Source organism: Oncorhynchus gorbuscha, linkage group LG09, assembly GCF_021184085.1.
Source record: "Oncorhynchus gorbuscha isolate QuinsamMale2020 ecotype Even-year linkage group LG09, OgorEven_v1.0, whole genome shotgun sequence".
Lineage (NCBI taxonomy): Eukaryota > Metazoa > Chordata > Actinopteri > Salmoniformes > Salmonidae > Oncorhynchus > Oncorhynchus gorbuscha.
The window spans coordinates 84,149,315-84,220,740 of NC_060181.1; the positions used below are offsets into that span (position 1 = coordinate 84,149,315).

General features: G+C 44.3%; 3 protein-coding genes and 1 long non-coding RNA gene across 7 annotated transcripts in view; 2 read left to right on the forward strand and 2 right to left on the reverse strand.

The window, feature by feature from the left end:
• The first annotated feature begins 8,067 nt into the window (after nucleotides 1-8,067).
• LOC124044181 (importin subunit alpha-4-like) lies at nucleotides 8,068-34,778 on the forward strand. Its single transcript, XM_046363698.1, has 17 exons — nucleotides 8,068-8,258; nucleotides 10,656-10,700; nucleotides 18,373-18,462; nucleotides 20,588-20,617; nucleotides 20,714-20,766; nucleotides 21,073-21,168; nucleotides 21,552-21,637; nucleotides 22,288-22,374; nucleotides 23,353-23,522; nucleotides 23,701-23,745; nucleotides 23,863-23,994; nucleotides 24,390-24,518; nucleotides 24,683-24,787; nucleotides 27,973-28,044; nucleotides 28,267-28,429; nucleotides 28,829-28,923; nucleotides 31,766-34,778. The coding sequence occupies exons 1-17, from the start codon at nucleotides 8,091-8,093 to the stop codon at nucleotides 31,859-31,861; spliced, it is 1,662 nt and encodes a 553-aa protein (XP_046219654.1). The 5' UTR covers nucleotides 8,068-8,090; the 3' UTR covers nucleotides 31,862-34,778.
• Nucleotides 34,779-37,333: 2,555 nt separating this feature from the next.
• Nucleotides 37,334-38,054, reverse strand: LOC124044460 (ADP-ribosylation factor-like protein 11). The gene is made up of 2 exons (XM_046364093.1): nucleotides 37,592-38,054; nucleotides 37,334-37,467 (listed from the first exon to the last, which is right to left on the reverse strand). Exons 1-2 carry the CDS (start codon nucleotides 38,052-38,054, stop codon nucleotides 37,334-37,336), a joined length of 597 nt encoding a protein of 198 aa, XP_046220049.1.
• A 9,773-nt stretch (nucleotides 38,055-47,827) lies between these two features.
• LOC124042995 lies at nucleotides 47,828-51,397 on the forward strand. The gene is made up of 3 exons (XR_006840237.1): nucleotides 47,828-49,342; nucleotides 50,387-50,535; nucleotides 50,897-51,397. It is a non-coding gene; the product is annotated as an uncharacterized LOC124042995 (long non-coding RNA).
• Nucleotides 51,398-62,692: 11,295 nt separating this feature from the next.
• LOC124044182 (PHD finger protein 11-like) overlaps nucleotides 62,693-71,426 on the reverse strand; it is a 12,665-nt gene continuing 3,931 nt past the window's right edge. Inside the window, exons 2-16 of one of the 4 annotated variants that reach the window (XM_046363702.1) lie at nucleotides 69,236-69,340; nucleotides 68,955-69,088; nucleotides 68,452-68,486; nucleotides 68,109-68,194; nucleotides 67,683-67,704; nucleotides 67,481-67,563; nucleotides 67,334-67,356; nucleotides 67,056-67,126; nucleotides 65,923-66,001; nucleotides 65,684-65,709; nucleotides 65,531-65,592; nucleotides 64,668-64,734; nucleotides 64,171-64,566; nucleotides 64,005-64,076; nucleotides 62,693-63,888 (exon numbers count right to left, since the gene is read on the reverse strand). In XM_046363702.1, coding sequence (XP_046219658.1) covers nucleotides 63,812-63,888; nucleotides 64,005-64,076; nucleotides 64,171-64,566; nucleotides 64,668-64,734; nucleotides 65,531-65,592; nucleotides 65,684-65,709; nucleotides 65,923-66,001; nucleotides 67,056-67,126; nucleotides 67,334-67,356; nucleotides 67,481-67,563; nucleotides 67,683-67,704; nucleotides 68,109-68,194; nucleotides 68,452-68,486; nucleotides 68,955-69,088; nucleotides 69,236-69,340 — 1,338 coding nt within the window. In that variant the 3' untranslated portion in view covers nucleotides 62,693-63,811. Of the gene's footprint in view, nucleotides 63,889-64,004; nucleotides 64,077-64,170; nucleotides 64,567-64,667; nucleotides 64,750-65,530; nucleotides 65,593-65,683; nucleotides 65,710-65,922; nucleotides 66,002-67,055; nucleotides 67,127-67,333; nucleotides 67,357-67,480; nucleotides 67,564-67,682; nucleotides 67,705-68,108; nucleotides 68,195-68,451; nucleotides 68,487-68,954; nucleotides 69,089-69,235; nucleotides 69,341-71,426 lie in introns of all 4 variants that reach the window. The other 3 variants (XM_046363701.1, XM_046363700.1, XM_046363699.1) reach the window with 3 other exon arrangements.

The following is a 71,426-nucleotide window of genomic DNA, read 5'->3' on the forward strand; positions in this document are numbered from 1 at the left end:
CCTAGACTACTGCAACACCATTACCCCTGACACCCTAGACTACTGCAACACCATTACCCCTGACACACTATACTACAACACCATTCCCCCTGCCATAAACCCTGACACACTAGACTACTGCAACACCATTCCCCCTGCCATAAACCCTGACACACTAGACTACTGCAACACCATTCCCCTGCCAAATACCCTGACACACTAGACTACTGCAACCCTGTTCCCCCTGCCATAAACCCTCACATTGTTGCCACAAAAGAGAAGCTGATGTGCTGTTTTGTGGAGAAAAAAAATGTGCTTTTTTTGGGGATATTGATTAGTGATTGTTAAGGATGTTTTTAGTTCAGATTATTTGTTTGCAATATGTGATATAAAGGCTAAGAGAGCTTTAAGCTATGAATTGATTGTGGGGTTTGAATAGTGTGAATAGACAACAGATTTGGTGAGAATCACAACAGGGCACAAAATCTATTCTAGCTCTTAAAGGGACAGTAGCCTACCTTGGGTGTACAATTTTCAATTACAGCATTATTTATTGTGCAGTTATTCTATTTGTTACAGAATAAATAGCAATCAAATGTTAATAGTAACTACGGATTACAATCGTCTCATATTTTAACTAAATGCAGTCTATTAGCTTCTAAAATGTAAGTAGGTATATCTAGTTGTCCGCTAATGCATTTTGATTGAATGGCTTGTCCTACACTTTGTTAAAAACCCAGAGTGGATGTTGGAAAAGGATATTGGTTCCTTTCTAAATAGTTGAAGTGAACTGGCAAAGTAGTTGATTCCTCATTTAAAGGCAAGGGCTGTATGAATACAAAGTGAACTGAGTTATTTAGCTTTTTCTGTACCCCAGAGTTCACTTTAAAGAGGACTGACTAAATGTGAAAACACAATAAGTCATGCTTTAATAAAGGAGTCATACAAACCTTGCCATGCATTTCATAATGGAGATGGATTTTTATAGAAACTACATATAGTAGACAAATATTTTCTATTGTTTTCCCCTTTCCACAATTTGATGTGAATAGTAAGCACACAAACAAACACTGTTTTGCTAGCACAGACTGGAATATGTTCCGGGATTCATCCAATGTCATTGAGGGGTATACCATCTCAGTCATCTGCTTCATAAATAAGTGCGTCGACGATGTCATTCTCACAGTGACTATACGTACATATCCCAACCAGAAGCTATGGATTACAGGCAACATCCGCATCAAGCTAAAGGCTAGAGCTGCCGCTTTTAAAGAGCGGGACACTAATCGGGACTCTTATAAGAAATCCCGCTATGCCCTCAGACGAACCATCAAACAAGTAAAGTGTCAATACAGGATTAAGATTCAATCCTACTACACCAGCTCTGGCGCTCGTTGGATGTGGCAGGGCTTGAAAACTACTAGGGACTACAAAGGGAAACCCAGACGTGAGCTGCCCAGTGACGCAAACCTACCAGACGGGCTAAATGCCTTTTATGCTTGCTTCGAGGTAAGCAACACTGAAGCATGCATGAGAGCACCCACTGTTCTGGATGACTGTGTGATAACGCTCTCGGTAGCCGATGTGAGCAAGACCTTATACAGGTCAGCATTCACAAAGCAGATTACCAGGATGTGTACTCAAAGCATGCGCGGACCAACTGGCAAGTGTCTTCACTGACATTTTCAACCTGTTTCAACATGTTTCAAGCAGACCACCATAGTCCCTGTGCCCAAGGAAGCGAAGGTAACCTGCCAAAATTATTACCGCCCCGTAGCACTCACGTCGGTAGCCATGAAGTGCTTTAAAAGGCTGGTCATGGCTGACATCAACAGCATCCTCCCAAATACCCTAGACCCACTCCAATTCACATACCGCCCCAACAGATCCACAGATGATGTAATCTCAATCACACTCCACACTGCCCTTTCCCTCCTGGACAAAAGGAACACCTATGTGAGAATGTTGTTCATTGACTACAACTCATCGTTCAACACCATAGTGCCGATGAGGCTCATCACTAACCTCAGGACCCTGGGACTAATCATCTTCCTCTGAAACTAGATCCTGGACTTTGCCCCCAAGTGGTCAGGGTAGGCAACAACATGTCTGCCACGCTGCTCCTCAATGAGGCTCATCACTAAGCTCAGGACCCTGGGACTAATCACCTTCCTCTGCAACTGGATCCTGGACTTCCGCTCCCAGGTGGTCAGGGTAGGCAACAACATGTCTGCCACGCTGCTCCTCAAAAGTGGGGCTCCTTAGGGGTGTGTACTTAGTCCACTCCTGTACTCCCTGTTCACCCACGGCTGCGTGGCCTAACACGACTCCAACACCATCATTACGTTTGCTGACGACACAACAGTGGTAGGTCTGATCACCGACAACGATGAGACAGCCTATAGGGAGGAACTCAGAGAACCAGCAGTGTGGTGTCAGGACAACAACCTCTCCCTCAATGTGAGCAAGACAAATTAGCTGATTGTGGACTACAGGAAAAGGCGGGTCAAACAGGCCTCATTAACATTGACTGGGCCGTAGTGGTGCAGGTCGAGATTTTCAAGTTCCTTGGTGTCCATATCACTAACAAACTATCATGGTCCAAACACAGTGTACCCCGCACACTGACTCGGTACTGGTACCCCCTGTATATACAGTAGCCTCGTTATTTTAATTTTATTGTGCATCACCACACTGGATGGTTCCGACCTTGAATATGTGGACACCTATAAGTACCTAGGTGTCTGGCTTCCGGGTTGGAGCGAGTGGTCGCATCGGCACTTCGCTCCCGCAGGTAGTATAACTTTTTCATTACATTTCATTACATTTCATTATATCTCATTATAGCACAACGGTTTGATTTGTCTAATCTTAGCAATTTCTTCTCAGCTAGCTACATAGCCGTCTTTGTATCAAAGATAATTGCGTAATTATCGTATTTCGCCGTCCTAACGTAGTCTTCACTAGCCAGCTAGCTAACGTCCACTGATTAGCTGCACTGGAGAAACTATTACACTCAACTGAACAACTTGATTAGTGTAGTGTTAGCTAGCTACATAGCTGTCTTTGCTGTCTTCGTATCTTCGTATCCAAGATAATTGTGTTGTTTAGGTTTAGAGTGTGTAGTCTTAGAGTGATTATCTTAATTTACCGAGGTTAGCTAGCCAGCTATTTGTCGTCCTTAACGTAGGAGACTCTGCTAGCTAGCCAACAGCTAGCCAACGTCTTCTGAATAGAACTCAACAACTCGGTCGCATTCACAGGTAGTATCACATTTTCACTTCATTTCATTACAGTACAACGGTTTGATTTGTTTGATCGTAGCTAGCTACATAGCTAGCTACATAGCCGTCTTTGTATCAAAGATAATTGTGTAGTCTAGAGCGATTTTCTAGGTTAGCTAGCCAGCTATTGTCGTTCTTTTAACGCAACGTAACGTAAACAACACTACTAGCTAGCCAGCTAGCCCCCGAATAGCAGCACTGCAGAAACTATTACACTCAACGGAACGACTTGATTAGTGTAGTGTCAACAACGCAGCCACTGCCAGCTAGCCTACTTCAGCAGTACTGTATCATTTTAATCATTTTAGTCAATAAGATTCTTGCTACGTAGCTTAACTTTCTGAACATTCGAGACGTGTAGTCCACTTGTCATTCCAATCTCCTTTGCATTAGCGTAGCCTCTTCTGTAGCCTGTCAACTATGTGTCTGTTTATCCCTGTTCTCTCCTCTCTGCACAGACCATACAAACGCTCCACACCGCGTGGCCGCGGCCACCCTAATCTGGTGGTCCCAGCGCGCACGACCCACGTGGAGTTCCAGGTCTCCGGTAGCCTCTGGAACTGCCAATCTGCGGTCAACAAGGCAGAGTTCATCTCAGCCTATGCCTCCCTCCAGTCCCTCGACTTCTTGGCACTGACGGAAACATGGATCACCACAGACAACACTGCTACTCCTACTGCTCTCTCTTCGTCCGCCCATGTGTTCTCGCACACCCCGAGAGCTTCTGGTCAGCGGGGTGGTGGCACCGGGATCCTCATCTCTCCCAAGTGGTCATTCTCTCTTTCTCCCCTTACCCATCTGTCTATCGCCTCCTTTGAATTCCATGCTGTCACAGTTACCAGCCCTTTCAAGCTTAACATCCTTATCATTTATCGCCCTCCAGGTTCCCTCGGAGAGTTCATCAATGAGCTTGATGCCTTGATAAGCTCCTTTCCTGAGGACGGCTCACCTCTCACAGTTCTGGGCGACTTTAACCTCCCCACGTCTACCTTTGACTCTTTCCTCTCTGCCTCCTTCTTTCCACTCCTCTCCTCTTTTGACCTCACCCTCTCACCTTCCCCCCTACTCACAAGGCAGGCAATACGCTCGACCTCATCTTTACTAGATGCTGTTCTTCCACTAACCTCATTGCAACTCCCCTCCAAGTCTCCGACCACTACCTTGTATCCTTTTCCCTCTCGCTCTCATCCAACACCTCCCACACTGCCCCTACTCGGATGGTATCGCGCCGTCCCAACCTTCGCTCTCTCTCCCCCGCTACTCTCTCCTCTTCCATCCTATCATCTCTTCCCTCCGCTCAAACCTTCTCCAACCTATCTCCTGATTCTGCCTCCTCAACCCTCCTCTCCTCCCTCTCTGCATCCTTTGACTCTCTATGTCCCCTATCCTCCAGGCCGGCTCGGTCCTCCCCTCCCGCTCCGTGGCTCGATGACTCATTGCGAGCTCACAGAACAGGGCTCCGGGCAGCCGAGCAGAAATGGAGGAAAACTCGCCTCCCTGCGGACCTGGCATCCTTTCACTCCCTCCTCTCTACATTTTCCTCCTCTGTCTCTGCTGCTAAAGCCACTTTCTACCACGCTAAATTCCAAGCATCTGCCTCTAACCCTAGGAAGCTCTTTGCCACCTTCTCCTCCCTCCTGAATCCTCCTCCCCCCCTCCCTCTCTGCAGATGACTTCGTCAACCATTTTGAAAAGAAGGTCGACGACATCCGATCCTCGTTTGCTACGTCAAACGACACCGCTGGTTCTGCTCACACTGCCCTACCCTGTGCTCTGACCTCTTTCTCCCCTCTCTCTCCAGATGAAATCTCGCGTCTTGTGACGGCCGGCCGCCCAACAACCTGCCCGCTTGACCCTATCCCCTCCTCTCTTCTCCAGACCATTTCCGGAGACCTTCTCCCTTACCTCACCTCGCTCATCAACTCATCCCTGACCGCTGGCTACGTCCCTTCCGTCTTGAAGAGAGCGAGAGTTGCACCCCTTCTGAAAAAACCTACACTCGATCCCTCCGATGTCAACAATTACAGACCAGTATCCCTTCTTTCTTTTCTCTCCAAAACTCTTGAACGTGCCGTCCTTGGCCAGCTCTCCCGCTATCTCTCTCTGAATGACCTTCTTGATCCAAATCAGTCAGGTTTCAAGACTAGTCATTCAACTGAGACTGCTCTCCTCTGTATCACGGAGGCGCTCCGCACTGCTAAAGCTAACTCTCTCTCCTCTGCTCTCATCCTTCTAGATCTATCGGCTGCCTTCGATACTGTGAACCATCAGATCCTCCTCTCCACCCTCTCCGAGTTGGGCATCTCCGGCGCGGCCCACGCTTGGATTGCGTCCTACCTGACAGGTCGCTCCTACCAGGTGGCGTGGCGAGAATCTGTCTCCTCACCACGCACTCTCACCACTGGTGTCCCCCAGGGCTCTGTTCTAGGCCCTCTCCTATTCTCGCTATACACCAAGTCACTTGGCTCTGTCATAACCTCACATGGTCTCTCCTATCATTGCTATGCAGACGACACACAACTAATCTTCTCCTTTCCCCCTTCTGATGACCAGGTGGCGAATCGCATCTCTGCATGTCTGGCAGACATATCAGTGTGGATGACGGATCACCACCTCAAGCTGAACCTCGGCAAGACGGAGCTGCTCTTCCTCCCGGGGAAGGACTGCCCGTTCCATGATCTCGCCATCACGGTTGACAACTCCATTGTGTCCTCCTCCCAGAGCGCTAAGAACCTTGGCGTGATCCTGGACAACACCCTGTCGTTCTCAACCAACATCAAGGCGGTGGCCCGTTCCTGTAGGTTCATGCTCTACAACATCCGCAGAGTACGACCCTGCCTCACACAGGAAGCGGCGCAGGTCCTAATCCAGGCACTTGTCATCTCCCGTCTGGATTACTGCAACTCGCTGTTGGCTGGGCTCCCTGCCTGTGCCATTAAACCCCTTCAACTCATCCAGAACGCCGCAGCCCGTCTGGTGTTCAACCTTCCCAAGTTCTCTCACGTCACCCCGCTCCTCCGTTCTCTCCACTGGCTTCCAGTTGAAGCTCGCATCCGCTACAAGACCATGGTGCTTGCCTACGGAGCTGTGAGGGGAACGGCACCTCAGTACCTCCAGGCTCTGATCAGGCCCTACACCCAAACAAGGGCACTGCGTTCATCCACCTCTGGCCTGCTCGCCTCCCTACCACTGAGGAAGTACAGCTCCCGCTCAGCCCAGTCAAAACTGTTCGCTGCTCTGGCCCCCCAATGGTGGAACAAACACCCTCACGACGCCAGGACAGCGGAGTCAATCACCACCTTCCGGAGACACCTGAAACCCCACCTCTTTAAGGAATACCTAGGATAGGATAAGTAATCCCTCTCACCCCCCCCTTTAAGATTTAGATGCACTATTGTAAAGTGACTGTTCCACTGGATGTCATAAGGTGAATGCACCAATTTGTAAGTCGCTCTGGATAAGAGCGTCTGCTAAATGACTTAAATGTTTAAAAAAATATATAAAAAAATGTCTAGACTGCAAACTCTACTTCCAGACCCATATCAAACATCTCCAATCGAAAATCAAATCAAGAGTCGGCTTTCTATTCCGCAACAAAGCCTCCTTCACTCACGCTGCCAAGCTTACCCTAGTAAAACTGACTATCCTACCGATCCTCGACTTCGGCGATGTCATCTACAAAATCGCTTCCAACACTCTACTCAGCAAACTGGATGCAGTTTATCACAGTGCCATCCGTTTTGTCACTAAAGCACCTTATACTTACCCACCACTGCGACCTGTATGCTCTAGTCGGCTGGCCCTCGCTACATATTCGTCGCCAGACCCACTGGCTCCAGGTCATCTACAAGGCCATGCTAGGTAAAGCTCCGCCTTATCTCAGTTCACTGGTCACGATGGCAACACCCATCCGTAGCACGCGCTCCAGCAGGTGTATCTCACTGATCATCCCTAAAGCCAGCACCTCATTTGGCCGCCTTTCGTTCCAGTACTCTGCTGCCTGTGACTGGAACGAATTGCAAAAATCGCTGAAGTTGGAGACTTTTATCTCCCTCACCAACTTCAAACATCAGCTATCTGAGCAGCTAACCGATCGCTGCAGCTGTACATAATCTATTGGTAAATAGCCCACACATTTTCACCTACCACATCCCCACAGTTTTTATTTATTTACTTTTCTGCTCTTTTGCACACCAATATCTCTACCTGTACATGATCATCTGATAATTTATCACTCCAGTGTTAATCTGCAATATTGTAATTATTCGCCTACCTCCTCATGCCTTTTGCACACATTGTATATAGACTCCACTTTTTTTCTACTGTGTTATTGACTTGTTAATTGTTTACTCCATGTGTAACTCTGTGTTGTCTGTTCACACTGCTATGCTTTATCTTGGCCAGGTCCGCAGTTGCAAATGAGAACTTGTTCTCAACCAGCCTACCTGGTTAAATAAAGGTGAAATAAATACATAATAATAATTTGGTAAATATGTTCTTAGTTCTTGAACTGCGCTGTTGGTTAAGGGCTTGTGGTAAGGTCTACACTTGTTGTATTCGGCAAATAAAGTGAAACAAAGTTTGATTTGATTTTGATTTGATTCAAAGGCCTCTCTTACTGATGCCTTTATGACACCGTGTACCATGTAGTGAATAGGACAATTTCCTGATGGGAAAATCTTTTTTGGCTAAGCCAAGGTACATGACTTACTGATTTTTTAAATGAATGATATTTAAAAATGAATCATGATGCGAGCCATTGCTAAAACATCCCATCAAAAATAGGATGGCCCGTCACCGAGCTCCTCCCTCATACTACCCATCTGAATGACGTCTAGTCGCCTCTGTGCTCAGCAGTATATTTACCGTGCTCTGCCTTTCACTGGAGATCAAACGCCGGAGAACTCACGAAACAAGCAAGCAGACATGGCAGAAAACGCCGACTTGGATAACCACCGTATCAAGAGCTTCAAAAACAAGGGACGCGATGTCGAGGTGGGATGCCTCGCATTTGGATAGAGCGGGTTACCAGTGATTCGTGTTGGATTTTTACTTTAGACACCGGATATCTTCACCGGCCTTGTCTGACAAGCTTTTGATGAAGCCGTGTTAGTTAGTTAGCTAGCTAGCTTGAAAGCAAAGATTGTAACGTAAACTAGCAATGTGCTCAGCCGGCTTCGCTAACGACGAACTATTACCTAACTGATTACCTAAGAAGCTAACTTAGCTACCACCTGTTTTGAAAGCAGAATATAGTTGACAGCCCAACTGGTCAAATCCAAAGACTGTAGTTAGCAGAAGCATGTATTAGCTACATAGACTCTCTAACTACCTGAACCCTGTTCAGAACTGACAGTAGCTCGATATCTTTTTGGTTTAGTACCCTTGCCTTGTCCAACAATAATGAGCTAGCTAACTGGCCAGCTAAAATAGGCATTTTTGAACGACTGCCTGTGCTGTAAATGATATTCTAGTTAGCTGTTTATATATAAGCCAGTTAGCTCGCTCGGTTAATATGTCGATTGAATTATGTTAGGACTGCATGCTGACGTTAACTTGAATCGGTTTACTTGCTAGTTCCACCACACACCGACTTTTTATCCGCATAACGTTAGGTCGGTATCTTATGGCCGAGCTGTCAATGTTAAACTATGGCATACTGACTTCACGTATTTATATTGGTTAGCTGTGGTATCTTTGACAATAACGCACACACTCTGTTTTATGTCTTTTACAGAGTTATACAAAGATTAATCTTTAAGATATCCCCAGTGTAGGAAGGCTCCCATTGGAATGAGTTTTATAAATGGTAGATGAAGATGGTAGTTGATTTGTCTTTTGGAGCCATCTAAAACCATGGGATGTGGACTAGTCCCATAAGTGGTTGTTTTGAAACCGCAAGCTAACGTTACAAACACATGGCTACTATGATGGACAGGCAGACATTGCAAAGTGCATCACTAGGGCTATTTCTGGCATCCTGGATGTCTAGCTTGGGTTCTCCCAGGAGGTACTACCTGATCTGGGGCCTAGTGGAGGGTCCATGAGGTAGATTAAGCCCTAAGAAGTACTGATCTGGGACCAGAGAGTTGTGTGTTCCCCGCAATGGTTGATTATTGAAACAATTATAGTATTGGGGTGTGCAGTGGGAAAATCATATATTGGGGTTTGGTTGAGGTTAAAGTTTCCCATAGCCACAGATCTAGGATGAGTTTGGTTAACCCAAATCCTGACCTTAACCACTAGGATGATCTGACCCTGCTCCAGCAGAAGGGGCAACTTTGGCCAATTCCTCCCAGTTCAACTGTCTCTCACTAAACAGCCTTATGGGACATCATGTGAGATGCAGCCAGCATTACTTATCAAATATCTGCTTTGCTCTGTAAAGTCGTAAGTATATAGTATATGCCATTTAGCAGACGCTTTTATCCAAAGCGACTTACAGTCATGTGTGCATACATTCTACGTATGGGTGGTCCCGGGGATCGAACCCACTACCCTGGCGTTACAAGCGCCATGCTCTACCAACTGAGCTACAGAAGGACCACATGTTTGGACTTGCTCCGTCAGTGTTGTGGCCTTGGACTTAATTGTTCATCCCAGGTCACTGTATCCAGGGGGCGACACTCACTGTTGACTCAGGACACTGCCTACTGGTCAAGCTATGTTTAGGCTACAGCCTAATATATGTATAAACTAATCATTGTCTTTAATCTGAATCCAGATTAGATGAATCAGATGTGTTAGTGCTTGGCTAGAATAAAAGCCTGCATCGACCCACACTGGCCCTCTGCTGATCTAGTCAGTGCTCACACCGATGCTCTTGACTGGGACACTGTCTGGTTGTTAGAGAGAGGAGAAGGTGTCTCACTCAGGTTCTCTGCACCTCAGCCTCCCTAGACAGGGGTAAGACCAGACCAAGGCTGTGTATGATGTTACTGACCCACGTGACATATGGGGCTATTTAGGATGGCAATATGAACTGCAGCAACAGTCACAAGATCTGAGACCAGCTCACAGCAATGAGTGGTCTACGAACACACCGGTTAGGGCTCAGAATTGCCAGGGACCTCATGATACGATATTATCATGATACTTAAGTGCAGATACGATTCTATTCCGATTCAATGTTTCAAACACATTTCTCACCATATCTCTGCTGCAGAGGGACACGCTCACTAATACTGGTACACAAACACATTGATTAACCTGAACCGTAACCCCATCCAGTGATGTTACTGTTATGCTGTTAGACTATAGTTTACATATTAGTCCCCTCAATTCCTATGTTCTGACCTGAGTCCAGAGAGATGTTGTTATAAATAACTCTCCTTAAAAATGTTTTTATAAATGAAGGATTTTCTTTCTCATATTGCTTTGTTTGTGTTCCAGACTATGAGAAGACATCGAAATGACGTGACAGTGGAACTGAGAAAGGTGAGTGAAGAAGCCTCATTTTAATATTCTTGTTGACGCATGACTTTATAGCGGTGCTTCTACTGCTCCCTATATTTATGTGTCAGTATTCACCTCTCTGCTTACACAGACCTTTAAACAGGCTGTTTCTTTCTCAGACAGGCTGGGTATTCCTCTTTGTCCATACAGAATGATCCCCTTCTCTATTGAGGCACTAACCCCAGTCTAACACTCTGTCTCCAACCATGACCTTTCACCTCTCTGGATTTACCTCTGACCCATGTAAACTGCCTCCTCACCGTGACCTCATAGGTATCTTTGTTTGACCTACTGCAGTCATATGCTGCAGGTAGAAATTGCTCTTGGGCACAGATCTAGGATCAGTTTATCCTCCCTAGATCCCAACCAAAATTCGGAAAAAAGCCAAACTGACTGTAAAAGCAATTTAACCCTACTTCCAGTAGGGCTGGGAATTGCCAGGGACCTAACGATACGATATTATCACGATACAATATGTATTTAGATTCTCATGTTTACATATGTATTGATTCCATACTGTGATTTTATTGATATTCGATGTTGTGAACATATTGCTCACCATATGTCTGCTGCAGAGTGATGAGAGGGAGCCACGAGTCATGGAAATAAAAGTGCCCCCCCCCCCATCACTAACTCCCAGGACCAGGGATCTCATGGGAATCCCAGTTTGGATGGAGCCCTTGACCACAACTGACCCCTGAAACTGTTTGGCCAATTGTTATTTACCTCAGTCATTCAGCAACTCCCTCTACACCCTTCACCTTGATCTGCAGACCTGTGTACTTTTTCTGTATACTCTACTATCAGACTTAGTGATGATCTCTAACAGACTACATCCTAGTGATTAACAGAGATTTAAAAGTATATTCAGATATAATCTATGCTTGGTGTGCTTGTCTGCTAAAAGGTGCTACATGGTCAATCTGATGCCTGTGTTGGCCTTGCAGCATTTACAGTGATACAGCCTCTGCAGAAGTCAGGCCATTCATACACTACATGACCAAAAGTAAAGTATGTGGACACCTGTATGTGGACACCTGCTCTTTGAACATCTCATTCCAAAATCACAGGTATTAGTATGGAGTTTGTCCCCCCCCTTTGCTGCTATAACAGCCTCTACTCTTCTGGGAAGGCTTTCCACTAGATGTTGGAGCATTGCTGCAGGGACATCAGCCACAAGTATTAGTGAGGTCGAGCACAGATGTTGTGCGATTAGGCCTGGCTCACAGTCGGTGTTCCAATTCATCCCAAAGGTATTCGATGTGATTGAGGTCAGGGCTCTGTGCAGACCAGTCAAGTTCTTCCACACTGATCTCAACAAACCATTTCATGCTGAAACAGGAAAGGGCCTTCCCCAAACTGTTGCCACAAAGTTGGAAGCACAGAATCGTCTAGAATGTCATTGTATGCTGTAGCATTAAGATTTCCCTTCACTGGAACTAAGGAGCTTAGCCCTAACCATGGAAAACAGCCCCAGACCATTGTTCCTCCTCCACCAAACTTTACAGTTGGCACTATGCATTCGGGTAGGTAAACGCTCTCCTGGCATCCGCCAAACCCAAATTCTTCCATCAGACTGCCAGATGGTGAAGTGTGATTCATCACTCCAGATAACGTGTTTCCACTGCTCCAGAGTCCAATGGCGGTGATCGATACACCGCTCCGCCCGATGCTTGGTATTGCACTTGGTGATCTTAGGCTTGTGTGCAGCTGCTCGGCCATGGAAACCCATTTCATGAAGCTTCCGATGAACAGTTCTTGTGCTGACGTTGCTTCCAGAGGCAGTTTGGAACTCAGTAGTCAGTGTTACAACAGAGGACAGACAATTTTTACCCGCTTCAGCACTCTGCGGTCCTGTTCTGAGCTTGTGTGGCCTACCACTTAGAGGCTGAGCCATTGTTGCTCCTAGACGTTTCCAATTCACAATAACAACACTTACAGTTGACCGAGACAGCTCTAGCAGGGCAGAAATTTGACAAACTGACTTGTTGGAAAGGTAGCATCCTATAACACTGCCACATTGAAAGTCACTGAGCTCTTCAGTAAAGCCGTTCTACTACCAATGTTTGTCTATGGAGGTTGCTTGGCTCTGTGCACGATTTTTATATACCTGTCAGCAACGGGTGTGGCTGAAGTAGCCCAATCCACTAAGGGGTGTTCACATACTTTTGTATATACAGTACCAGTCAAAAGTTTGGACACCTACTCATTGAAGGGTTTTTCTTTATCTTTACTATTTGTAGAATGGAATAATAGTGAAGACGTCATCTGATGCAGCACTTCATCACTCTCCTTCTTGGTCAAATAGCCCTTACACAGCCTGGAAGTGTTTTGGGTCATTGTCCTGTTGAGAAATAAATGATAGTCCCACTAAGCTCAAACCACATGGGATGGTGTATTGCTGCAGAATGCTGTGGTAGCCATGCTGGGTAAGTGTGCCTTGCATTCTAAATAAATCACCTACAGTGTCACCAGTGATCTGTAGTGATTTTTATATATTCTATAAATACTGATTTTATTTATCACACCACTTCCTCCATGCTTCACGATGGGAACCACGCATGCAGAGATCATCCGTTCACCTACTCTGCATCTCACAAAGACACGGCAGATGGAACCAAAAATGTCACATTTGGACTCATCAGATCAAAGAACAGACATCCACCGGTCTAATGTCCATTGCTCATGTTTCTTGACCCAAGCAAGTCTCTTCTTCAAATTGGTGTCCTTTAGTAGTGGTTTCTTTTCAGCAATTTGACCACGAAGGCCTGATTCATGCAGTCTCCTCTGAACAGTTGATGTTGAGATGTGTCTGTTACTTGAACTATGAAGCATTTATTTGGCCTGCAATCTTGGGTGCAGTTAACTCTAATGAACTGCAGCGGAGGTAATTCTGTATCCTCTTCTGTGGCTGTCCTCATGAGAGCCAGTTTCATCATAGCGCTCAATGGTTTTTGTGACTGCACTTGAAGAAACTTTCAATGTTCTGCACTTGAAGAATCTTGTATTAAAGTAATGATGGACTGTCATTTCTCTTTGCTTATTTGAGCTGTTCTTGCCATAATATGGACTTGGTCTTTTACCAAATAGGGCAATCTTCTTGTCACAACACCACTGATTGGCTCAAACACATTCATTTGTGGAATTTCTTTATTTATTTTATCAAGGCATACCTGTTAATTGAATTGCATTCCAGGTGACTACCTCATGAAGATGGTTGAGAGAATGCCAAGAGTGTGCAAAGCTGTCATCAAAGCAAAGGGTGGCTACTTTGAAGAATCTCAAATATAAAATATATTTTGTTTTGGTTACTCCATGATTCCATATGTGTTTTTTCATAGTTTTGATGTCTTCACTATTCTTCCATGTAGAAACAAATTAAGAAAACCCCTTGAATGGGTAGGTGTGTCCACTTTTGACTGGTACTGTCTATAGTGAACTTGCGTTTTGCAGTGCAGAGCTGTTGTGAAGGAAGTTCTCAAGGAAGTGAGATTGTTTATACAGGACCTCCCCGCCCCCACCTACCCGTCTACCAATCATGCCATTGCGGAGCTATACGGTACCCTCCGCAGTTGTTTAAACATTTGGTACAGAGCTTGATTTGGCCTCCGCGTGCCTCCAGAGGCTGCAGAATTGCGTCACACCCTCTTTTTACGGAGCTTCCAACCACATTTTCAGATCAAGCAAAGATTGGCTTAAATCTGAATCCTTTAATATACAGGTTGTACTCTGTTGGATACAATACAACAAATTAGTTTGGTAGTCATGCAGCTGCTCTGTTTACACCTTTGTAAAGAGCCAGAGACTGAAGGGTGGCTCTGACCCCCTCCTGTGATACGTAGCTATCTCTCACTCATATGTCTAACAATCCGCTACTCTCATGTTGACTCTGATCTCTCTGACGCAAAAGAGTACCCTGTTCATGGCTTTGAATCTTACTTCCTCCCCCCTACTATCGTCCTCTGCTAGACCCCCCCCCCCCCCTCCGGGCTTTGACACACTCTTAACTCTCCTTCCGCTTCCTGTTTTTTTTTCTCAGACGCTAAAACAACCCCCCTCGTCAAGGCTTTTGAGTCTGTCACTCACTCTTTTTACTTCATGATGCTGATTGAGATTTGCTGAGTCACTTGGTTGAGGAAGAGAAACTGGGAAGTTACCACGGAGTCAGAGAGTGAGACATAGCTGGTGATGGCGGGTGAGGGAGAATAGGGTTTGTTGGTGCTGCCTGACGTAGCAGAGAGCAGCACAGGGCTGGTTAGTCGCCAGCAGTGACGCACGGCCCGGCACTGCAGCACACACTGGAATGTAGGCCAAGGGAATATCCCTCCTACCCCTGACTCGCATGCTGAGCATGTATGTGTGTGCGTGCGTGTCTTTCACACTCTTTTCAACACCAGTGTGTGTGTGTGTGTGTGTCTTTCATACTCTTTTCAACACCAGTGTGTGTGTGTGTGTCTTTCATACTCTTTTCAACACCAGTGTGTGTGTGTGTCTTTCATACTCTTTTCAACACCAGTGTGTGTGTGTGTGTGTGTGTGTGTCTTTCATACTCTTTTCAACACCAGTGTGTGTGTGTGTCTTTCATACTCTTTTCAACACCAGTGTGTGTGTGTGTCTTTCATACTCTTTTCAACACCAGTGTGTGTGTGTGTCTTTCATACTCTTTTCAACACCAGTGTGTGTGTGTGTCTTTCATACTCTTTTCAACACCAGTGTGTGTGTGTGTCTTTCATACTCTTTTCAACACCAGTGTGTGTGTGTGTCTTTCATACTCTTTTCAACACCAGTGTGTGTGTGTGTCTTTCATACTCTTTTCAACACCAGTGTGTGTGTGTGTGTCTTTCATACTCTTTTCAACACCAGTGTGTGTGTGTGTGTCTTTCATACTCTTTTCAACACCAGTGTGTGTGTGTGTCTTTCATACTCTTTTCAACACCAGTGTGTGTGTGTGTCTTTCATACTCTTTTCAACACCAGTGTGTGTGTGTGTGTGTGTGTGTGTGTGTGTGTCTTTCATACTCTTTTCAACACCAGTGTGTGTGTCTTTCATACTCTTTTCAACACCAGTGTGTGTGTGTGTCTTTCATACTCTTTTCAACACCAGTGTGTCTGTATACTCATTTTTGTTGCGTGTGCATTTGTCTGTGTGTTTCACTGTACCTTACAGTTGGGTGTGTTTCACTGTACCTTACAGTTGGTGTGTGTGTCACTGTACCCTAGGAGCCTTACAGTTGGTGTGTGTCTCTTAGTGCTTTTTAATGTTGGTTCGATTATCAAAAAATATATATATATTGATTTTCAGTTAGGATTTTTTTAAACATTTTAAATGCGCTATGCATCATGTGGGTTGAATGCCCTAACACAGTCCCAATGAGGGTAGTGACTGCCCATTACTGGTTATCACTTACCTGTCATTTATTCACTTTACTTTAATAAAATATTGTAATAAAAATTGTGTATATTGCATTTGACTATTTAATTCTAAGTCATCTCTACAGTGCTGCTGTCTGACAATCACCTTTCTAGTTCTTCAAAGTAAATAAGGCTTACTTTTATGACTGCTGAACACCAATCATCAATCATTTAGATAAATTTATTTTCGAGGTAAAGATATCTCGCGACGCAGCTCTCTTCCTCTCGATCACATGTTCTTCTCTCTCTGTTTGCCCCACTAAAATACCATGGCTGCATAAAATAAGTAAATCATTGAACCGACATGTTACAGAGCCTAAATGCTCTATATATACAAAAGTATGTGGACACCTTAAAATGCGTAGATTCAACTGTTTTAGCCACACCCGTTGCTGACAGGTGTATAAAATTGAGCACACGGTCATGCAATCTCCTTAGACAAACATTGTTAGTAGAATGGCCTGACTGAAGAGCTCTGCAATAACGGCTCAGCCGCGAAGTGGTAGACCGCACAAGCTCAAAGAACTGGACCGGTGTAGCGCGTAAACTGTCCGTCCTCGGTTTCAACACTCACTACAGAGTTCCAAACTGCCTCTGGAAGCAACATCACCACAAAAACTGTTCTTTGGGTGCTTCATGAAATGGGTTTGCATGGCTGAGCAGTCGCATACATACCTAAGATCACCATGCACCAATGCCAAGCGTCGGCTGGAGTGGTATAAAGCTCGCCGCCATTGGAGCAGTGGAAAAGCGTTCTCTGGAGTGATTAATCACGCTTCACCATCTGGCAGTCCAACGGACGAATCTGGGGTTGACTGATGCCAGGAGAATACTACCTGCCTCAATGCATAGGGCCAACTGTACAGTTTGGTGGAGGAATAATGGCCTGGAGCGGTTTTTCATGCTTCTGGCTAGGCCCCTTAGTTCCAGTGAAGGAAAATCTTAACGCTACAGCATACAATGACATTCTAGGTGATTCTGTGCTTCCAACTTTGTGGCAACAGTTTGGGGAAGATCCTTTCCTGTTTCAGTAGAACTCCCCTGTGCACAAAGCCAGGTCCATACAGAAATGTTTTTTCGGTGTGTAAGAACTTGACTGGCCTGCAGAGAGCCCCGACCTCAAATTGCCTGCCCTCTCTAATGCTCTTGTGGCTGAATGGAAACAAGTCCCCTCAGCAATGTTCCAACATCTAGGGGAAAGTATTCCCAGGAGAGTGGAGGCTGTTATAGAAGCAAAGGGAGGACCAACTCGATGGTTTTGGAATGAGTTGTTCAACGAGTAGAGGAAGTTCAGGAGTTAATATGTGCTTAATAATTCACATAAGTTGCATGGACTCACTCTGTTTTGTATAATAGTGTTTACCTTGATTTTTAAATGACTACCTCATCTCTGTACCCCACACAGTGAGTGAATTATAAGCACAGATTCAACAACAAAGAACAGGGAGTTTTTCCAATGGTTCGCAAAGAAGGCCACCTATTGGTAGATGTCTTAAAGACATTGAATCTCATTGAGCATGGTGCAGTTATTAATTACACTTTGCATGGTGTACCAATACACCCTGTAACTAGAAAATCCAGGCGCCCTTCCTAACTCAGTTGGAGGAAAGGAAGGGAACTGCTCTGGGATTTCACCATGGCTGTGATAGAACTGAGGATGGATCAACAACATTGTCGTTAATCCACAATATTAACCTAAATGACACTGTGAAAAGGAAGCCTGCACAGAATAAACAGATTCCACAACTGCTCAATGTGACTCTAATGTGTGTTGACTCAGAGGATTGAATACTGATCTAAACAAGATGCAGTGTATTTAGTGTGTTATAAAAATATAATCCACTTTGACATTCTAGTATTTTGTGTAGATAGTTGACGACAATAAAATAACATCCATTTTAATCTCACTTTGTAACACAAGATGTGGAAAAGGTCAATGGGTGTGATTACCTTCTAAAGGCACTGTATCTAAAGTTGAGTAATCTTATAGAGGACATCCCCATAGCGACACAGGGTTTGTACTTTGTCCCCAACTGTACCCCAGATGTCTCTGGGCAGACAGACTCCGGTCCCAGAGATGACGCACATCCTAGGGATGCGAGGGTCAGCTGTTTTTTTTTTTACCGATATCCAGCTTCCACTTAAGTATTGGTGGTGTAGAAGTTAGTGTTGCTACTCTGTCATATATTCAGTATTCATCAATGTGTTGGTTTATTCTTTAATCTCTCCCTCTCTTCCGTCAGAACAAACGAGACAAGCATCTACTGAAGAAGAGGAACGTCCCACAGGAGGACAGTCTTGAGGACTCCGACATAGACTCTGACTCCAAAGGGGTGTGTGTGATGTCACTTTAGCGACCCATTTGCTATTGCGCTGGGCTGGCTATCTCTAAGACAGGAGACTTGTTACAGATTGAAATGTACTGCCTAGACTATCTGTCAGGTAGGACCAGCCGGACAGACGTGGCCAACCCTCCTGGAGATCGGTTGTGTTGTGTTTGTGCTATACAATCCATTTCTATGTGTGACATTGTAATCTAGACATGGGTCTTAAACCCCCTGGTCTCTCTATGGTTTGTATGATGTACAGTGCATCGAAAGTATTCAGTCCTTCCCCTTCCACATTTTTGTTAAGTTACAGCATTATTCTAAAATGGATTTTAAAATAAATCCTCATTAATATACACACAATTCCTCATAATGACAGTGAAAACAGGTTTTTAGACATTTTTTGAAATGTATTACAAATTAACATCTTTCAGACCCTTTGCTATGAGAGTTGAAATTGAACTTAGGTGCATCCTGTTTCCATTGATCATCCTTGAGATGATTCTACAACTTGATTGGAGTCCACCTGTGGTCAGTTCAATTGATTGGACATGATTTGGAAAGGCACACGTGTCTATATAAGGTCCCACTGTTGACAGTGCATCTCAGAGCATAAACCAAGCCATGAGGTTGAAGGAATTGTCCGTAGAGCTCCGAGACAGTATTGTGTCGAGGCACAGATCTGGGGAAGGTTACCGAAAAAATGTTTGACGGCCCCCAAGAACACAGTGGCCTCTATCATTCTTAAATGGAAGAAGTTTACAAACATCAACTTTTCCTAAAGCTGGCCACCCGGCCAAACTGAGCAATCGGGAGAGAAGGGCCTTGGTCAGAGAGGTGACCAAGAACCTATTGGTCACTCTGGCAGAGCTCAAGAGTTCCTCTGGTGATCAGAGAACCTTCCGGAAGGACAACCATCTCTGCAGCACTCAACCAATCAGGTCTTTATGGTAGAATGGCCAGATGGAAGTCACTCCTCAGTAAAAGTCATGACAGCCCGGTTGGATTTTGCCAAAAGGCACCTAAAGACTCAGATCGTGAGAAACAAGATTCTCTGGTCTGATGAAACCATAATTCAACTCTTTGGCCTGAATGCCAAGCGTCAAGTCTCGAGAGAACCTGGCACCATCCCTATGGTGAAGCATGGTGATGGCAGCATCATATGCTGTGGGGATGTTTTTCAGCAGCAGGGACTGGTAGACTAGTCAGAATCGGGCAAATAATGAGCAAAGGAAAGTACAGAGATCCTTGACGAAAAACTGCTCCAGAGCACTCAGGACCTCAGACTGGGGTGAAGATTCACCTTCCAACAGGACAACAATGCAAGCACACAGCCAAGACAACGCAGGAGTGGCTTCGGGACAAGTCTCTGAATGTCCTTGAGTGGCCCAGCCAGAGCCCAGACTTGAACCCGATCGAACATCTCTGGAGAGACTTGAAAATAACCGTGCAGCAACGCTCCCCATCCAACCTGACAGAGCCTGAGAGGATCTGCAGAGAAGTATTTGGGGAGTTTCTCCCATTCATTTGCCAAGCTTGTAGCATCATACCCAAGAAGAGTCCAGGCTGTATACGCTGCCAAAGGTGCTTCCACAAAGTACTGAGTAAAGGGTCTGAATACTTCTGGAAATGTGATATTTCAGGTTACTTAAAAAAATTAAACTTGGTTTTGCTTTGTCATTATGTATGTAGATTGAGAACAATAAAAATATATATTCCACAAAAATGTCAATTTTAGAATAAGGCTGTAATGTAACAAAATGTGGAAAAAGTCAAGGGCTCTGAATACTTTTCGACTGCACTGTATGGGGATCCACAGGGGGATGTAAGGGTAAAGAGGAGCTTTTTACCCTGCTGACTGGAGACCTGACACTAAGCTAATGAAATGAGGAATAGGCCCTGGTCTGGCTTGGTTTAGCTGCTACAAGGTGAAGTGTAGTGATAGGCTAGCATGACATTCTCAGCCTGTGAGCTCACACAGCCTCAACGGGCCGGTCAACACAGGGAAAACAGACAGCACTGTGTCTCCTCAGAATGATCTGTTAAATGGATGTTTATGTGAATTGTATCCCCTCCCCCCATGTTGTTGCTCTGTAACCTGGTACTGATGTTGTCCCTTCTGTCTTTACAGCAAAACGTCACACTAGAAGTTATGTTACAGGTCAGCCTCAACTTCATGTACACACACGTCTACTTGTTAACTAAAAGACATCCTCTGAGTGTGGTGCTGTAACGTGTGTTCTCTGTCCCGCTGAAGAATGCCACCAGTGATAACGCTGTGGTCCAGCTCAGTGCCGTACAGGCTGCCAGGTAAATGTGTGTGTGTACAACTTTTACTATACTTGTGAGTATCCAACGTCTTCACAAGAATAATAAACCAACTACAATTCTGAGAAGTGAGGACATTTTGCCGGTCCTCACTGGTAAACTGTCTAGTTTTAGGTTTAGGGGTTAAGTTTTATTGTTAGAATTAGGTTGAGGGTTAGGGAAAATAGAATTTTCTCAAGTAGAGTAAGACGTGTGATCACCTTGTCCTTCTCTCTGCTTTGTATCTCTCAAACCCTGTTTTCTTTTCCATGACTCAAACATAACACTTCCTGTTTTTGTGTCTGTCAGAAAACTCCTCTCCAGTGACAGAAACCCTCCCATTGATGACTTGATAAAGTCTGGCATCCTGCCCATCCTAGTCAAATGTCTGGAGAGAGACGACAAGTGAGTCTGCTGCTGCCTCAGACCAATGTCCTCTCTTTGACTGTCTCTACTAATGCACTGTTGGGACATTTACTGGGAGGTAATCCTGTAGTCTGACAGGATTAATGTCTAGGAGATATGATGCAGATAAGTTGTGTGTCAGGCACAGGAGAGTCCCTGGGCCCATTTATCTTTTAGCCAACCCAAACCAAATATTTCCCCATTCCCAGGACCTTGTGTTCAGGACAACACACACAGGACCTTGTGGTCAGGAATGGAGACACACCCAGGACAATGTGTGTGTGTGTGTGTGTGTGGGGGGGGGGTTAGGATGAAGATGGGTTGATATTAATGGAAGGCCTCTCATTCTGTCTCTCACTCTTTCCCTCCTTTCTCTGCGCTAGTCCGTCTCTCCAGTTCGAGGCAGCCTGGGCCCTGACCAACATAGCGTCTGGTACTTCACAACAGACCCAGGCTGTGGTCAAATCCAGTAAGTTCAGCAGCTCACTCTGCCCTGCTCTTATTCTGACTGTCTGTCTGGGCTCCGTCTCTCTGCCCTGCTCTTATTCTGACTGTCTGTCTGGGCTCCGTCTCTCTGCCCTGCTCTTATTCTGACTGTCTGTCTGGGCTCCGTCTCTCTGCCCTGCTCTTATTCTGACTGTCTGTCTGGGCTCCGTCTCTCTGCCCTGCTCTTATTCTGACTGTCTGTCTGGGCTCCGTCTCTCTGCCCTGCTCTTATTCTGACTGTCTGTCTGGGCTCCGTCTGCCCTGCTCTTATTCTGACTGTCTGTCTGGGCTCCGGCTCTCTTATTCTGACTGTCTCTGGGCCCGTCTCTCTGCCCTGCTCTTATTCTGACTGTCTGTCTGGGCTCCGTCTCTCTGCCCGGCTCTTATTCTGACTGTCTGTCTGGGCTCCGTCTCTCTGCCCGGCTCTTATTCTGACTGTCTGTCTTGGCTCCGTCTCTCTGCCCTGCTCTTATTCTGACTGTCTGTCTGGGCTCCGTCTCTCTGCCCTGCTCTTATTCTGACTGTCTGTCTGGGCTCCGTCTCTCTGCCCGGCTTCACTAATGCTTCTGTTATGTTATCGTTGTGTGTGAAATTGTGATATGTCAATACCTAACTCTCTGTGTGTACGAACAGATGCTGTTCCCCTGTTCCTGCGACTGCTCCACTCTCTCCATCAGAATGTGTGTGAACAGGCTGTTTGGGCACTAGGCAACATCATAGGTGAGTAAAGATACTGACATGCTGACTACAGTGGTCACGCGCATGTTCGTTTTGGTCCAATCACACCAGATGACAACACACAGGTTGAGATATCAAAACTAACTCTGAACCAACTGTTATTTTTGCAACAGGTTGAAACACATGAAACATTCATGGACATTTAGCTAGCTACCTTGCTGTTGCGAGCTAATTTGTCCTGTGATATAAACATTTGAGTTGTTATTTTACCTGAAATGCACAAAGTCTTTGTAGAATTCTTACCCATTTTTGAGTCACACAATAGTGTGTTCTCTACTCTGACAATTAATCCACAGATACGTTTCTAGTAATCTCTCCTCCAGTAGTCTGTACTTTATATCGCTGTTGGCAACCAATTTTAAGGTGCATTACCACCGCCGACTGGATTGTGGACCTCAGTTCATCTTCCAGTCACCCATGTGGGTATATGCTCCTAAAAACCAATGAGGAGCTGGTGGAGGTGGGACTTGCAGCACGTCCAGCGTCAAATGGAACCAAGTTATATTTTAGTGCCTAGCTACGCAGATGCTCGTAAACTCACAAAAGCAGTTTGGATGAAATGATTGAATAACGTATGTGTACATTTATTTTGCCCTGCGAACGTAAGGAGTGGTGTGGCCAGCATGTCAGCGAAATGACGTTGCCACGAGCAGCACCGCAGATATTGTGACTTTGCTTTCACACAGTCACAGGGTTCACGTCACGCTGTTCACAACGTAGTAGCCTGGGCACCAAAACAGTGGAGAACTTGCGCCGCAACGTTCTGTTGCTTCAACGTTCTGTTGCTTCAACGTTCTGTTGCTTCAACGTTCTGTTGAGGAAACTGACTTACTTTCTGCATCCACTTCATATTGCTGTGTCTTCATTTAACTTCATTGTATTTGTCATAGCTCACTACCTAACCAGGAAAAACGCGGTGCCCAAATGATGACCCCCTGACCTGTGATGCTTCTCCCCCAGGCGACGGGCCACAGTGCAGAGATTATGTCATCTCCCTGGGTGTGGTCAAGCCCCTGCTGTCCTTCATTAACCCCTCCATACCCATCTCCTTCCTCCGCAACGTCACCTGGGTCATCGTAAACCTCTGTCGCAACAAGGAGCCACCGCCCCCCATGGAGACAGTACAGGAGGTATGTACATGTGGGTACCGTGTGTGAGCAGTGTTATCGTGAGTCTCTCCAGCCAGTCAGCCAAATGACTCATCACTAGGAGGAATGTTTAGAGACATACCTTACATGACCACATTTCTAGTCGGCTTTTCACACCATCTTTTCCTCTCTCTACCTCAAACTGTTTTCTCTTTTCCAGATTGTTCCAGCTCTGTGTGTTCTTCTATACCACACAGATATAAATGTAAGTATGGAAGTGTATTTTCATTACCCCTAAATGGTACAATTCGCATACCATAATTTTGACATCAGCAGCCCCATTAAAACAACGCTTATTGGACTCTTTGACATACTTTTGTAGATCCTGGTGGACACGGTGTGGGCTCTGTCCTATCTGACGGATGGTGGGAACGAGCAGATTCAGATGGTGATAGACTCTGGCGTAGTCCCCTTCCTTGTTCCTCTGCTCAGCCACCAGGAGGTCAAAGTTCAGGTAAGATGGCTCAACAGGGACACCATAGAATTGGGAACAATTACCATGGTAACTGAACATTCAGACTTAGACCCAAACACACTGGTATAGATGGTGTGCTTATAAAATGAATCATTGATTAGCAGATGTTATTGCATGTGACCAAAAAACGTTTATTTTAAATCAACAAGTATTAAAACCTTGGCTTTACTGATCATGAGGGCTAGGTGTACTTTAGTAAAACTGCAGCCATATGTTGAAGAAACTCCTAGCTTTCCTTACAACATACAGATCAGTGATCATTTCAAGGAAGGGAGGAAACGATGCGTTTTTATAAGTAATAAATCAGGGTGTGTTGTCTTTTCTGACGCGCTGACATTGTGGGTGTTGACCTGCTGTGTTGTCACTTCCTGCAGACTGCTACGCTGAGGGCAGTAGGCAACATTGTGACGGGGACAGACGAGCAGACTCAGATGGTTCTCAACTGTGACGTCCTCTCCCACTTCCCCAACCTGCTCACACACCCCAAAGAGAAGATCAACAAGGTAGAGCACACACACACTCCCCGAGAGGGAACGGGAACAGGGAGGGGAGAAGCCAATGTCCATGATTAGCAGGCCAACAGGAAATTGTTTGGTTTGACTGTGTGAGATTGGACTGTTAATAGGAAGTGTTGTGGCATAACTGTCTGTGATTGGTTTGTCTACAGGAAGCAGTGTGGTTCTTGTCCAATATCACGGCTGGGAACCAGCAGCAGGTTCAGGCTGTGATCGACGCAGGACTCATCCCCTTGATTATCCACCAACTGGCCAAGGTGAGAAATCTGTGGTGTGCGTCTGTCAGTAGCGTAGCCAGAATGTGTTATTTGGCCCCCAAAAAACTTCCTGCAATTCTACACATTTTGCCATGAAGTACTTGCGCCTTTTCTAAAATGTTTATTAAATCAGTTTTGCTTCTAAATTCAGTTGTATTTAAGCAACATCAACAAGTCTCTTGTTTGCGCCAGCCCAATAATGTCTGCATATCATGTGTGGCATCTGTAATCAGCCAGCTGTACCCAATTCCAGCCACCACTCACCTGCTTCTCTCTGTCCGCTCTTCCTGCATCACTTTTTAAAATATAATTTATCTATGTTGGCGGGGGGGATGCAGACCCTGGTCAGTCTTCTGTTACATTTGATACATTGGAGCAGCTTGCAGAGTGAGAAAAGTTGATACATTGTATAATTTCATCCCTGGTATAACCAAGAGTACAGGCCAGTCTGATAGGCTTTGCAAATTCACCGTCACGCAGAGAGGAAACCCCGATTCACAAGAGGCATGTCTGCAGCTTTACAGGAAAGAAAACGTCTCTATCTCAAACGGTTAAAAATATCACCCATATTACTGGAGATACCTTTTGTTCTTTCTGCGCGATGTCGCGTGCATTTGATATAATTTCACACACCATGTCGAGGGCCGTTTTTAAACAGAGGGAGTCTTAACTGAAGAGTAAAGGTGGTTTCATGACAATGACATTCAAATCATTATGCACATGTAGTCATTCCTCCAGCCACATCATAGGTAGGCCTTTCCAGTATTCTATTATACGGTGAACAATGTGAACTTTAAATGAAATATGTTTTATTGGGGTGAACAGGATGCTAGGCCGCTGAAGTTTCCCCCGTGGTATCATGATACTTGTCCTGGCATTGTGACAACACCATTCTCATGCTGTTCTACACATTTTGCAATGAGGCTGAGAGAATTTTGCATTTTTAAAGCTAATTAAAGCTAACAAAGCATTTTTTTTTATGATCCCCATTAGCTGTTGCAAAAGCAGCAACTACTCTTCCTGGGGTCCACACAAAACATGACATAATACAGAACGTCAATAGATAAGAGCAGCTCAAGGACAGAACTAAATCCATGTTTTTTAAAGGCACACGTAGCCTACATATAAATGCATGCATACATACATACTATCTAGGTCTGATAGGGGAGAGGCGTTGTGCTGTGAGGTGTTGCTTTATGTTTAAAACAAATCAGATTTGCTGTTTATTTGAGAAATATGAGATGGAAGTTCTTTGCAATAAGGGCTCTATATAATACTGTACACTTTCTTGAATTTGTTCTGGGTTTGGGGACTGTGAAAAGACCCCTGGTGGCATGTCTGGTGGGATAAGTGTGTGTGTCAGAGTTGTGTGTAAGTTGACTATGCAAACAATTTGGGATTTTCAATATAGTTTCTTATGAAAACAGGTGATGCAGTCAGTCTCTCCTCAACTCTTAGCCAAGAGAGACTGGCAGCATAGTATTTATATCAGCCCTCTGATTACAATGAAGAGCAAAACGTGCTGCTGTTCTGGGCCAGCTGCAGCTTAACTAGGTCTGTCCTTGCAGCACTGGACCATACGACTGGACAATAATCAAGATTAGACCAAACTAGAGCCTGCAGGACTTGCTTTGTGGAGTGTGGTGTCAAAAAAGCAGAGCATCTCTTTATTACAGCTAGACCTCTCCCCATCTTTACCACCATTAAATCTATGTTTTGACCATCACAGTTTACAATCTAAGGTAACACCAAGTAATTTAGTCTCCTCAACTTGTTCAACAGCCACACCATTCATTCATGACCAGATTCATCTGAGGTCTAGAATTTAGGGAATGATTTGTACCAAATACAGTGCTCTTAGTCGTAATGTTCAGGACCAGTTTCTTACTGACTGATCAATGCACTGGATTGTGACCTGACTTGTTTACTAAATAGAGGAGGCAGTGGCATGGTGTATTGGGGTGTGGCTTTCAGTTAGTTATTTTTGTCCACCCATTCCATGAGTGAAGGTCATGCCAGTTCACTGCTTGCTATGAATTCTATCTGATGGTGTTTGCATGTTTAGGTAAAAATACAAATAATGTCCCGTTTGCAGAGGTGGGTAGAGTACTAAAAATCGAAGTAAAAGTACTGTTACTTACAGTAGATTGTGATTTACTCAAGTAAACGTAGCCTTCTTAAACTACTCAAGTAAGAGTAAAACACGTTTTTTTTAAAGGGGGTGGTGGAAGGGTTCATTTGAAAAAGTTTCCGGTCACAACTTTTTCAGTACTTGTTACATATTTTGTGTGGTAATTCTTTTTTACACCTAACTGACGCCAAGAAGAACAACAACTTAGTGCAATTTATTTGACATAAATGTATTGTTTAAGCCTGCCAGCACCATCTTGTGGACACCAGGAAAAGTGGAGACTGTGTTAGCAGCAGCTAACGGGATCCTAATAAAAATGCTAAATTGCAGATGTCCTCCAGCACAGGTCGTCTCCAATGAAGACTGACATTTAAGAAAATCTGTAGACTGTACAATTTATTCAAAGTTTTAATATCTATCAATGTGCTCAATTTCATAAAAAGGTAAATGGTACTCGAGACATCTGAATAATTTCAATAGCATTCATGAGAGAAATATTTCATATTACAAGTACATGTGATGGTGAATGCGTACTAAACATTTTACTCTGAGTGTGATGTTACATGTTTAACTCAGAATTAAATGTTAAGGAGGATCAGGTAAGTGTTGCAACAATCCATATAGAAATGTCACTAGTCTAGTATGCAAATCAGACTCATTTCAGCGTGAGATTAAACATCGAGGTTTGTAGTCAGGTAATAAATTAACAGTGCAGATCTCAATTGCCACAGTAAACTCAATCATATTTTTCTTGCCAAGGTAGGATTTACCCTCTTCCGAACCTCTCCACTTTGAAGGATATTTTATTGGCTGGCTAGGCATTTCTCCTTCCCCTCAGTTGTGCCACTGCAAACAAAACTGGACATGTTACTACCTACCTCTGCCTGTTTGGAACACTGTCTAGTAGAGATGATAAAACAGGATGTATCTGACTGGGTGGTCCTGGCTCCCCCGTGCCTACATGGCTGGTGTCTGTGAGCCTGAGAGAGATGATCTTCCTGTCATTGCTGTGTAGTCATATGTTACGTAGTGCTGACAACCCGTGTGTCGCCAGGGGGACTTTGGGACTCAGAAGGAGGCAGCGTGGACCATCAGCAACCTCACCATCAGTGGCCGGAAAGACCAGGTGAGTCTGTCACACACATTGCAACCTCTATCAGATAGACTATTGACTTAGACATGGACAGGTATGGGGCTGCATTGTCATGCCAGGGCCTCTAGAGCTGAAGTGTTCAGACCAGTGAGTTTATGAACTAATCTAATGCCAGTGACTGAACCTGCTTACACAATCATACGTGTCAGTAGTGATTTGTCAGCATTGCTTACTGCTGTCTTGGTGTTTGTGTAGGTGGAGTACTTGGTGCAGCAGAATGTAGTCCCTCCTTTCTGCAGCCTGCTTTCAGTGAAGGACTCCCAGGTGGTCCAGGTACTCCTAGACGGCCTCAAGAACGTCCTCATCATGGCCGGGGACGAGGCCAGCACCATCACTGAGATCATAGAGGAGTGTGGAGGTGTGTGCCTGCATATTCTCATGATGGCTAGAGGAGGTACTGTGTGCCTGCATATTCTCATGATGGCTGGAGGAGGTACTGTGTGCCTGCATATTCTCATGATGGCTAGAGGGGGTACTGTGTGCCTGCATATTCTCATGATGGCTGGAGGAGGTACTGTGTGCCTGCATATTCTCATGATGGCTGGAGGAGGTACTGTGTGCCTGCATATTCTCATGATGGCTGGAGGAGGTACTGTGTGCCTGCATATTCTCATGATGGCTAGAGGGGGTACGGTGTGCCTGCATATTCTCATGATGGCTGGAGGAGGTACTGTGTGCCTGCATATTCTCATGATGGCTGGAGGAGGTACTGTGTGTCTGAAGTCAATTGTTGCTTTCTGATCTGCATTCCGCTCAGGTCTGGAGAAGATTGAGAATCTACAGCAACATGAGAATGAGGACATCTACAAACTAGCCTTCGAGATTATTGACCAGTACTTCTCAGGCGACGACGTGAGTTGTAAATCACACACACAGTCCAGGGCTTCTGTTGGTAAAATGTAGCACCAGACATTTGACCTGCAGCATTTTCATTAACCAACCCATATGCATTAGGTGCGTAACCTGATTAGGGCGTCCACCCACGGTGCTCAGAAATACAAATCACATTTTGATTAAGGTAATTCATCTTCACAGAACATGCAACTGCGTGCATCCTTCTTACTAAATTCCGATGCAAACTTTGAAGATGTTAGAATAACTGTCCACATGAACTTTTCCTCAGACAACAAGACCAGTAACGAACAGCAAAATCACTAGCCTGTCAATCTACTATGCACCATAGTAGAAAAGTTGACCTATTCTATTGGTCAGCTTGTCGTTCTCTACGAGAAATAAATAGCCTTTTCTAAACAGACTCTGGGACAGTTGTGGGACGATAGATCACAAATTCATACAACAAGTAGGTGTAGTGACTATCATTAATCTGATGACTGTGTTTAAACTATGTTTAATTGTTACTCAATTGAAATTAATCATGTAACAATTAACTCATTAGACATTTGGTGCACCACGGTAAAAGTTGTTTAGCGAGTTGCTATCTCCCGACTTTAAACTCTAAAGATATACAGACATCTCTTACATCAATAACAGTCGATTATTAATGTATTATTATTACCTCGTATCATTGATAACATCCCTATCTAATGAATATTGTTCCGAAGTTCATTCTTTGGCCGTTTTAGAGGGTTTTTTTGCCAGCAAAAAGTCTCTCTGAAACTCCCTTTGTTAGTCTTCCAATACTGCAGGGCAAGAGGGTTTCTGCAAACTATTTATGACCAGCTGTTAAGTCATAAAACCACTAGATGTTGTGAAATTGCTGTGGGGACTTGCTTCTATTCAGCCACGCGCATTCGTGAGGTCGGGCAATGATGTTTAGCGATTCGACCTGGCTCGCGTTCTGCGTTTCAATTCATCCCAAAGTTGTTTTATGGGGTTGAGGTCAGTACTCTGTGCAGGCCAGTCAAGTTCTTCCACACTGATCTCGACAAACCGTTTCCATATGGACCTTGCTTTGTGCAGAGGGGTGTTGTCACGCTAAAACAGGAAAGGACCTTCCACAAAGTTGAAAGCACAGATTTGTCTAGAATGTCATTGTATGCTGTAATGTTAATAAGATTTCCCTTCACTGGAACTAAGGGTCCTAGCCTGAACCATGAAAAACAGCCCCAGACCATTAATCCTGAAACCGAGGACAGACATTTCTACGCGCTTCGCCGCCTGCCTACCGTTGCTAATCCACATGAATGGGAAGCTTCGTTTACCAGTTGAATTATACTGAACAAAAATATAAACACATCCAGAAATTAACATTTTACTGAGCTACAGTTTCATATAAGGAAATAAATTGATTAGGCTCAAATCTATGGATTTCACATGACAGGGAATACAGATATGCATCTGTGGTCACAGATATGGTATCTGGTGTAATCCCCATTTGCTGCATGCAGCGCGACACCTCAACCTTTGTATTGAGTTGATCAGGGTGTTGACTGTGGCCTGTTCCAATCCTCTTCAAGTTGCTGGATATTGGTGAGAACTGGACCACGCTGTAACACATGATCCAGAGCATACCAAACATGATAAATTGTATGGCTTATGGTTAAGAAATGAATATTAAGTTATCTGGCAACGGCTCTGGTGGACATGCCAATTGCACGCTCCCTCAAAACGAGACATCTGTGGCATTGTGTGAGACGACTGCACATTTTAGTGGCCCGAGCGCAAGGTGCACCTGTGTTATCATGCTTCTTGATGTGCCAAACCTGTCAGGTGGATGGATTATCTTGGCAAAGAAGAAATGCTCACCAAAATGGATATAAACAAATTTGTGAGAAACCAGATTTATGTGCATATGGAATATTTCTGGGATCTTTTATTTCAGCTTATGAAACATGGGACCAATACTTTACATGTTGCATTTATATTTTTGTTCAGTGTAAAAATTGTAGTTCTTTTTAATTGTGGCCATCCAACTGTTTTTAAGATGTGATTGGAATTTAGAATTGCTGCGCAATGATTGAACTTGTCGTGGAAATTCTACACCAGGGACAAAGTCAAACTTAAAGGAATCTTTGTTTTGTTAATTGGAGAGGTTCCAACCAACTCAATGCACCAAGTATACATGTTGATTAGGAGCTCCTCCGGGGCAGTCCCGTTAGATCTCTTTTATATACAGACAAGTTATATTTGCATGATTTAGCTTATTCATAATTCATCATTAACGTTTGCGTCATTCATGTGACAGACCAATACCTCACAAGGCTTCTTCTCTCTAAGCTGAATTGCAGATACTGCCAAATTGCAGATTCTGATAGTGAGGATTTGTTGAGTCACTTGCATGAACACAGAAAACGGTTATTAGAAAAGTACAAACACAGAACACAGAAATTCATAAATAGAAAAGCACCAACATAAAATGTTCCATCACAAGCTCTTTGAAGAGCTGTAGCAGCAGCCCTCTTGCTGTCTGACAGAGTTCCCCCTCAAACTAGCCTCACACGTGCTGTGCCCGTGTGATAAATATTAGGACACACAACGACTAACACAAATACACACGTGCCAATTTAATCCCACTAAATTTAGCAAATTAACCTAGATTGATTTTTAAGCATGACCAGTCAAATGTATTCCCATAAATGAATAGGCTAAAAAGCATTGTTTCGCAATGGAATTCTACCTTTTCTCCTGGACAATTGGTCGGCACCCATGTTTATTTATCTTCCTTTACCAGCTAACAGAAACGCTGACACACACACATCCCTCACCATTCCTCTTCTTTGTCTCTCGTTCTTAGATTGATGAGGATCCTAGTTTGATTCCTGAAGCCACCCAAGGAGGGACATTCAACTTTGACCCCGCTTCCAGCCTGCAGAAGGATTTCAAGTTCTAGGAGCCAGCTTCACTAGTACTGTCTAACCAACCCCAGACATTCATCCATCTATCTCTCCTCCTATCTGGCAACCTAATACAGAAGGATTGAACCAACCTACTACCATCACTATTACTCCAACATGGCAACCCACCTTGCGATTGAAGGATTCACCCACCAACTCCACAATACGCCACCTCTGCACTGAAAGGTTACTTAAAACTACCACCTGCCACCACAACCTGGCAACCCAATACAATCGGGTCCAGGTAATTAATCCAGCACCAGTACAATCTGGCCACCCGTGTGCGGAGAATCTCAGGCAATCTTAGCAAATGCTTTGAAATGTCACGTGAAAATCACAAAGGAAGAAAAAAGCCTTTTGAGGCAATATTTTTGAATTGCCAAATGTCACAACTACACACACGCACAAAAACACACCGTTGAAGACACTTGGGAATAGTTTCTTTGCATATTTGTTTTAGAAAACAATATCACAATACTGCGGTATCGGAAAGGATACTGTAGTTTCTTTGCGGTTTATTTTTGTGCTTCACCTCTGGATTGTCCCCTGGTCGTGGACCTTCGCTCGCTCTCCCTCTCCCTTGATGTCCGAGTGCCCCCAATTAAAGATGTTTACCTCAGAGCGAAACCATGAACAGGCATGGACCCTGTCCTCGTCCCCAAAGTCCTAGGACAGGAAGAGGCGGGATTTAGGCACAGAGGTTTTTAGGCAGACTGAGACATTTTGACTCACTTTATTTTATTTTTTTGCTTTTGACTTCTTGAATCATGCGTTATGGATTTTTATTTATAAAAAATACATGTAATTAAAAAATATATAATGCTGCAAAACTGGTTCGTATAAGTATATAATTGTTTTGCAATTTTGCTCTAATTCAGGGGAGAGCAAAATAAAAAAAAATCAGGTTGGAGGAAAATCAGAGAATGGTAGCGGACTAGGGCCCAAAAGCTAATTTTAACATGGGCAACTCCATTTAAGACTTTCACCATTTTAAAGACTTCTTATGGGTTAAGGAAGGCTCACATAATTCCATCTAGGTCATCAGCCAATGAATTCTACTCTTGAGTAAACATTCCATAACTGCAGGTGGCAGCCAACCTTGGCTTAATACCTGTTCAAACAACACACCACAGGTGGCAGTATGCACCCTTTTAGTTTGTTTACAAACTCATAGAAATATTAGAAAATGTACTACTTCAAAATGGAGATGGCCTCAATGGCGCTGCCCATTCTCTCACAGATGCCATAATGGGACCGGTACAATGATGCAATGTCCACGAGGAAAACACTGTAGCCCTGTTTCTGTAGCAGGATATGAAATCCTGCTGCAGAAGTGATGTCACTTCCTGTGGAGAGCAGGTAGTGGTGGCATAGGTCTCGCAGACATTGCTTGCATTAACTAATGGTTGTGTGCCACGTCATTGACTGAAAGATTGCTGTAACATATGAGTTGGTTAGCTGATATGTAAAATACCTATCCAGACTTTGTAAGATCTGGAATGCATCAGAAACACCTGGTCAGAGGAACATACCCACTGTTGGGAACGCCAACAAAGAGTTGACTGAACTAAAACAAACCTATATTTGACAACAACAACAAAGTATTTCCTCATTCTTTAAAAAAATTGGTTATATTTTATGTTGAAATAGAAAAGATTGCAAGGTTGGTATTTTTCTGGTCCAGGTATAGAAAATCACTGAAGCCTCTAGTGGCTAAAGGTCCTATTATAATGAGCAGAGCCATTGAGGGCTTGCACAATTTTAATGTAGTCAACTGGGTGGAACTTCCAACTTCATTGTCTAAGCCCTCCTGGTGACCCTGTTCGAGTAATGTCCAACTGGGTCATCAGGAGGGATCAGCCATTTTTGAAGAGACAATTGACTACTTTAAAAAAAATGGAGATTGCCTCAATTGCCCCCCCCCCCCCGGCCGCCGCCGTCCAGGAGTCCCCTATCTCTGGGTCTGGTATGTGGAGCCTCCAGGTTTACTATTTTTACTTGTAGATTTTCTTCTGTCTTATGCACATGTCTGAGTATTATTTTTTTCACTCTTCCTGTGGAAAGAAGACCGGACTAACAGAGGATAGAACATGACCTCTGACCTATACAAAACTTTATTTTTTTTTTTTTAAATGAGGTCACTGTTCATAAGCTTCCTGAATGTGTATCTCTCTTAAACTCGTCTCTTGAGAATATATAAATATATATTTCCATAAAGCCTGTACAAAGCTGCTGCAGCTGAACAGTCATTGTTGAAACGGACTCACTCTGCAGAACGATAACATTGGCTACTTGTCAAAGACTGACGGGGAGGTTGTTCCGTTAACGTTTTTCATTTAAAAAAAAAAAAGTAAATTCCTAATGGGTTGTGATGACATGCTGAGGAGCCTGATACAGTTATGTCTGTCTGTAGGGACAGACTGTGTCTTTGTACCGTCCAAGAGCAAGTCCCAGTTTGTTTCCTGGATCTAGGAAGTGTGAGGGCTAACGCTAACACAAACCCCTGGTCCCTTGTCTGGACTTATGTTCCTCTGTTATGGCCCATTCAAACAGCGCACAAAAAAATCCAGGAAGGATTTATAAGGAGTGGGTTTGGAATAGGGGTTTTCAAAGCAGCCCAGGCTTGTTTATTACTGATGAACTAAACCCTAGAGGGTGTCGTGAACTATCCCTAGATGGACTGAGCCACTTTCAAGAATTACAATGTCTTTGTCTTGTATCAGAAAACGATACAAGCTTATGTTTGTTGCAAGATTTTTACTTGCCAGAGAAAAGTTGTTTTTAAATAATTTAATAAAACGTCAGTGTTTTGGCCTTAGTTTCATTTCTACATTTTAGAGAAGAATTCACTTTTAAGGTGGCTTGCTGATGCTTTCAACTCTTGTGCACATTAAAGACGCGAGTGGAAATTCATTGTGCCTTTTTTGTTTTTAATTTCTACGAAACAAAAACAATTCTCAACGACAAATGTACTAATGAAAAAAGAAACAAAATGCTAGAAGCTGTTGGAGCATCCAGAATGGGAGATGTTCTTATGGTGTCTCATATTGCTGGAGTCTGCCACTAGAATAGTCAATGCTGTGCTTTGCTGAATAGAGCGATTTGTTCTACTCCTATTTTGTTGTTTGATAATTGTAACCCATTTTGACACATCACCTATAACTACAGTGTCTCAGAAAGCATTCATACCTGTTTCAAAATGGATTAAATCAACAACATTCTCACCCATCTACACACAATACCCTGTAATGACCAAGACAAGGAAATACTATAACTAATTTACAGAAATATTCACACCCCTGAGTGGATATGTTAGAAACACCTTTGGCAGCGGTTACAGCTGAGAGTTACAGCTGTGAGTCTTTCTGGGTAAATCTCTGAAGAGATTTGCATACCTGGGAAGTGTGACATTTGCCCATTTATGCTTTTAAAAATGGTTAATTCTGTCATTGTTTGTTGATCATAGCTAGACAGCCATTTTCAAGTCTTGCCATAGATGTTCTAGCTGATATAAGTCAACTGTAAGTAGGTCACTCAGGAACATTCAATGTTGTCTTGGTAAGTTACTGCAGTGTATATTTGGCCTTGTTTTAGGTTATTGTCCTGCTGACTGGTGAATGTGTCTCCGTATCAGCTGTAAAGCAGACCGTGATGTTGGATTTGCCCCAAACACAACTTTTATTATCGAAATGAAGTTAATTTCTTTGCCACATTTTTCACAGTTTTACTTTAGTGTCTTATTGCAAACAGAATGCATGTTTTGGAATATTTTTATTCTGTAGAAGCCTTCTCATTTTCACTGTCATTTAGGTTAGTATTGTGGAGTAACTACGGTGTTGTGGATCCATCCTCAGTGTTCTCCTATCACAGCCATTCAACTGTGTTTTATAGTCCCCATTGGCCTCATGGTGAAATCCCTGAGTGGTGTCCTTCTCCGGCAGCGGAGTTAGGAAGGTCGCTGTATCTTTGTTTGTGCATTGATCCACCATCAAGTGTAGTAACTTCCCCATGATCAAAGGGATATTCAATGTCTGCTTTTTTTTACCCATCTACCAATGGGTGCCCTTTGCGAGCCATTGGAGAACCTCCCTGGTCTTTGGTTGAATCTGTTTGAAATTCACTGCCAGACTGAGGGACCTTCACAATTATCTGTATGTGTGGGGTACAGAGATGAGGTTGTCATTCAAAAATCAAGTTAAACACCAGTATTCCACACACAGTGAGTCCATGCAACTTCTGTGACTTGTTAAGCACATTTTTACTCCTAAACTTACTTAGGTTTGCCATAACAAAGGGTGTGAATACTTATTGACTTGACATTTCAGCTTTTAGGTTTTAAAGACTTTTTGTAAGAATGTCAAAACAATTCCACTTTGACATTATGGGGTATTGTGTCTAGGCCAGTGTCACAAATCTACATTTTAATGTTATATTCAGGCTGTAACACAACAAAATGTGTAAAATTCCAAGGGGTGTAAATACTTTGAAGACACTACATTCACCTCACCACAAACAAACCCATCCATGCCACATTCTGCTAATCAATCAGGGGATTTTGATTATGACATCACTTCCTCTCATCCTTAGGACATGTTCTCTGTACTACTGATCCTAACCTAAATAAATGCGCTGTTAGCCATTGGCTCCTCACTGCTGCAAGCTTTCTGATTGATATGGTAACATCAAGGTGTATTGTCTGTCTGGAAAAATTGGTGTGAGATTCTTATTCTGAAAGAAGGGACAAAGTGACTCTGCTCTCATGTATGTGATTTAGAGTTGCTGTACATGGTACCTGGATAAATATACCTGACACATTTGCTCTCAAATACTTAAGACCAATAAAAAGTAATCAGCTTTACTGAATATACAACTAAAGGTTCTATTTTAATGTAACTGTGTATCACCGATCCCTTTAGTCTGGTAGTGTCAACACTTCAATCTGGAGTAGCAACCATTGATTTAACTCCAAGGAGAAACTAGAACCAGCAGGACTGTGGCTAAATAAGGAGACCACCTTGTGGTGTAGAAGGATACTGCATCTTCTGTCAATTGTAAAAATGAGTGGCAGTTGTGACATTGCTGTGGGGAGATTAGTTTCATGTGAAATACATGTCATTGTTACAGTGAGTGTAAAAACAGGTGGATGATCCCATTGGGCTTTTGTCCTTTTGATAAAAGTAGCCATTTAATTCCAATCTGCGAATCTCAAGTCCCATTGAATAGTTGCCTTCATAGTGAATGTCACAACTGTTTCTATATTCAAATAACCTACTGGCATGATGCATACTGTGAGACATGGGGCTAGTTAGTGATAGGAGCACAGTTAGCTTATGAAAAGCCTCACCGGTTCCCTTTTGTCCAAATGTGTGTGCCTATTCTTTACCTGTTTGTATATGAGAGCCCATTTCTTGTCCATTGATCTGTGTATTTGCCAAAGTTTTCCATATATCATTGTGTGTCTGAGTCCCTCAGCGCTTTCTGAAGAGTGTGGCCAAAGAGTCCAGGGCCTCTTGGAGCCCCAGGCCGTTGTGAGCGCTGCATCCCTGCACCTCCCAGTCTCTATCCCAGCACTGCTCCAGCCCCACCCAGGCCGTTGTGAGCGCTGCACCCCTGCACCTCCCAGTCTCTATCCCAGCACTGCTCCAGCCCCAGGCCGTTGTGAGCGCTGCACCCCTGCACCTCCTAGTCTCTATCCCAGCACTGCTCCAGCCCCAGCCCCAGCCCGCCCGTCCCCTCCTGGAGCCCCATCGCCTCTGGGAGGTCCATCTTATTAACCAGCACCATTAGGGGGACTCCCCTCACCCTCTCATCCCCCAGCACTCTCCCCAACGCCGCCCTAGCCTCCCCAGTCCGTACCTGCTCTACCCCGTCCACCATAAACAGCAGGGCATCGCATTCCTCCATGTGGTCTCCCCCCTGGCCCCCTAAGTCCCACACGGTCAGCTCCGGGCCAGAGTCCAGCTCCAGCGAGCCCACGTTGAAGCCTACGGTGGGGGTGGTGTATGCCAGCTCGCCCCTAAGAAGGCGGTGGAGGAGGGTGGACTTCCCCGCCCCGTCCAGGCCCACTAGAACCACTTTGGCCGTGTGGCTGTGAGACTGTCTGCACAGGGCCAGACCCATGTCAGACAGGACTTTGAGGTTTTTATGAAAGATGAAGGTTTCTGCAGATCTGTGATGGTTGGAGTCCATCTAAGCTTGTCCTTTAATAGTCCAATGAGTGGAGCAGATCAATTAAACATCAGTTAAACATCAAGGCTTAGAAATGAATCATCACGTCTTCAGTTACCAGCAAAGTCCTGATGCCTCTTCATCATGTTGGTCTGTGAGTATGTAATCCAGCTGCTTGCCATTACACCCTTTGTGCTGAAATGGAGGCTCCTACAGCACAGCTGAATGCCACTGAACAGTCATAACCAAGTGAGATATCATCTAGTTATTTTCATGTGTTTGCATGCAGTTTTCTAAGCCAGCGCTCGCTCCCATTGGACTAATCAACCCAGCTGACTGGGATCTCAATCACTGGGGATGGTAACCATGGCTCTGGGTTACACCTGTGGCAGTTAAATAATTCAATTAGTTGATGAGAAATTGATTGTGGGTAGTTTATTTTCAGAGCTACTAAAATCAGAAATGGGAGATGAAGGTGCAATTTTCAGACATGAGGGGCCACAAGATGTGTTAAACATTCTTGTTACCGGGTGGCGCAGTGGTCTAGGGTCGCGCCCAGGGTCTGTCGCAGCCGGCTGTGACCGGGAGGTCCGTGGGGCGACACACAAATAATATAAAATGGCCTAGAGTCGTCCGGTTTAGGGAGGGTTTGGCCGGTAGGGATATCCTTGTTGTGTTTTGGAGGACGCATAGCTTTTGACCTTCGTCTCTCCCGAGCCCGTACGGGAGTTGTAGCGATGAGACATGATAGTAACTACTAACAATTGGATACCGCGGGGGTAAAAATCAAACATTCTTGTTATCAAACAAATAGACAAACAGAAGGGCACAGCCACTTCTGTTACCAAGGATCTGTATTAACTGTACCTCTGTTCTGACCCTAGATTAGAGTGAATAAAACAGGAAACGTCAACTGGGCTGCGTTCAGTACTTTCAATTGAACGGAAACTGCTGTACTGTCACGGATCCTTCCGGAACTTTCATTAAGCACACCTGTCCCCTATTCCCACTGATTAGTACCTGTATAAGTGTGCCCTTTGGTTTCCATTGGGCTGTCCATTATTGTTACAATGTCCGTTAGTGCGTGTGAGTACCTGTGTTGTGTGTTTTGACACTCGTCCCGAGTGTTAATCATTGTGCGTGTGTGTTATTTATTCGAGGTACTCCTTGCTCTTTTGTTTGGGTTTCAACCCTGTGTTTTGTGTACGTGTTTGTTTGGTCTTCGTCCCCGTGCCTTTACACGGCTCACCGTAATTTGGGCTAAATAAAAACCCTATTATGCATTCCTGCGTCTGTCTTCCGAATCTCTTCATGTGAACGTGACGTACTTAACGAACAATTAAAAAACAGGGGGTTTGGGGAACGCTGTTAACATGGCCACTGTCCTTTAAATACGTCACTCATCGCTTCAACCCACACCTTGCTACAGCCACCGAACGGGAGCAAACGCATCTTAAAGTCTGTTAAAGTACGCAAGAGAACGTTTTGAGGAAACGTGGAATGTTTTGTACTGAACAACACAACGTAGCAAATGTTCAAGCTTACTGAACAAACCTCTAACCCCCAATGATTAACTGAGTGATCAACAGAGAGATCAGGCTTCTTGCAAAACCTGATTTATGAGGATTATGGCATCATTCATGTTTGGTGGGTGTTTATTTTATGGTCGCTGCGCGGCTGTGCACGACTCTGATTGTAGACTACAGAAAAAGGAGGGCCGAACACGTCCGCCCTCACATCGACAGGGCTATAGTGGAGCAGGTTGAGAGCTTCAATTTCTTCGGGGTCAACATAATTTAGGATCTATCATGGTCCACACACCAACAGAGTCGCGAAGAGGGCACGACAGCGCCTCTTCCCCCTCAGGAGCACAGGAGGTTGGTGGCACCTTAATTGGTGAGGACGGGCTCGTGGAAATGACTGGAGCAGAATAAGTGGAACATCAAACATGTGAATGTGTTTGATGCCATTCGCTCCGTTCCAGCCATTATTATGAGTTGTCCTCCCCTCAGCAGCCTCCTCTGCCCAGGAGGCTGAAAAGATTTGGCATGGGCTCTCGAGATCCTCAAAAAGTTATACATTTGCACCATTGAGAGCATCTTGACTGGCAGCATCACCGCTTGGTATAGTAACTGCTTGGCATCCGACCACAAGGCATTACAGAGGGTAGTGCATACAGCCCAGTACATCACTAGGGCAGTGGCCTCTATACCAGGCGGTGTCAAAGGAAGGTCATAAACTTTTATCTGCTACAACACAGCAAGCGGTACCGATGTACCAAGTCTAGAACCAACAAGACCCTAAACAGCTTCTACCCCGAAAACATAAGACTGCTAAATAGTATGTCTGTGGGTAGCTAATGGTTAACTATTTAACTATCTGCTTTGACCCTTTGTGCTGCTACTACTGTTTTATTATCTATCCTGTTGCCTAGCCACGTTATCCCTACCTATACAGTATGTACATATCAACCGCAACTACCTCGTAGCACTGCACATCTACTAGCTACTGATTTTTATTTTTTATTTATTTCACCTTTATTTAACCAGGTAGGCTAGTTGAGAACAAGTTCTCATTTGCAACTGCGACCTGGCCAAGATAAAGCATAGCAGTGTGAACAGACAACACAGAGTTACACATGGAGTAAACAATTAACAAGTCAATAACACAGTAGAAAAAAAGGGGAATCTATATACATTGTGTGGAAAAGGCATGAGGAGGTAGGCGAATAATTACAATTTTGTAGATTAACACTGGAGTGATAAATGATCAGATGGTCATGTAGAGATATTGGTGTGCAAAAGAGCAGAAAAGTAAATGAATAAAAACCGTATGGGGATGAGGTAGGTAAAAATGGGTGGGCTATTTACCGATAGACTATGTTCAGCTGCAGCGATCGGTTAGCTGCTCAGATAGCAGATGTTTGAAGTTGGTGAGGGAGATAAAAGTCTCCAACTTCAGCGATTTTTGCAATTTGTTCCAGTCACAGGCAGCAGAGAACTGGAATGAAAGGCGGCCAAATGAGGTGTTGGCTTTAGGGATGATCAGTGAGATACACCTGCTGGAGCGCGTGCTACGGATGGGTGTTGCCATCGTGACCAGTGAACTGAGATAAGGCGGAGCTTTACCTAGCATGGACTTGTAGATGACCTGGAGCCAGTGGGTCTGGCGACGAATATGTAGCGAGGGCCAGCCGATTAGAGCATAGAGGTCGCAGTGGTGGGTGGTATAAGGTGTTTTCGTGACAAAACGGATGGCACTGTGATAAACTGCATCCAGTTTGCTGAGTAGAGTGTTGGAAGCAATTTTGTAGATGACATCGCCAAAGTCGAGGATCGGTAGGATAGTCAGTTTTACTAGGGTAAGTTTGGCGGCGTGAGTGAAGGAGGCTTTGTTGCTGGTACTGGTACTCTGTGTATATTGCCACGGTAACACTTATTGTTGCAGGTTAATACTTATGTATTATTCCTCTATTTTCTCTCTCTCTGCATTGTTGGGAAGGACTGTAAGTAAACATTTGACTGTTAGTCTACACACCTGTTGTTTACCAAACATCTGACTATATGCATGTGTGTGTTTTTGTTGATGTTCTTGAAAAAATGATTCAATTTCGATTTATGCCTAAATGATCTAGACTTGTGTCAAGTGTTTGTCAAGCCAGACAGTGCTCTAGTGACCTTCGCCCTATTTATTTCATAGGAAAGTGACTGTCTCTGCAGCTCTGAATTCAATTGGTCTTGCTGAATGTTGACAAGTCACATCATTTTTTGTCTCTCACGTCCGGACACTCTGCATTAAAACAGTATCAAGTTTTTTTTTACCTATGTCTCAGGTCACCTGATTTAGAATTGACCACAGGTAAGGTCAATGTTTCACAATCCATTCCTCAGGTTGCACATATTTGTTCCAGCCCAACACTAACCCACCTGATTCAAATAGGACTTGGTGATTAGTTGGATTTGTGCTAGGTTAGAATGAAAATGTGGACAAATTGGACATTTTGCCCTAGGATGAGCTACTTCTGTACTGCTTAGCACACTTGCCAAATATCAGAACTCAAAATCAAACTGATCATGCAATGTAATATGCTTTTGATGTATTTTGGACACTTTTTGGGGGACCAAATTTGGTATATAGCCGCTATAGTTGCACATTTTCAAACAATATATTTTCAAGATTCGTGCTCAAACAATATGGCCGCTATGAGCTTGCATGAATGATTTTTCCTATCCAACAGTGCCACCATGCGACCAAGTCTGAATCATACTTTACAGGTTAGCTAGACTCATCCCTGAGCATGTGTGCCACATTGCATCACTCTGAGTACAACAGATCAAGAGATATAATAATCTGTCAATTATAGCGCCACTGTTATAATGTGTACTGCCCAGTATATCACTGCTGCCAAGCTTCCTACAATCCAGGACCTACAGTTGAAGTGGGAAGTTTACATACACTTAGGTTAGAGTCATTAAAATTCATTTTTCAACCACTCCACAAATGTCTTGTTAACAAACTATAGTTTTGGCAAGTCAGTTAGGACATCTACTTTGTGCATGGCACAACTAAGTTTTCCAACAGTTGTTTACAGACAGATTATTTCACTTATAATTCACTGTATCACAATTTCAGTGGGTCAGACGTTTACATACTAAGCTGACTGTGCCTTTAAACAGCTTGGAAAATTCCAGAAAATTATGCCATGGCTTTAGAAGCTTCTGATAGGCTAATTGACCTCATTTGAGTCAATTGGAGGTGTACCTGTGGATGTATTTCAAGGCCTACCTTCAAACTCAGTGCCTCTTTGCTTGACATCATGGGAACATCAAAAGAAATCAGCCAACAGCTCAGAAAAAAAATGTAGAGCACAAGTCTGGTTCATCCTTGGGAGCAATTTACAAATGCCTGAAGGTACCACATTCGTCTGTACAAACAATAGTATGTAAGTATAAACACCATGGGACCACGAAGCCGTCATACCGCTCAGGAAGGAGACGCGTTCTGTCTCCTAGAGATGAACGTACTTTGGTGCAAAAAGTGCAAATCAATCCCAGAACAACAGCAAAGGACCTTATGGAGATGCTGGAGGAAACCGGTACAAAAGTATCTATATCCACAGTAAAACGAGTCCTATATCGACATAACCTGAAAGGCTGCTTAGCAAGGAAGAAGCCACTGCTCGAAAACCGCCATTAAAAAAAGCCAGACTACGGTTTGCAACTGCACATGGGGACAAAGCTTGTTATTTTTGGAGAAATATCCTCTGGTCTGATGAAACAAAACTGGAACTGTTTGGCCATAATGACCATTGTTATTTTTGGAGGAAAAAGGAGGATGCTTGCAAGCCAAAGAACACCATCCCAACCGTGAGGCATGGGGGTGGCAGCATCATGTTGTGGGGGTTCTTTGCTGCAGGAGGGACTGGTGCATTTCACAAAATAGATGACATCATGGGGTAGGAAAATTATGTGGATATATGGAAGAAACATCTTAAGACATCAGTCAGGAAGTTAAAGCTTGGTGGAAAATGGGTTTTCCAAATGGACAATGACCCCAAGCATACTTCCAAAGTTGTGGCAAAATGGCTTAAGGATAACAACGTCAAGGTATTGGAGTGGCCATCACAAAGACCTGACGTCAATCCTATAGAAAATGTATGGGCAGAACTGGACAAGCGTGTGCGAGCAAGGAGGCCTACAAACCTGACTCAGTTACACCAGCTCCGTCAGGAGGAATGGGCCAAAATTCACCCAACTTATTGTGGGAAGCTTGTGGAAGGCTACCCAAAGCGTTTGACCCAAGTTAAACAATTTAAAGCATTCTACCAAATACTAATTGAGTGTATGTAAACTTCTGACCCACTGGGAATGTGATGAAATAAATAAAAGCTGAAATAAATGATTCTCTCTACTATTATTCTGACATTTAACATTCTTAAAACAAAGTGGTGATCCTAACTGATCTAAGACAGGGAACTGTTTACTAGGATTAAATGTCAGGAATTGTGAAAAACTGAGTTTAAATGTATTTGGCTAAGGTGTATGTAAACTTCCCGGCTCACTGACTTAGTACCGGTACCCCCTGTATATAGCCTTGTTATTGTGTTTATTTTTTTACTTTAGGGGGGAGAAGCTCTTGTCCATACTGCAGGCCTGTGCATTTGGAACCTCTGCCAATGAGGTCATCTGTACTGAACAAAAATATCAACTCAACATGTAACAATTTCATAGATTTTACTGAGGTACAGTTCATAGAAGGAAATCGGTACATTTAAATAAATTCATTTTGCCCTAATCTATGGATTTCACATGACTGGGCAGAGGTGCAGCCATGGGTGGGCCTGGGAGGGCATAGGTCCACCCACTGGGGAGCCAGGCCCAGCCAATCAGAACGAGTTTTTCACCACAAAAGGACTTTATTACAGACAGAAATACTCCTTAGCACCACCCCCCCCCTCTAAATGACGTTGGAGACGGCTTATGGTAGAGAAATTAACATTCAATTCTGTTGGACGTCATGCAGTCAGCATGCCAATTGTACACACCCTCAACTTGAAACATTTGGCATTGTGTTATGTAACGAAACTGCACATTTTAGAGTGGACTTTTTTGTCCCCAGCAGAAGGTGCACCTGTGTAATGAACATGCTGTTTAATCAGCTTCTTGATATGCCACACCTGTCAGGAGGATGGATTATCTTGGCAAAGAAGAAATGCTCATTAACAGGGATGTAAACAAATTTCTGCACATAATGAGAGAAATAAGCATTTGAGATATTTTATTTCAGCTCATGAAACATGGGATGAACACTTTACATGTTGCGTTTTAGAATTTTGTTCAGTATACATCACCATTGACGACAATGTGAGTAATCAGATGATTGAAGTAGTCGCTGTGTGTGTGCCGAATACAACCGATGTAGACCTTGCCAGGAAATGCTTACTTACAAGCCTTTAACCAACAATGCAGTTCAAGAAATAAAGTGAAGAAAATATTTTTCTCTCTCTCTCTCTCTCTCTCTCTCTCTCTCTCTCATATATATGTATATGTGTATGTGTTTGGTCTGAATTGCAGTACTGTCTGGGAAAAGGGGACAGCCAGAGCACCATCCTACCTAAGAAGCTGGACTTCATTTTCCTCCTACTCAGGGTCAGCCTCAGTCCTGGCCACTGAGGATACTACAGCGCATAGATAACAGGGCCACTATGTTCAAGAGGATGTCACAGAATGTTGGACATGGAAATGTCTTCCATAGAGCTGACGTCTGTTCTACGTGTTGCTGGGGAACGGGACCACTAACCAGGGGGGGTGTCCAGTGCTGGTGTCTGCCAACCTGCTCAACAAGAGCAGGTTGGCAGACACTATGATCACTCGGCTACGCATGCCTCTCCATAATGTCAATATGCCTTGTCTATTGCTGTTTTGATTAGTGATTATTGTCTTATTTCACTGTGGAGCCTCTAGCCCAGCTCAATATACCTCACCTAACCCTCCCTTCCCATCTCCCACACATGCGGTGAACTCACCTGGTTTAATTGATGTCTCTAGAGACAATACCTCTCTCATCATTACTCAAAGCCTTTACCTCCCCTGTATTCACACCCTACCATATCCTTGTCTGTACATTATGCCTTGAATCTATTCTACAGCACCCAGAAACCTGCTCCTTTTACTCTCTGTTCCGAATGTACTAGACGACCAGTTCGTATAGCCTTTAGCCGTACCCTTATCCTACTCCTCCTCTGTTCCTCTGGTGATGTAGAGGTTAATCCAGGACCTGCAGTGCCTAGCTCCACTCCTATTCCCCAGGCGCTATCATTTGTTGACTTCTGTAACCGTAAAAGCCTTGGTTTCATGCATGTTAATATTAGAAGCCTCCTCCATTACATTACATTACATTTAAGTCCCTAAGTTTGTTTTATTCACTGCTTTAGCACACTCTGCCAACCTGGATGTCTTAGCCGTGTCTGAATCCTGGCTTAGGAAGGCCACCAAAAACCCTGAAATTTCCATCCCTAACTAAAACATTTTCCGACAAGATAGAACTGCCAAAGGGGGCTGAGTTGCAATCTACTGCCGAGTTCTGTCATGCAATCCAGGTCTGTGCCGAAACACTTCAAGCTTCTGCTTTTAAAAATCCACCTTTCCAGAAACAAGTCTCTCACCGTTGCCACTTGCTATAGACCACCACCTGCCCCCAGCTGTGCCCTGGACACCATAAGTGAATTGATTGCCCCCCATCCATCTTCATAGCTCGTGCTGCTAGGTGACCTAAACTGGGACATGCTTAACACCCCGGCCATCCTACAATCTAAGCTTGATGCCCTCAATCTCACACAGATGATCAATGAACCTACCAGATACAATCCCAAATCCGTAAACACAGGCACCAACCTTACCAACCTTCCCTCCAAATACACCTCTGCTGTCTTCAACCAGGATCTCAGCGATCACTGCCTTATTGCTTGCGTCTGTAATGGGTCTGCGGTCAAAAGACCACCCCTCATCACTGTCCAACGCTCCCTAAAACACTTCAGTGAGCAGGCCTTTCTAATCAACCTGGCCCGGGTATCCTGGAAGGATACCGACCGCACCCCCTCCAAGCTGCACACTGCACTGAGGCTAGGAAACACTGTCACCACCGATTAAATCCACAATAATTTAGAATTTCAAGCAATTTTAAGCTATTTTCTACCCTACCCTGGTCAACAACCCTGCACCCCCCACAGCAACTTTTCCAAGCCTCCCTATTTCTCCTTCACCCAAACCCAGATAGCTGTAAAAATCTGGATCCCTACAAATCAGCAGGGCTAGACAATCTGGACCCTCTTTCTAAAATTATCAGCCTGAAATTGTTGCAACACCTATTACTAGCCTGTTCAACCTCTCTTTAATATCGTCTGAGATCCCCAAAGATTGGAAAGCTGCCGCGGTCATCCCCCTCTTCAAAAGGGGAGACACACTCTAGGCCCAAACTGCTACAGGCCTATATCTATCCCACCGTTCGAAAGCCAAGTTAACAAACAGATCACCGACCATTTCAAATCCCACCGTACCTTCTCCGCTATGCAATCTGGTTTCCGAGCTGGTCATGGGTCCACCTCAGCCACGCTCAAGGTCTTAAACGATATCATAACCGCCATCGATAAGAGACAATACTGTGCAGCTGTATTCATCGACTTGGCCAAGGCTTTCGACTCTGTCAATCACAACATTCTTATTGGTAGACTCAACAGCCTTGGTTTCTCAAATGACTGCCTCGCCTGGTTCACCAACTACTTCTCAGACAGAGTTCAGTGTGTCAAATCGAAGGGCCTGTTGTCCGGACCTCTGGCAGTCTCTATGGGGGTGCCACAGGGTTCAATTCTTGGGCCGACTCTTTTCTCTGTATACATCAATTATGTCGATCTTGCTGCTGGTGATTCTCTGATTCACCTCTACGCAGATGACACCATTCTGTACACTTCTGGCCCTTCTTTGGACACTGTGTTAACAAACCTCCAGACGAGCTTCAATGCCATACAACTCTCCTTCCCTGGCCTCCAACTGCTCTTAAATGCAAGTAAAACTAAATGCATGCTCTTCAACCAATCGCTGCCCGCACCTGCCCGCCTGTCCAGCATCACTACTATGGACGGTTCTGATTTAGAATATGTGGACAATTACTAATACCTAGGTGTCTGGTTAGACTGTAAACTCTCATTCCAGACTCACATTAAGCATCTACAATCCAAAATTAAATTTAGAATCTGCTTCCTATTTCGAAACAAAGCCCCCTTCACTCATGCTGCCAAACATACCCTCTTAAACTGACTATCCTGAAAGGATAGAGAGAGATGGATGGATGGATGGATGGTGAGGTCCCGAGTGGTGCAGCGGTCTAAGGGACTGCAGTGCTGAGGTGCCACTATTGCCTGGGTTTTGGCCGGGGGGCTTTATTTGGCTCATCGCACTCTAGCAACTCCTTGTGGCGGGCCGGGTACTTGAAAGCTGACTTCAGTCGTCCACTCCTGCGTGGAGTGTGTTTAAGAAGTAGGGGCTCGGTAAATCATGTTTCGGAGGATGCATGTCTCAACCTTCGACTTTCCCAAGCCCATTAAGGAGTTGCAGCGATGAGACAAGGTTGTAACTGGGAAGAAAATGCTATATATATATATATTTTAATATATATATTTTTTTAATTGGATAGATGGAGAAAGCAGGGAAAGACAGGGTGAAAGATGGAATCTACCCTATATTATATTTCTCCATGGAGGACTACTTATATTCTAAATAACACGTGTGCCTGTATGCAGCCCCTCCTGTATGCAGCCCTCCTGTATGCAGCCCTTCCTGTTTGCCCCTCCTGTATGCAGCCCTTCCTGTATGCAGCCCTTCCTGTTTGCCCCTCCTGTATGCAGCCCCTCCTGTATGCAGCCCCTCCTGTATGCAGCCCTTCCTGTTTGTCCCTCCTGTATGCAGCCCTTCCTGTTTGCCCCTCCTGTATGCAGCCCTTCCTGTTTGCCCCTCCTGTATCCAGCCCCTCCTGTTTTCCCCTCCTGTATGCAGCCCTTCCTGTTTTCCCCTCCTGTATGCAGCCCTTCCTGTTTGCCCCTCCTGTATATAGCCCTTCCTGTTTGCCCCTCCTGTATGCAGCCCTTCCTGTTTGCCCCTCCTGTATGCAGCCCTTCCTGTTTGCCCCTCCTGTATGCAGCCCTTCCTGTTTGCCCCTCCTGTATGCAGCCCTTCCTGTTTTCCCCTCCTGTATGCAGCCCTTCCTGTTTGCCCCTCCTGTATATAGCCCTTCCTGTTTGCCCCTCCTGTATGCAGCCCTTCCTGTTTTCCCCTCCTGTATGCAGCCCTTCCTGTTTGCCCCTCCTGTATATAGCCCTTCCTGTTTGCCCCTCCTGTATGCAGCCCTTCCTGTTTGCCCCTCCTGTATATAGCCCTTCCTGTTTTCCCCTCCTGTATGCAGCCCCTCCTGTATGCAGCCCTTCCTGTTTTTCCCTCCTGTATGCGTGGGGCTACAATAACTGCCAGGTGGTGCCAGGGTCCACAGCCAACCAGCCCAACCCCAGGAGTTTGTCCAACTGTCTGCAGAACAAGGTGGCTGTTAGCGTCACCTGAGGTCAAACCTACTCTGGCTGTGGTTGAGAATGGAGAGTTGAGTGAGAGTGACCACTGTTTGAACGTGGGTTTGATATGAAATGTGTTTAATATTTGAATCTAATCAGCCTGTGTGTGTTTCTCTCAGTTGTGCTGCTGGGCAACAATGGGAATCAGCTGACACCTTGTTGCGTGGTGGGCCTGCAGGGTCTCTGTGTGCAACAGGTGAGTACATACACTACCTCCTCTAACATTCACTCCTCTCCTCCCCTCCAGATAGCGTCTGGCCCTGCCTACTCCCTGGTCCTGAGAGCATTGTGCGTGTGTCCTCTCCTGTAAACAGAGCATTGTGTGTGTGTCCTCTCCTGTAGACAGAGCATTGTGCGTGTGTCCTCTCCTGTAGACAGAGCATTGTGTGTGTGTCCTCTCCTGTAGACAGAGCATTGTGTGTGTGTCCTCTCCTGTTGACAGAGCATTGTGCGTGTGTCCTCTCCTGTTGACAGAGCATTGTGTGTGTGTCCTCTCCTGTTGACAGAGCACTGTGTGTGTGTCCTCTCCTGTTGACAGAGCTTTGTGCGTGTGTCCTCTCCTGTTGACAGAGCATTGTGTGTGTGTCCTCTCCTGTTGACAGAGCACTGTGTGTGTGTCCTCTCCTGTTGACAGAACATTGTGTGTGTGTCCTCTCCTGTTGACAGAGCACTGTGTGTGTGTCCTCTCCTGTTGACAGAGCATTGTGTGTGTGTCCTCTCCTGTTGACAGAGCATTGTGTGTGTGTCCTCTCCTGTTGACAGAGCATTGTGTGTGTGTCCTCTCCTGTTGACAGAGCATTGTGTGTGTGTCCTCTCCTGTTGACAGAGCATTGTGCGTGTGTCCTCTCCTGTTGACAGAGCACTGTGTGTGTGTCCTCTCCTGTTGACAGAGCATTGTGTGTGTCCTCTCCTGTTGACAGAGCACTGTGTGTGTGTCCTCTCCTGTAGACAGAGCATTGTGTGTGTGTCCTCTCCTGTTGACAGAGCACTGTGTGTGTGTCCTCTCCTGTAGACAGAGCATTGTGCGTGTGTCCTCTCCTGTTGACAGAGCATTGTGTGTGTGTCCTCTCCTGTAGACAGAGCATTGTGTGTGTGTCCTCTCCTGTAGACAGAGCATTGTGCGTGTGTCCTCTCCTGTTGACAGAGCATTGTGTGTGTGTCCTCTCCTGTAGACAGAGCATTGTGTGTGTGTCCTCTCCTGTAGACAGAGCATTGTGCGTGTGTCCTCTCCTGTTGACAGAGTACTGTGCGTGTCTTCTATCCGGACCATGATGACTTCCTGATGGTGGCCCAGTCTCTGAAGGAGAAGTTTGATATCCCAGAGACGGCCGACCTCAAGTTCAGCGTGGACGGTGCAAACATCCACGTACAGGCCATGCTCCACGTCAGGTAGGTTGCTCACTGGGCTCTAACAAAGCAAGATCAAGTTAGCCAGCTAACATCATTACATACTAAGAACTTTCTGGATTATAGTGAAAGTTGGAAGATGAATGGGCTATTGAGTCAAGTTGTTTTACCAGACCCATTGCAAGTTCTATCTTTCAAAGTGAGTGAAGAAATGTGGCATTGTTTCGGAATATAATAAAACACAAGTTGTACAGAGTGCTTTTCAAGGACCCATACACTTAAATGGAGAACATTTAATTATGTTAAGTGATTAACTGGCTTACAGCTGTCCTCTACCTCTCTACTGCTAGTTGTGAGCACTTCATAACAGCTAACAGTCCTCTCTCACTCTCTCCACTGCTAGGTGTTCCAGTACCATTGGAATGAGGTTTGAAGGAGGTGATAGAGATCGACCAGTTCTCCTACCCCGTATACCGCTCCTTTCTGGAGTTCCTCTACACCAGGGGTCTCCAACCTTTTAATAGCATGATAACTACTTTTTAAAAATGAAGCATGTTGTGAGCTAGTCATTCTTATTTTTAGCTTTCAAATAGGCACATTCTTCTCCTCTCCCATGCAACTCTTCCCACGGGACTTTAGTGTCCAAGAAGTAAATGTTTTCAGTCAATAAACCTGGTAAAATAATGATGAATAAATAACTAAAGGGGTCTCTCGAGTGGCGCAGCGGTCTAAGGCACTGCATCGCTGTGTTGCGGCGTCACTACATCCTGGGGTTCTAAGCCGCTGTGTCACAACCGCGCATGACCGGGAGTCCCATAGGGCTGCACACAATTGACCCATCGTCGTCTGGGTTAGGGGAGGATTTGTCCGGGGGGCTTTACTTGGCACATCGCGCTCTAGCGACTCCTTGTGGCAGGCCGGGCGCCTGCAGGCTGACTTCGGTCATCAGTTGAACAGTGTTTCCTCCGACACATTGGTGCAGCTGGCTTCCGGGTTAAGCGAGCGGGTGTTAGAAAGCGCGGCTTGGTGGGTCATGTTTCGAAGGACGTATGACTCAACCTTTGCATCTCCCGAGCCTGTTGGGTAGTTGCAGCCATGAGACAAGATCGAAATCACGAAATTTATTTTGAACTAAGGGGGCCCTGTATTGTGTTTTCTCAGTAAAAAAAATCCTGGTTTGAGATGATTTTTTCACTCGCAAAATGAGAATAGTTCCATGAGAAATAATCCAATGTGATGTTCTGAGTCCATGTCAATACTTAAATTACATTTACATAAAAATATTTTTAGGTCTGGAAGATTTGTTTGTGTAATTCGTCTTGTGCATCTGGCCCTTTAATTGCGAATCTAGCGAGTGAGGAATGTCCAGGTCTAGCAATGTTTCTGTACTGCTGCTACTTATTTCATGGCAACGTTTGCAAATAACAGGTACACATGATATACATTGCACAAAAATATAAACTCAACATGTAAAGTGTTGGTCCCATGTTTCTTAAGCTGAAATAAAAGATCCCATAAATGTCCATACAAAAAGCTTATTTCACTCAAATGTTTTACACACATTTGTTTGCATCCCATTAGTGGGCATTTCTCCTTTGGCAAGATAATCCATCCATCTGATAGGTATGGTATATCAAGAAGCTGATTAAACACCATGATCATTACACAGGTGCACCTTATGCTAGGGACAATAAAAGGCCACTCAAATGTGCAATTTTGTCACAACACAATGTCACAGATGTCTCTAGTTTTGACGGAGCATGCAATTGGAATGCTGACTGCAAGAATGTCCACCAGAGCTGTTTCCAGATAATGTTTTGTTGATTTATTTACCATAAGCTGCCTCCGTGTTTTTATAGAATTTGGCAGTACGTCCAGTTGGCCTCACAACCACAGACCACATGTATAGTATTGTGTGGGTGAGCGGTTTGCTAATGTCAATGTTGTAATGATGGGGTTATGGTATGGGCAGACAAACTACGGACAACGAACACAATTGCATTTTATTGATGGAAATTTAAATGTACAGAGATACCGTGACAAGATCCTGAGGCCCGCTGTCGTGCTGCACCCCCCCCCCCCCCCCATCACTTCTTCATGTTGCAAGGATCTGTACACAATTCCTGGAAGCTGAAAATGTCCCAGTTCTTCCATGGCCTGCATACTCACAAGACATTGAGCATGTTTGGAATGCTCTGGATCGACGTCTACGACAGCATGTTCCAGTTCCCGCCAATATCCAGCAACTTTGCACAGCCATTGAAGAGAAGTGGGACAACACTCCACAGGTCACAGTTAAGAGCCTGATCAATGCTATGCGAAAGAGATGTCATGCTACATGAGGCAAATACTGGTCCCACCAGGTACAGACTGCTTTTCTGATCCGGTCCCACCAGGTACTGACTGCTTTTCTGATCTGGTCCCACCAGGTACTGACTGATTTTCTGATCCGGTCCCACCAGGTACTGACTGCTTTTCTGATCTGGTCCCACCAGGTACTGACTGCTTTTCTGATCCGGTCCCACCAGGTACTGACTGCTTTTCTGATCCGGTCCCACCAGGTACTGACTGCTTTTCTGATCCGGTCCCACCAGGTACTGACTGCTTTTCTGATCTGGTCCCACCAGGTACTGACTGCTTTTCTGATCCGGTCCCACCAGGTACTGACTGCTTTTCTGATCCGGTCCCACCAGGTACTGACTGCTTTTCTGATCTGGTCCCACCAGGTACTGACTGCTTTTCTGATCCGGTCCCACTAGGCACTGACTGCTTTTCTGATCCGGTCCCACCAGGTACTGACTGCTTTTCTGATCCGGTCCCACCAGGTACTGACTGCTTTTCTGATCCGGTCCCACCAGGTACTGACTGCTTTTCTGATCCGGTCCCACCAGGTACTGACTGCTTTTCTGATCTGGTCCCACCAGGTACTGACTGCTTTTCTGATCTGGTCCCACCAGGTACTGACTGCTTTTCTGATCTGGTCCCACCAGGTACTGACTGCTTTTCTGATCCGGTCCCACCAGGTACTGACTGCTTTTCTGATCCGGTCCCACCAGGTACTGACTGCTTTTCTGATCCGGTCCCACCAGGTACTGACTGCTTTTCTGATCCGGTCCCACCAGGTACTGACTGCTTTTCTGATCCGGTCCCACCAGGTACTGACTGCTTTTCTGATCCGGTCCCACCAGGTACTGACTGCTTTTCTGATCCGGTCCCACCAGGTACTGACTGCTTTTCTGATCCGGTCCCACCAGGTACTGACTGCTTTTCTGATCCGGTCCCACCAGGTACTGACTGCTTTTCTGATCCGGTCCCACCAGGTACTGACTGCTTTTCTGATCTGGTCCCACCAGGTACTGACTGCTTTTCTGATCCGGTCCCACTAGGCACTGACTGCTTTTCTGATCCGGTCCCACCAGGTACTGACTGCTTTTCTGATCCGGTCCCACCAGGTACTGACTGCTTTTCTGATCCGGTCCCACTAGGTACTGACTGCTTTTCTGATCTGGTCCCACCAGGTACTGAATGCTTTTCTGATCTATGCCCCTAACTATTTTTTTAAGGGTATTTGTGACCAACAGATGCATATCTGTATTCCCAGTCATGTGAAATCTATAGATTAGGGCCAAATGAATTTATTTAAATTGTCTGATTTTCTCATAAGAACTGTATCTCAGTAAAATATTAGAAATTGTTGCATGTTGCATTTCTATTTTTGTTAATTATTTATTTTTATTTTATTTTATTTCACCTTTATTTAACCAGGTAGGCAAGTTGAGAACAAGTTCTCATTTACAATTGCGACCTGGCCAAGATAAAGCATAGCAGTTCGACACATACAACAACACAGAGTTACACATGGAGTAAAACAAACATACATATATAATTGGTTTTGGGGGTGACCAGAGATATATACAAATAAAATCAAATCAAATTTATTTGCCACATACACATGGTTAGCAGATGTTAAAGCGAGTGTAGCGAAATGCTTGTGCTTTTAGTTCCGACAATGCAGTAATAACCAACAAGTAATCTAACTAACAATTCCTAAACTACTGTCTTATACACAGTGTAAGGGGATAAAGAATATGTACATAAGGATATATGAATGAGTGATGGTACAGAGCAGCATAGGCAAGATACAGTAGATGCTATCGAGTACAGTATATACATATGAGATGAGTATGTAAACAAAGTGGCATAGTTAAAGTGGCTAGTGATACATGTATTTCATAAGGATGCAGTCGATGATATAGAGTACAGTATATACAGTGCCTTGCGAAAGTATTCGGCCGCCTTGAACTTTGCGACCTTTTGCCACATTTCAGGCTTCAAACATAAAGATATAAAACTGTATTTTTTTTGTGAAGAATCAACAACAAGTGGGACACAATCATGAAGTGGAACGACATTTATTGGATATTTCAAACTTTTTTAACAAATCAAAAACTGAAAAATTGGGCGTGCAAAATTATTCAGCCCCCTTAAGTTAATACTTTGTAGCGCCACCTTTTGTTGCGATTACAGCTGTAAGTCGCTTGGGGTATGTCTCTATCAGTTTTGCAAATTGAGAGACTGACATTTTTTCCCATTCCTCCTTGCAAAATAGCTCGAGCTCAGTGAGGTTGGATGGAGAGCATTTGTGAACAGCAGTTTTCAGTTCTTTCCACAGATTCTCGATTGGATTCAGGTCTGGACTTTGACTTGGCCATTCTAACACCTGGATATGTTTATTTTTGAACCATTCCATTGTAGATTTTGCTTTATGTTTTGGATCATTGTCTTGTTGGAAGACAAATCTCCGTCCCAGTATCAGGTCTTTTGCAGACTCCATCAGGTTTTCTTCCAATATGGTCCTGTATTTGGCTCCATCCATCTACCCATCAATTTGAACCATCTTCCCTGTCCCTGCTGAAGAAAAGCAGGCCCAAACCATGATGCTGCCACCACCATGTTTGACAGTGGGGATAGTGTGTTCAGGGTGTTGCTTTTACGCCAAACATAACGTTTTGCATTGTTGCCAAAAAGTTCAATTTTGGTTTCATCTGACCAGAGCACCTTCTTCCACATGTTTGGTGTGTCTCCCGGGTGGCTTGTGGCAAACTTTAAACAACACTTTTTATGGATATCTTTAAGAAATGGCTTTCTTCTTGCCACTCTTCCATAAAGGCCAGATTTGTGCAATATACGACTGATTGTTGTCCTATGGACAGAGTCTCCCACCTCAGCTGTAGATCTCTGCAGTTCATCCAGAGTGATCATGGGCCTCTTGGCTGCATCTCTGATCAGTCTTCTCCTTGTATGAGCTGAAAGTTTAGAGGGACGGCCAGGTCTTGGTAGATTTGCAGTGGTCTGATACTCCTTCCATTTCAATATTATCGCTTGCACAGTGCTCCTTGGGATGTTTAAAGCTTGGGAAATCGTTTTGTATCCAAATCCGGCTTTAAACTTCTTCACAACAGTATCTCGGACCTGCCTGGTGTGTTCCTTGTTCTTCATGATGCTCTCGGCTGAATAATTTTGCACGCCCAATTTTTCAGTTTTTGATTTGTTAAAGTTTGAAATATCCAATAAATGTCGTTCCACTTCATGATTGTGTCCCACTTGTTGTTGATTCTTCACAAAAAAATACAGTTTTATATCTTTGTGTTTGAAGCCTGAAATGTGGCAAAAGGTCGCAAAGTTTAAGGGGGCCGAATACTTTCGCAAGGCACTGTACGTATGCATATGAGATGAATAATGTAGGGTAAGTAACATTATATAAGGTAGCATTGTTTAAAGTGGCTAGTGATATATTTACATCATTCCCATCAATTCCCATTATTAAAGTGGCTGGAGTTGAGTCAGTGCGTTGGCAGCGGCCACTCAATGTTAGTGGTGGCTGTTTAACAGTCTGATGGCCTTGAGATAGAAGCTGTTTTTCAGTCTCTCGGTCCCAGCTTTGATGCGCCTGTACTGACCTCGCCTTCTGGATGATAGCGGGGTAAACAGGCAGTGGCTCGGGTGGTTGATGTCCTTGATGATCTTTATGGCCTTCCTGTAACATTGGGTGGTGTAGGTGTCCTGGAGGGCAGGTAGTTTGCCCCCGGTGATGCGTTGTGCAGACCTCACTACCCTCTGGAGAGCCTTACGGTTGAGGGCGGAGCAGTTGCCGTACCAGGCGGTGATACAGCCCGCCAGGATGCTCTCGATTGTGCATCTGTAGAAGTTTGTGAGTGCTTTTGGTGACAAGCCAAATTTCTTCAGCCTCCTGAGGTTGAAGAGGCGCTGCTGCGCCTTCTTCACGATGCTGTCTGTGTGAGTGGACCAATTCAGTTTGTCTGTGATGTGTAAGCCGAGGAACTTAAAACTTGCTACCCTCTCCACTACTGTTCCATCGATGTGGATAGGGGGGTGTTCCCTCTGCTGTTTCCTGAAGTCCACAATCATCTCCTTAGTTTTGTTGACATTGAGTGTGAGGTTATTTTCCTGACACCACACTCCGAGGGCCCTCACCTCCTCCCTGTAGGCCGTCTCGTCGTTGTTGGTAATCAAGCCTACCATTGTTGTGTCGTCCGCAAACTTGATGATTGAGTTGGAGGCGTGCGTGGCCACGCAGCCGTGGGTGAACAGGGAGTACAGGAGAGGGCTCAGAACGCACCCTTGTGGGGCCCCAGTGTTGAGGATCAGAGGGGAGGAGATGTTGTTACCTACCCTCACCACCTGGGGGCGGCCCGTCAGGAAGTCCAGTACCCAGTTGCACAGGGCGGGGTCGAGACCCAGGGTCTAGAGCTTGATGACGAGCTTGGAGGGTACTATGGTGTTGAATGCCGAGCTGTAGTCGATGAACAGCATTCTCACATAGGTATTCCTCTTGTCCAGATGGGTTAGGGCAGTGTGGTTGAGATTGCATCGTCTGTGGACCTATTTGGGTGGTAAGAAAATTGGAGTGGGTCTAGGGTGTCAGGTAGGGTGGAGGTGATATGGTAGTCTTGACTAGTCTCTCAAAGCACTTCATGATGACGGAAGTGAGTGCTACGGGGCAGTAGTCGTTTAGCTCAGTTACCTTAGCTTTCTTGGGAACAGGAACAATGGTGGCCCTCTTGAAGCATGTGGGAAACAGCAGACTGGTATAGAGATTGATTGAATATGTCCGTAAACACACCGGCCAGCTGGTCTGCGCATGCTCTGAGGGCGCGGCTGGGGATGCCGTCTGGGCCTGCAGCCTTGCGAGGGTTAACACGTTTAAATGTCTTACTCACCTCGGCTGCAGTGAAGGAGAGACCGCATGTTTTCGTTGCAGGCCGTGTCAGTGGCACTGTATTGTCCTCAAAGCGGGCAAAAAAAGTGATTTAGTCTGCCTGGGAGCAAGACATCCTGGTCCGTGACTGGGCTGGTTTTCTTCCTGTAGTCCGTGATTGACTGTAGACCCTGCCACATGCCTCTTGTGTCTGAGCCGTTGAATTGAGATTCTACTTTGTCTCTGTACTGACGCTTAGCTTGTTTGATAGCCTTGCGGAGGGAATAGCTGCACTGTTTGTATTCGGTCATGTTACCAGACACCGTGCCCTGATTAAAAGCAGTGGTTCGCGCTTTCAGTTTCACGCGAATGCTGCCATCAATCCACGGTTTCTGGTTAGGGAATGTTTTAATCGTTGCTATGGGAACGACATCTTCAACGCACGTTCTAATGAACTCGCACACCAAATCAGCGTATTCGTCAATATTGTTACCTGACGCAATACCATATCCCAGTCCACGTGATGGAAGCAGTCTTGGAGTGTGGAGTCAGCTTGGTCGGACCAGCGTTGGACAGACCTCAGCGTGGGAGCCTCTAGTTTTAGTTTCTGTCTGTAGGCAGGGATCAGCTAAATGGAGTCGTGGTCAGCTTTTCCGAAAGGGGGGCGGGGCAGGGCCTTATATGCGTCGCAGAAGTTAGAGTAACAATGATTCAAGGTTTTTCCACCCCTGGTTGCGCAATCGATATGCTGATAAAATTTAGGGAGTCTAGTTTTCAGATTAGCGTTGTTAAAATCCCCAGCTACAATGAATGCAGCCTCCGGATAAATGGTTTCCAGTTTGCAAAGAGTTAAATAAAGTTCGTTCAGAGCCATTGATGTGTCTGCTTGGGGGGGATATATACGGCTGTGATTATAATCGAAGAGAGTTCTCTTGGTAGGTAATGCGGTCTACATTTGATTGTGAGGAATTCTAAATCAGGTGAACAGAAGGATTTGAGTTCCTGTATGTTTCTTTCATCACACCATGTCCCGTTAGTCATAAGGCATACGCCCCCGCCCCTCTTCTTACCAGAAAGGTGTTTGTTTCTGTCGGCGCGATGCGTGGAGAAACCAGCTGGCTGCACCACTTCGGATAGCGTCTCTCCAGTGAGCCATGTTTCCGTGAAGCACAGAACGTTACAGTCTCTGATGTCCCTCTGGAATGCTACCCTTGCTCGGATTTCATCAACCTTGTTGTCTAAAGACTGGACATTGGCAAGAAGAATGCTAGGGAGTGGTGCACGGTGTGCTCGTCTCCGGAGTCTGACCAGAAGACCGCTGCGTTTCCCTCTTTTTCAGAGTCGTTTTTTTTGGGTCGCTGCATGCGATCCATTCCGTTGTCCTGTTCGTAAGGCAGAACACAGGATCCGCGTCGCGAAAAACATATTCTTGGTCGTACTGATGGTGAGTTGACGCTGATCTTATATTCAGTAGTTCTTCTCGACTGTATGTAATGAAACCTAAGATGACCTGGGGTACTAATGTAAGAAATAACACGTAAAAAAAAAAAAAACTGCATTAGTTTCCTAGGAACTCGAAGCGAGGCGGCCATCTCTGTCGGTGCCAGAGCGCGTGCTACAGGTGGGTGATGCTATGGAGACCATCGAGCTGAGATAAGGGGGGGACTTTACCTAGCAGGGTCTTGTAGATGACATGGAGCCAGTGGGTTTGGCGACGAATATGAAGCAATGGCCAGCCAACGAGAGCGTACAGGTCGCAATGGTGGGTAGTACATGGGGCTTTGGTGACAAAACGGATTGCACTGTGATAGACTGCATCCAATTTGTTGAGTAGGGTATTGGAGGCTATTTTGTAAATGACATCGCCGAAGTCGAGGATTGGTAGGATGGTCAGTTTTACAAGGGTATGTTTGGCAGCATGAGTGAAGGATGCTTTGTTGCGAAATAGGAAGCCAATTCTAGATTTAACTTTGGATTGGAGATGCGTAATGTGAGTCTGGAAGGAGAGTTTATAGTCTAACCAGACACCTAGGTATTTGTAGTTGTCCACGTATTCTAAGTCAGAGCCGTCCAGAGTAGTGATGCTGGACAGGCGGGCAGGTGCTGGCAGCGATCGGTTGAAGAGGATGCATTTAGTTTTACTTGTATTTAAGAGCAATTGGAGGCCATCTCATCAAGAGAGTCTCGCTGTGTGCCACGACCCAGAGGTCAGTCCCACCCCCACACCTAGCAACAGGTAACCCTTCATCCAATCTGCATTATCATATTTCACCCTGTAGCTGTGGTTAGGAGCAACTTCTACCAAGCGCACTCCAGGGTTGTGTTCATTAGTGCAACTTCTACCAAGCCTAGTCCATAGACGTGTTCACTAGGGAACACCGTAGCAAAGAAGGACAAGCGTTTGCCATTGGACATGTTTAATTAGTACCCCCCCCCCCCCCCCCCCCCCCCCAGTTTCAGACCGTTTTCTTCCATTTCGTGCCTACTGAACACGACCCAGGAGGGTTAGGGTCAGTTGAGTTCTGGTTGAATTCCTATTCCGGTGGGATGGTTGGAGTGCTAACATCCTATTTCCTGTTTAACCTTGTCGTGTTTCTCGGATCTGGAGGAGTTCTGCTTTAAGGTCTGTGTGCACCAACTAACGGCGGTGAACCAGACTGTGGCCTTCTGGCATATCCAATGCATCCTGTTCAAAGAGTTCATCTGCAGAGCCAGCTGCTGTGGAACCCGAACTGACCACTGAACCATGCAGATTCCCCTCCCACAGTCTCCCTCAAGGGGGGCTATGTTAAAGCTGCGCTAACAAGGCCCTGGCCTGCAGTCTGATACAGAGCCACCCAGCTGTACCATTTGCCTTAGTGTTAGCCACAGTGCCTGCTTCTGGTTGTCTGTCTACTGCACATGAGATTGGTGGCAAAGGACATTCAGAAGAAGCTACCCTAACCACTGTATTAGGGTTGTTAAACAATTGTTCAGAGGTCCTGTTAGATATGGATATCATCTTCTGTCTCCCTCTGCGATTTGGTAGTTTCATCCTGCGTCTCTGAAGGCCAGTTTTTTTTATTTTCCCATTGTTCCTTCCAATCGTACGTGTGGATTGATTTTGTTCTTGACAAGTGAGGAGCACATCTGCACTTCCTGATGTGCAGTGGGTTGTGGGAGAGTGTGTGAGATTGAGTATGTATTTAATCACTATGGCCAGATATCACTCTGGTGATATCCATGCTCCAAAATGAAGAGGGTCTCAGGTTATAAAATGTTTGTCTTGTCATAGGGCTGGATTCAATCCATATCGCGGAAGAGCCACGTGAAAATGTCAAGGTAATTTCCAATTGTGCCGACATTATGAAAATACTGCGCACGCATCGATGAGTCTGTGCTTTGTGATGATTCTGAACGATCAACTAGCTAGAGACAATGACACGAAGCTGCCTTGGGCGGAATCCTACCTGGTTCGTTTTGACTAGTTTTATACCACGTGTTGTTTTTAGGTGTTTTGACTGATTTCATGTCAATACTAATATGGCAAAACAAATCGCTAGCTAGCTAACCAAATAGTTCCTGGAGAACATTGGGTTGGCTGAGTTATTGGATGCAGTATTTTCAGCCTGTGTCGAAAGATGTTACAGATTATTTCAGACATGCGGTATTGTTACTTTTCAGTAATGTATGCACTATACAGTATCTTAGCTGTACAGAAATATTATAATTGCCTATTTTTATGATGCTTATTAAAAATAATTTGTAGATGTATTTACTGACATACGGAGTGTGAGACGGCTGGGTTGCTTTGACGAGTGTCTGGTTCCAGTTTCGATTCCATTCCAACAATCAGTCATTTATTTATATGACTATGACATGACTATGCCAATTGTATGAAGTGCCAGTTGGCCTTTCTCAATATGACCCCAGACTGCTGAACCAATAAAAATACACTGACCAGCTCAGGAGTGTTCCTTATTGGACCCAGTTCTGAAGGCCACTTTACCTCAAGGGCAGAACACCTTTGATCAGTTAGATCAGTGGTGCCCAAACTGTGTGGCACGAGGGGTAAGGAACTCCCCTCACCTTGTTGTCTAGGTCTTAATTGAAAGGAAAAAACTCAAACCTGCAGACACACTGGGACCTCCGTGGAATGAAATTTGAAACACCTGGGTTAGATGAAAGCTCAGTGGGCAGAGGTTAGTGACAGTTCAGTGGTTGGAGTCCAGGGCTGCGTTCAGTACGGAAAAATAGTGTGCAGTTTTCAACTAAATGGTAAACGTTGATGTTCTGAATGACCAGTTGAAAATGGGGAGTTGGGTTTGTGCACCTCTGCCCTTTTAAATAAGTCACTCATTGCTTCAAGCCACCCTCAGCAAACAGAGCAAACATACTACAAAGTCTGTTCCAGAACGTTGAAGAACGTTTTGGGGAAAGGATTCCTTCCGTACAAACCGTCACTCAACGCAGCAAACGTTTAATCCAACTGAAAACACCCCAGGTGAGGGTCAAAAAAATAAATAGTCATCTTGTTGATGTCCTTTCTTTTCACAATAGCCTAATAAAGGCAGACAATCTGAAACCATGCTAAAATAGTGCACTTGACATCCAGTAGTTTCCAAATGAACCGACATATGCAGCGTTTATCCTGGAACATGGTAACGTTGCCTTTGAAAGCTGCTTGTCTACAAACATGATTGAATTCCAATCAAAATATGAGCATGGATTGCATTGTGCTTGGACAGACAGCCCAACTTGTATATTTTTTCACATTTTCTTTAGGAATGTAGTAAAGTTGTAAAAAATATAAATAGTAAAGTTAAGATACCACAAAAAACTATGTAAGTACTTTAGACCATAGCTTACAGCATGATGTAATAGTGAGGGTGGAGGGCATAACATGCCGGTTGCCATGCAGAATGTTCATGGTTCAAATCCAAGTGTGGTGTTTATCACCTCAGAATAAGATGGAATAAGGGAACTCTAATCTGCCACAGACAAGTTTGGTTCTTCATTTATTACTGAATGAATAAAAAGTGTGCAAACATGTAACAGTGCAGTTAAAAGAAGTGGCTGAGCAATTAGACACATGCAAGTTGTTCCTACCCATAGGATTTAGGAATAACCCTAAACCCTAAACATGTAGATAAGAAGTTCTAGGTACAGAAGATGTTAAAAATTTCAGTCCGGGATATAAAAATGATTGAAATGAATGCTTTGAGGTACTACGCAATGCAACAATTTCACATACAAATATACACTGAGTATACTAAACATTTGGAACACAATATTGAGTTGCACCCCCTTTTGCTCTCAGAACAGCCTCAATTCATCAGGGCATGGACTCTACAAGGTGTCGGAAGAGTTTCACAGGGATGTGGGCCCATGTTGACTCCACAGTAGTGTAAAGCTGGCTGTCCTTTGGGTGGTTGACCATTCTTGATACACACGGGAAAGTGTTTTGAGTGTGAAAAACCCAGCAATGTTGCAGTTCTTGACACAAACCAGTATGATTGGCTGGCTGTCATTTGGGTGGTTACACTTTTAAAGGCACTTAAATCGTTTGCCATGTCCATTCACCCTCTGAATGGCACACATACACAAGCCATGTCACAAGGCTAAAACATCCTTCTTTAACCTGTCTCCTCCCCTTCATCTACACTGATTGAAGTGGATTTAACAAGTGACATCAATAAGGGATTATAGCTTTCACCTGGATAGTCTGTCATGGAAAGAGAAGGTGTTCTTAATGTTTTGTATACTTGCTATCAACACAATAGCAACAATTTTTGGGATCTATTCATAGAAATATATATTTATATAAAAATATATATTGTTTAAAGGTAAAACGGATTGTTACTGGCAAGCAAAATGGCAGCCTCTTGTTTCATAATTGGTTCTAAGTCTCGGAGTTTGAACATACAGTATAAACAACAACAGTACTTTTTGGGGGGGATTATAATATTGACAAGGTAAGAAAGTGGATCTACGTGAAAACTATTGTGAAATCAAATTCTCAATATGGCTGCATAATGCACCCCATAAAATCTTGTGATGCCAATGAACTGAATGAGGGAAGGTGGATTATGGGGGTTGTAGTTGATCTGGCAGGGCTGCTTATCTCTTCAGGGCTGACCTGGCATCCCTTATGGCTTCCGTAGCGCTCTGTAACTCCATTTGCTTCTTCTTAAACTCTGAACAAAGGGGGAGAATACATTCGATTTAGATTTCACAAGCTTTAAAATAATAAGCCTGAACATTCACACTATGAAAACTCCTGTACACCAATAATTAAACCACCAATTCTCACCTCTCTCTTGCTCTGAGAGCATCTGTGATAATTTTCCAGAAGCCTCCATCACTCTCAGAGAGAGATCATAATCTGAGAGCGAGAAACAAAGTCACTGATTCTGATAATATGCTCCCAACATGGATCCATTTGGTTTTATTTTATACAACCCAACCGTGCCACTCACCCTCCTGACTGGCCTTATCCGACAGGATCCTATTGGAGATGCTGACCATGTCAGAGAAGAAGGTGGTGAAGATGGACTGTGTACAGCCTGCTTTGTTACACCTTCTCCAGAACACTCTGCTGGCTGCAGAGTCAGAGCCAGAACCAATAGGTGAACCCAGGCCTCCGGGCCCAGCCAGGGGATGATTGGATACAGAGTGTGGAGAGGACACAGGGGTGAAACCGCAATCAGGCGGGACGGGTGAGACTGGTGGACTGGTACGAGTAGGTGTGTTGGTGACATTGAGTGGACCAGAGTGGACAGATGAGATGGGACCAAGTGTGAGAGAGCTGCCCTGTCGACCAGAGAGGACAGGTGAACCAGGACTAGCCGCAGAACACGGCTGAGAACTGCACACTGAGAGGAGAGAGAACAAAAAATGTCTGATTTATCAAAGCCTTTCCAAGACTAAACTGATAAGTAGGGATTAGTAAGGAGTGTAGAAGGTGAGTAGTTACCTGAGAGGTTTGTGTCCTGAGAGGGTTCTTCAGACACCACACACAGCTTCACAGGCAGCAACAGACTCTGAGACTCAGCATCCAGTATAGAGATACAGTAATGATCAAACCAATAGTTTAGGACCAGTATAGAGATACAGTAATGATCAAACCAATAGTTTAGGACCAGGATAGAGACACAGTAATGATCAAACCAATAGTTTAGGACCAGGATAGAGACACGGTAATGATCAAACCAATAGTTTAGGACCAGGATAGTGACACGGTAATGATCAAACCAATAGTTTAGGACCAGGATAGAGACACGGTAATGATCAAACCAATAGTTTAGGACCAGGATAGAGACACGGTAATGATCAAACCAATAGTTTAGGACCAGGATAGAGACACAGTAATGATCAAACCAATAGTTTAGGGCCAGGATAGAGACACAGTAATGATCAAACCAATAGTTTAGGGCCAGGATAGAGACACAGTAATGATCAAACCAATAGTTTAGGACCAGTATAGAGATACAGTAATGATCAAACCAATAGTTTAGGACCAGGATAGAGACACAGTAATGATCAAACCAATAGTTTAGGACCAGGATAGAGACACGGTAATGATCAAACCAATAGTTTAGGACCAGGATAGAGACACGGTAATGATCAAACCAATAGTTTAGGACCAGGATAGAGACACGGTAATGATCAAACCAATAGTTTAGGGCCAGGATAGAGACACGGTAATGATCAAACCAATAGTTTAGGGCCAGGATAGAGACACAGTAATGATCAAACCAATAGTTTAGGGCCAGGATAGAGACACAGTAATGCCACAGGAAGTGTTGGACAAGAATAGTCAAGAGTTGTGTAACTCACTGAGTCTATGACTGTATGGTCCCCATCGCTATCGTCTCTGTGTTCAGGTTCTGGCTGACATCCTGAGGAAAACCACAGTGGTTTTGTTATTATCAGGTTTGATATTAAACCTGCTGGCAATATGCTGTGTGCGTGTACCCTGACATGTTTTACCTCTGGTGAGAGCCTCAGCATGTTTTCTGGGATGTAAGAGAACAATGTTATTTTTCTAACATCACTGTACAATACAGAGGCAGGCAACTGTTATCTCCCTCCCCCCCTTCTAGAATATTTGGCCAACACAGGAACCGCCTCAACACTGAAAAGATAACATGTGTCATGATTGGGTTTTCATACCCATCAGACTAAACAGTAGTTTTATTGATACCAGACTGGAGCACCATCATCATTACCTGTGTTCAGAGAACACACTGTCTTCTAGATCAGACTCCAAAGGGGCTAACTCCATGTCAATTCCATTCACAACTCCGTCTGTAGCAGAACATACACAAATACTAATCAATGCAATGCATCACTCGTCTTTGTAAAAACTATATTATGTAAAATGTATGCACACATGACTGTAAGTCGCTTTGGATAAAAGCGTCTGCTAAATGGCATATATTATTATTATTATTATTATTATATTGAACAAAAATATAAATGCAACATGTAAAGTGTTTCTTGAGATAAAAGACCCTATAAATGTTCCATACGCACAAAAAGCTTATTTCTCTCATATTTCTTGCACACATTTATTACTGTCTGTAATAAAGCCCATCCCTGCTGTTGAGCATTTCTTTTTTGCCAAGATAATCCATCCAGCGGACAGGTGTGGTATATCAAGAAGCTGATTAAACAGCATGATCATTACACAGGTGCAGCTTGTGCTGGGGACAATAAAAGGCCACTAAAATGTGCAGTTTTGTCACAACACAATGTCACAGATGTCTCTGTAGCATTGTAGCAAGCGTCTCTGTAGCACTGTAGCATGTTTTGAGGGAGTGTGCAATTGGCACGCTGACTGCAGGAATGTCCACAAGAGCTGTTGCCAGAGAATTTAATGTTAATTCTCTACCATAAGCCCCCTCCAACGTCATTTTAGAGAATTAGTCAGTACATCCAACCGGCCTCACAACCTCAGCTCCCATGTAACCACGCCAGCCCAGGACCTCCACATCTGGCTTCATCACCTGTGGGATTGTTTGAGACCAGCCACCGGACAGCTGATGAAACTGAGGAGTATTTCTGTCTGTAATAAAGCCCTTTTGTGGGGAAAAACTCATTGTGATTGGCTGGCCTGGCTCCCCAGTGGGTGGGCCTATGGCCCAGGCCCACCCATGGCTACACCCCTGACCAGTCATGTGAAATCCATAGATTAGGGCCTAATGAACTTATTTCAATTGACTGATTTCCTCATATGAACTGTAACTCAGTAAAATGTTTGAAATGATTGTATGTTGCATTTACATTTTTGTTCAGTATAAATATAAATCGACAACAATCAAGATAATGAAAAGGGAGCCTACTGGAAAAATAAAGTAACCTGAGTTTGAGAAATCGTTCTGAATACTCTTGCTCCACTTTCTGGACTTTTTTGATGATTTCACTTCCGGTCTGTGACAGAAAAAGTAACAACTTGCACAGTGTTCAGAAAAATAGTGTCCAGAGAATTAAAGAGACATATTTACATATTTCACTTTTTGACAGCAAAGAATGTTAATAAATGTACATGCACTCAAAAAGCGAAACAGAACAGGGCAGGTCAGCATCAAAGAAACAGACCACCCAACTTCAACATGCATATATGAATTCCATACTTACGTGCTAGAGCAGCTCAACCGTCTCTGTTCCAACAGCAAAAGCAAAGAGATTACGGTTCACTATGATATTATCATATATGATTACATAAACATATTCCATGACTTTGTTAACTGAAGACACATCCATTCTCAACAGATAAATACACACCTTGGGTGTTTGTTTCTGCCGTCGTTTACTAGACATGTTGGAGTCACTATGGTAACATGAGGGTCCTGCCACTGCATCAAGTCCTTCACAATTGAAACATACATTTCTACATGATCAATCTGATCTTTAAACTACAGGGAAACGCAACCAAAGGAGAAGTCAAGTCTATGTTGATGTGAGTCAATGGAGACAAATGACTCACCTTTCAGCTCTTTCTGCAACGACTGTTGTTTATGCTTTTTACAATACAGCCTAAGTGACAAAGACAGACATGCCAGGCTCTCACAACTAAATAATAAAGCACTGTACTGACATTAATGATAGAAATTAAGGAGCAAATATGTTGTTTTGGAATGAAAAACGCCTCCTCATACTCACTTGACAATGCCACTGTCGACGTGCTCTAGACCGAGGCTTTCCTCTTTCCTCTCACAGACCAGACAAAACAGTTGGAAATGGGAACGGAAATTGATTCATTTATTTCTTTTTGCTTCTCAGAATTTAGCTGGATGATGTGGTTCAATGATGGTGACCAGGTAATCAGGCATATAAAGGCCTAGCTATTAACGATCCATTCCACAATGGTCCTGTATGTGTGTTATTACAGTACAGTCAGCGGAATACAGACCTTGGGTGACGTTTCTCCATTGTTGTTCATCGTTGTGTCTGTATCACCGTTGGTAGACAAAGCTCTACTCACTGTTTCATTGGTTGCTGTGTTGAGACAGAAACATCCCTCATTAACAATTGAAAGAAAAACCTCTAACTTCCAGCTTTTTGCTGCAACTGCCAGCTGGACCGGCAGTGGCTGCGTGTTTGTGTACAAAGACAGGAAGATTTGCCCTGATGGACGAATAGGTATTTAAATCAACTAAACACAACCAGAAGGATATTGGGATAAACAAATGCATTGATGTCTACTATAGTAACAGTTACTCTGGTAGCCTACAGGCATGAACCAGCCAACTCACCTGCTATCGGCAGATTATGCTTCAGACAGTACAACCTGTAAAACACAGAGCCAGTCATAGTTACCCATTTAATAACATGGTCATGACCTTTATCTACTTCCCCAGAGTCAGATGAACTCATGGATACCATGTTTATGTCTCTGTGTCCAGTATGAAGGAAGCTAGAGGTAGTTTCGCGCATCGCGCTAACCCTAGTATGCAACTTCCTTCCACCTGCACGCAGAGAGATACAAATGGCATCCACACGTTCATCTGACTCTGGGGAAGTAGATAATTATTGTTTATTTGTTTTGCTTTTTCATTTGGACACTTGAAAACAAGATGGTGCATCTCAAAATAATTCATCCTGCAAAATTTCAACTAAATAAAGAAAGGGCTTCATTGCCAAAATCCTGAAGCATCCCTTTAAGTTGCTAAGTGAGAACCACCTCTCATTTGCAATGAAGTTGAAAAATATATTTCCCAGTTGTTTAGAAAGAAAAGACGTTGTGCCTCGCACTTACGTAAACCTCTCTTCTGTGTGGTCATCGACGTTTTGGGCCCCATCTCGCACAGCGCAGGGGTAGTGGTAGGACTTCTTACAGCGCTTCACCTCACATCCCACCGTAGCACCCTTCTTCTTACATCTGTAACAAATCTGGGGAGGAGAAAAAGTACTGTAAGCAACAGTTTGTTTTGTAATGGCTACATTAGATTAAACTAAACATCATACATAACTAGTTGATCCGACGAAAACAGACTTAATTCCTTCAAACAACCAAAGGAAACAATAAAATAACCTCACCAGTCTGTTTCCCCTTTTCAACTCGTTAAGGACGTCTTCCACAGAGAAACCAAACAAGTCGTCAAACTCTGGCGAATTCTGGCAAATAATCCCGGATGAATACAGCTGCAATTCAGACAACACAGAGCAGAGAGTTAAAGGGGCAATCTAGGATTCAAACAACAATCTGGGATTATCATAGATGGTCAGTCCTTGCATCTATGAATTTGAGTGGTTACATAACACGTATATCTCCCCCCAAAATTCAAATAAAACACATAATAGGTCTAAATGTTAGGTAAACAATCAAATTCACAGAGCTGTGGATGGGAGGACTGACCATCCATGAGATCAACATTAGTTTTAACCACGTTTTGAAGCCATTCAGTGTTTGTTTACAATTACATTGTTTACAAACAAACAATGGATGTTATTTTTGGGCGACCATGCATGTTATTTTGGGGGTTCTGAGTGTGTATGATAGTTGTACTAAACTCATAAGGAATGCATGGCAGCGGGAAGATGTTTTGGGGTGGGGGATTTTCTCTCCGCTCTGCTGACAAGTATATTTTTCCCCTAATGCAGGGTTTCCAAACTCGGTCATAGTCGGTGATTTGAATCAGCTGTGTGGGGGCCCCAGGACCGAGTTTGGGAAGCTCTGGTCTAACCAAAACGACCTAGAAAAGCACTGTAATCGCTCAGCACAATTCATTTTTACATTTAACCTTTATTTAACTAGGCAAGACAGTTAAGCACAAATTCTTATTTAAAATGACAGCCTACCCCAGCCAAACCCTCCCCTAACCCGGGCGATGCTGGGCCAATTGTGCACTGCCCTATGAGACTCCCGATCACGGCCAGTTGTGATACTGCAAGGGATCAAACCCGGGTATGTAGCACTGAGATGCAGTGCCTGAGACCGCTATGCCACTGGGGAGCAGTTGGGGGACACCCAGGACTGAGTGTGGGGAAACCCTGGGGTAGACATAAATAGATTAGGAAATTACTATGAAATAATACAATGTTTCAAGTTTTATATATTACTTTGTTTTTATTTGATTACTTTATTATTTTGAATTCCTTAAAGTCATCTCATCTCTGCTCAGACAGTAGCAGCCAAACAGCTCTCCGTAGCCGATGTGAGCAAGACATTTAGCCAGGTCAACATTCCAAGGTCGCGGGGCCAGAAGGATTACCAGGATGTGTATTCAAAGAGCGGACCAACTGGCAAGTGTCTTCACTGACATGTTCAAACTCTCCCTGACTGAGTCTGTAATACCTACATGTTTCAAGAAGACCACCATAGTCCCTGTGCCCAAGAACGCCAAAGTAACCTGCTTAAATGACTACCGCCCCATCGCACTCACGTATATCACTAGCCACTTTAAACAATGCTACCTAATATAATGTTTACATACCCTACATTATTCATCTCATATGTATACGTATATACTGTACTCTATATCATCTACTGCATCTTTATGTAATACACATACAGTGCTTTGCGAAAGTATTCGGCCCCCTTGAACTTTGCGACCTTTTGCCACATTTCAGGCTTCAAACATAAAGATATAAAACTGTATTTTTTTGTGAAGAATCAACAACAAGTGGGACACAATCATGAAGTGGAACAACATTTATTGGATGTTTAAAACTTTTTTAACAAATCAAAAACTGAAAAATTGGGCGTGCAAAATTATTCAGCCTCCTTAAGTTAATACTTTGTAGCGCCAACTTTTGCTGCGATTACAGCTGTAAGTCGCTTGGGGTATGTCTCTATCAGTTTTGCACATCGAGAGACTGAATTTTTTCCCCATTCCTCCTTGCGAAACAGCTCGAGCTCAGTGAGGTTGGATGGAGAGCATTTGTGAACAGCAGTTTTCAGTTCTTTCCACAGATTCTCGATTGGATTCAGGTCTGGACTTTGACTTGGCCATTCTAACACCTGGATATGTTTATTTTTGAACCATTCAATTGTAGATTTTGCTATGTTTTGGATCATTGTCTTGTTGGAAGACAAATCTCCATCCCAGTCTCAGGTCTTTTGCAGACTCCATCAGGTTTTCTTCCAGAATGGTCCTGTATTTGGCTCCATCCATCTTCCCATCAATTTTAACCATCTTCCCTGTCCCTGCTGAAGAAAAGCAGGCCCAAACCATGATGCTGCCACCACTATGTTCGACAGTGGGGATGGTGCGTTCAGGGTGATGAG

Coding starts and splice junctions, on each gene's coding strand:
- LOC124044181 (XM_046363698.1), top strand. CDS start 8,091: ATGACGTCTAGTCGCCTCTGTGCTCAGCAGTATATTTACCGTGCTCTG. Junction 21,638..22,287: donor CCAGGCTGTGGTCAAATCCA/GTAAGTTCAGCA, acceptor GTGTACGAACAG/ATGCTGTTCCCCTGTTCCTG. Junction 28,430..28,828: donor GATCATAGAGGAGTGTGGAG/GTGTGTGCCTGC, acceptor CATTCCGCTCAG/GTCTGGAGAAGATTGAGAAT.
- LOC124044460 (XM_046364093.1), bottom strand. CDS start 38,054: ATGGACTCCAACCATCACAGATCTGCAGAAACCTTCATCTTTCATAAA. Junction 37,468..37,591: donor GGGGCTCCAGGAGGGGACGG/GCGGGCTGGGGC, acceptor GCAGGGGTGCAG/CGCTCACAACGGCCTGGGTG.